Source organism: Pseudophryne corroboree, chromosome 2 (assembly GCF_028390025.1).
Source record: "Pseudophryne corroboree isolate aPseCor3 chromosome 2, aPseCor3.hap2, whole genome shotgun sequence".
Lineage (NCBI taxonomy): Eukaryota > Metazoa > Chordata > Amphibia > Anura > Myobatrachidae > Pseudophryne > Pseudophryne corroboree.
This window is the reverse complement of record NC_086445.1, coordinates 134,336,853-134,408,941: the sequence shown is the minus strand read 5'-3', so window position 1 is coordinate 134,408,941 and position 72,089 is coordinate 134,336,853. Positions and strand designations below refer to the sequence as shown.

General features: G+C 46.4%; 1 protein-coding gene across 1 annotated transcript; it reads right to left on the bottom strand.

The window, feature by feature from the left end:
- Nucleotides 1–13,801: 13,801 nt before the first annotated feature.
- On the bottom strand, nt 13,802–39,225 carry POMP (proteasome maturation protein). Its single transcript, XM_063951735.1, has 6 exons — nt 39,117–39,225; nt 35,880–35,980; nt 27,462–27,522; nt 19,623–19,724; nt 14,656–14,749; nt 13,802–13,917 (listed from the first exon to the last, which is right to left on the bottom strand). The coding sequence occupies exons 1-6, from the start codon at nt 39,117–39,119 to the stop codon at nt 13,850–13,852; spliced, it is 429 nt and encodes a 142-aa protein (XP_063807805.1). The 5' UTR covers nt 39,120–39,225; the 3' UTR covers nt 13,802–13,849.
- Between the last annotated feature and the right edge of the window lie 32,864 nt (nt 39,226–72,089).

The window sequence follows — 72,089 nt, the reverse complement described above, 5'->3', positions numbered from 1 at the left end:
ATGGTGTCTAACAGCAATCTAACACTTGAGCTAATAACACAATAATTTTTTCAGACCGAAACTTTGTCCCACTCTGGGTCTATGTCCCCATTCTCCAATGGGACTGACTCTAACTCCTCCCCCATAAAGTTATAGCGGGCAACGGTTGTGACCGTGTTGTAGTAGGAAAACTGTCGGCAAGTTTACAAACTTGTTTAGGGATTGAGTTAAATTAGCAAGACATCTGCCCATATTTTGAGCCCACGGAGGCAGAGACAGGTCCGCAGAACCTTCCTGTTGGTCCACCACCGATGCACCAGAGCATAAAGGATATAGGGTACCCGCGTCCGCCCTACCCTTAGCGAGCCTTGACTCACATTGCAAGTAGGCAATTTAAAAACCCCTAGGGTGTCTTCCCCCTTCTGGAAAATTCTGGTCTCGCCAGGATTCGAACACGGGATGCACGCATTACAGGTGGAGACTGAAACCACTATGACATCACAGACCACCTTATGTTCATAATGAAATTTTTTAAAAACAAATGCACTACCAATGTACTATAAACTCAGTAGAGTAGTGGTCAGCACTGTGAAGCATACTGTGTAATTTATATTGAGACAAATTCTGTTCACTCATTAAAGTATAGAATACATAATGCCCCCAAAGTATACTTGTTGTTAGGTGACCTCCACTGAATAAACAGGGTGAGTATTACTTAAAAGGTGTCCAAGCTCAGTGCTGTGTGTCTCACCGCGTCCCCCATACTGCCTGGAGAAGATGGCGGCCGGAGCTTTGTAAACGCTGTACGGGAGTGTGTGTCAGGTAGTGCAGGGCGGGAATCCGTCCCTTCTCTGAAGCAAGTGCGCGCCGGGTAGCTCAGCGTAGGCGCGCTATAACCGGAAGTTTACAGTTCCCGCCGCGTCCCCCTGTTCGGGTAGCGGCTCCCGTACACCGCTACATACAGTGACTCTGTTCGGCAGCAGCTACCGGGTGTCGCTACTTACAGCGGCCACCGGGTGTCGCTACTTACAGCGGCCCTGCTCAAGCAGTGACTCCCGTGCGCCGCCATCTGATTGCTAGTGGCTCCCGCGCGCCGCTACTCACAGCGGCTCTGTTCGGCAGCATCTATCCACATATCTCCCAGGGAGTGACTCACCACTCTCCCGGGCTACTCCGCCAACAACCTTAGTAGGAATAAATAAATCCTTGGTAATGCGCTCCTCCGTTCACCTCCCGAGAGAGAGCTGGGGTGGGGGTGGGGGGAGGGGGGGGGGGGAGATAGGGGGAACATAATAAATATATAAAGATATAGGAAGGATATAGGAAGGATAGACCAATACTGTCAGAGACAGATTGTGTCTATCCTGTACCTTCTCACTGCCGACTTCTTAGAAATAGGAATCCAGCCCCAGTGACCGAAGTGTGGTGACCTCCAGCGGCAGATTATAGAGTGGGAACTTATCTAACCCCACTCTAATAGTACCTGTCACCTGTATACAGGGACTAGGCACTTAAATAATAAAATAAGAAAATACCTAACTAAAATATTCAGAGAGACAAAAAATCTGTGTCTGTACTCCACAGGCACAAAACAAAAACTGAGGTACTGGCTAGGCAGGAAGGAGATGGGAGGGGTTAGAGGGGGGAGGAGTCAGGTTTTAATAGTTCTGTGCCAAACTCCACTACCACACACCTCTAACCCACAAGTAATGGCGCAGCGTCCCCCAGATGGATGAAAGAGAAAGAAGAATTGTCCCTAAAAGGCCAACCCCAAACCATTGTGCTGATCGGTCAGCGGATTCTCTAGTCACAATGAATTCTAAACAGCTGGAGGTAAGAAACACACAGAATGCAAAGAAGTACGCAAGCACTGAAGCAAGTACACGTTACAATGACTTGCTGCAACAGATGTATAGTGTTCAGAGTCGGGAGTAAAGCAAGAAAAGCAGATCACTTTCTATCTGAAACAAACCATGCTGCAATGCAAGGGGTAGAAATACATTTATTTTTTTTGCATGCATGGTAAATAATGGCTTCTTTTGCATGTAGCCCACAAATGCTGGACAGCTTTATTGGGCATACACCATACAATTATGCGGCAGATCTGACAGGTTGGAATGAAAATCTGGTAATGGATGAGAGCAAATGACAATCAACCATTTGCTCCCACATACTGGAAGATTAACAAAAACTTGTTCAGACAAATTGGTGAAATCACGGATTTAACCAATTTGTATGAACAATAGTTTTTGTCCATTTTCCAGTGTTTGGGAGCAAATGGTCGATTGTCATTTGCTCTCATCCATTACCAAATTTTCATTCCAACCAGCCAGATAATTGTATGGTGCATGCCCCGCTTTATACTGCAATTTAGATTTCAATTTTTCTCTAACGTCCTAGTGGATGCTGGGGACTCCGTCAGGACCATGGGGAATAGCGGGCTCCGCAGGAGACAGGGCACATCTAAAAAAGCTTTTAGGTCACATGGTGTGTACTGGCTCCTCCCCCCATGACCCTCCTCCAAGCCTCAGTTAGGTTTTTGTGCCCGTCCGAGAAGGGTGCAATCTAGGTGGCTCTCTTAAAGAGCTGTTTAGAAAAGTTTTTTTTTAGGTTTCATTCAGTGATTCCTGCTGGCAACAGGATCACTGCAACGAGGGACTTAGGGGAGAGATCTCCAACTCACCTGCGTGCAGGATGGATTGGGATCTTAGGCTACTGGACACTGAGCTCCAGAGGGAGTCGGAACACAGGTCAGCCTGGGGTTCGTCCCGGAGCCGCGCCGCCGATCCCCCTTACAGACGCTGAAGAAGACGGCAGAACGGAGGTCCGGAAACAGGCGGCAGAAGACTTCACAGTCTTCATGAAGGTAGCGCACAGCACTGCAGCTGTGCGCCATTGTTGTCACACGGCTCACTGACCTAGTCACGGAGGGTGCAGGGCGCTGCTGGGGGCGCCCTGGGCAGCAATAGAAGTACCTTATTGGCAAAATAAATACATCACATATAGCCATTAAGGCTATATGTATGTATTTTAACCCAGGCCAGTTCTTAAAAACCGGGAGAAAAAACCCGCTGAAAAAGGGGCGGAGCTTATTCTCCTCAGCACACAGCGCCATTTTCCCTCACAGAAAGGCTGAGGGGAAGGCTCCCATGCTCTCCCCTGCACTGCACTACAGAAACAGGGTTAAAACAGAGAGGGGGGGCACTGATTTGGCGATATAAATATATATTAAATGCTATAAGGGAGGAACACTTTTATAAAGGTTGTCCCTGTATAATTATAGCATTTTGGTGTGTGCTGGCAAACTCTCCCTCTGTCTCCCCAAAGGGCTAGTGGGTCCTGTCCTCTATCAGAGCATTCCCTGTGTGTGTGCTGTATGTCGGTACGTGTGTGTCGACATGTATGAGGAAAATGTTGGTGAGGAGGCGGAGCAAATTGCCTGTAATGGTGATGTCACTCTCTAGGGAGTCGACACCGGAATGGATGGCTTACTTGTGGAAGTACGTGATCATGTCAACACGCTGCGAGCCGGTTGACGACATGAGACGACCGGCAAACAAATTAGTACCTGTCCAGGCGTCTCAGACACCGTCAGGGGCTTGTAAAAACGCCCATTTACCTCAGGGACACTGACTCCAGTGTCGACGGTGAAGAAACAAACGTATTTTCCTTTAGGGCCACACGTTACATGTTAAGGGCATGAAGGAGGTGTTACATATTTCTGATACTACAAGTACCACAAATAAGGGTATTTTGTAGGGTGTGAATAAACTACTTGTAGTTTTGCCTGAATCAGATAAATTAAATGAAGTGTGTGATGATACGTGGGGTTCCTCCGATAGAAAGTTATGGGCGGTATACCCTTTCCCGCCAGAAGTAAGGGCGAGTTGGGAAACACACCTTAGGGTGGATAAGGCGCTCACACGCTTATAAAAACACGTTACCGTCTCCAGATACGGCCGCCCTCAAGGAGCCAGCTGATAGGAAGCTGAAAAATAGCCTAAGAAGTATATACACACATACTGGTGTTATACTACGACCAGCAATCGCCTCAGACTGGATGTGCAGCGCTGAGGGGGCTTGGTCGGATTTCCTGACTGAAAATTTTGATACCCTTGACAGGGACAAGATTTTGTTGTCTATAGAGCATTTTAAGGATGCATTTCTATATATGCGTGATGCGCAGAGGGATATTTGCATTCTGGCATCAAGAGTAAATGTGATGTCCATATCTGCCAGACGAAGACACGACAGTGGTCAGGTGAGGCAGATTCCAGACGGCACATGGAAGTATTGCCGTATAAAGGGGCAATCCATCGGACCTGGTGGCCATGGCAACAGCTGAAAAATCCACCTTTTGTTCCCCGAGTCACATCTCAGCAGAAAAGGACACAGTCTTTTCAGTCTCAGTCCTTTCGTCCCCATACGGGCAGGCGGGCAAAGGCCAGTCATATCTGCCCAGGGGTAGAGGAAAGGGAAGAAGACTGCAGCAAGCAGCCCATTCCCAGGAACAGAAGCCCTTCACAGCTTCTGCCAAGTCCGCAGCATGACGCTGGGGCAGTACAAGTGGACTCAGGTGCGGTAGGGGGTCATCTCAAGAGTTTCAGCACGCAGTGGGCTCACTCGCAAGGGGACTCCTGGATCCTACATGTAGTATCCCAGGTGTACATTGGAAATTCGAGACGTCTCCTCCTCACAAGTTCCGGAAGTCTGTTTTACCAACGTCTACCTCCGACAGGGAGGCAGTATTGGAAACAATTCACAGGCTGTATTCCCAGCAGGTGATAATCAAAGTACCCCTCCTACAACAAGGGAGGGGGTATTATTCCACACTATATTGTGGTACTGAAGCCAAACGGCTCGGTGAGATCTGGAATATTTGAACACTTACATACAAGCGTTCAAATCAAGATGGAGTCACTCAGAGCAGTGATAGCGAACCAGGAAGAAGGGGACGAGATGGTGTCACTGGATATCAGGGACATTTACCTACATGTCCAAATTTGCCCTTCTCACCAAGGGTACTTCAGGTTCGTGGTACAGAACTGTCACTATCAGTTCAGACGCTGCCGTTTGGATTGTCCACGGCGCCCCGGGTCTTTACCAAGGTAATGGCCGAAAATAAGATTTTACTTACCGATAAATCTATTTCTCGGAGTCCGTAGTGGATGCTGGGGTTCCTGAAAGGACCATGGGGAATAGCGGCTCCGCAGGAGACAGGGCACAAAAAGTAAAGCTTTTTCCGATCAGGTGGTGTGCACTGGCTCCTCCCCCTATGACCCTCCTCCAGACTCCAGTTAGGTACTGTGCCCGGACGAGCGTACACAATAAGGGAGGATTTTGAATCCCGGGTAAGACTCATACCAGCCACACCAATCACACCGTACAACTTGTGATCTAAACCCAGTTAACAGTATGATAACAGCGGAGCCTCTGAAAGATGGCTTCCTTCAACAATAACCCGAATTAGTTAACAATAACTATGTACAATTTATGCAGATAATCCGCACTTGGGATGGGCGCCCAGCATCCACTACGGACTCCGAGAAATAGATTTATCGGTAAGTAAAATCTTATTTTCTCTATCGTCCTAGTGGATGCTGGGGTTCCTGAAAGGACCATGGGGATTATACCAAAGCTCCCAAACGGGCGGGAGAGTGCGGATGACTCTGCAGCACCGAATGAGAGAACTCCAGGTCCTCCTTAGCCAGAGTATCAAATTTGTAAAATTTTACAAACGTGTTCTCCCCTGACCACGTAGCTGCTCGGCAAAGTTGTAATGCCGAGACCCCTCGGGCAGCCGCCCAAGATGAGCCCACCTTCCTTGTGGAGTGGGCCTTTACAGATTTAGGCTGTGGCAGGCCTGCCACAGAATGTGCAAGTTGGATTGTGCTACAGATCCAACGAGCAATCGTCTGCTTAGACGCCGGAGCACCCATCTTGTTGGGTGCATACAATATAAACAACGAGTCAGATTTTCTGACTCCAGCTGTCCTTGCAATATATATTTTTAATGCTCTGACAACGTCCAGTAACTTGGAGTCCTCCAAGTCACTTGTAGCCGCAGGCACTACAATAGGCTGGTTCAGATGAAATGCTGACACCACCTTAGGGAGAAAATGCGGACGAGTCCGCAGTTCTGCCCTGTCCGAATGGAAAATCAGATATGGGCTTTTGTAAGATAAAGCTGCCAATTCTGACACTCTCCTGGCAGAAGCCAGGGCTAGAAGCATGGTCACTTTCCATGTGAGATATTTCAAATCCACCTTTTTTAGTGGTTCAAACCAATGAGATTTTAGGAAATCCAAAACCACATTGAGATCCCACGGTGCCACTGGAGGCACCACAGGAGGCTGTATATGCAGCACTCCCTTAACAAAGGTCTGGACTTCAGGGACTGAAGCCAATTCTTTTTGAAAGAAAATCGACAGGGCCGAAATTTGAACCTTAATAGATCCCAATTTGAGACCCATTGACAATCCTGATTGCAGGAAATGTAGGAATCGACCCAGTTGAAATTCCTCCGTCGGAGCACTCCGATCTTCGCACCACGCAACATATTTTCGCCAAATTCGGTGATAATGTTGCACGGTTACTTCCTTCCTTGCTTTAATCAAAGTAGGAATGACTTCTTCCGGCATGCCTTTTTCCTTTAGGATCCGGCGTTCAACCGCCATGCCGTCAAACGCAGCCGCGGTAAGTCTTGAAACAGACAGGGACCCTGCTGAAGCAAGTCCCTCCTTAGAGGTAGAGGCCACGGATCTTCCGTGATCATCTCTTGAAGTTCCGGGTACCAAGTCCTTCTTGGCCAATCCGGAACCACTAGTATCGTTCTTACGCCTCTTTGCCGTATAATTCTCAATACTTTTGGTATGAGAGGCAGAGGAGGAAACACATACACCGACTGGTACACCCAAGGCGTTACCAGCGCGTCCACAGCTATTGCCTGCGGATCTCTTGACCTGGCGCAATACCTGTCCAGTTTTTTGTTGAGGCGAGACGCCATCATGTCCACCATTGGTCTTTCCCAACGGGTTACCAGCATGTGGAAGACTTCTGGATGAAGTCCCCACTCTCCCGGGTGAAGATCGTGTCTGCTGAGGAAGTCTGCTTCCCAGTTGTCCACTCCCGGGATGAACACTGCTGACAGTGCTATCACATGATTCTCTGCCCAGCGAAGAATCCTTGCAGCTTCTGCCATTGCACTCCTGCTTCTTGTGCCGCCCTGTCTGTTCACATGGGCGACTGCCGTGATGTTGTCCGACTGGATCAACACCGGTTTTCCCTGAAGCAGAGGTTCTGCCTGGCTTAGAGCATTGTATATTGCTCTTAGTTCCAGAATGTTTATGTGAAGAGACGTTTCCAGGCTCGTCCATACTCCCTGGAAGTTTCTTCCTTGTGTGACTGCTCCCCAGCCTCTCAGGCTGGCGTCCGTGGTCACCAGGATCCAATCCTGTATGCCGAATCTGCGGCCCTCCAATAGATGAGCACTCTGCAACCACCACAGAAGAGACACCCTTGTCCTTGGAGACAGGGTTATCCGCAGGTGCATCTGAAGATGCGACCCTGACCATTTGTTCAACAGATCCCTTTGGAAAATTCTTGTGTGGAATCTGCCGAATGGAATTGCTTCGTAAGAAGCCACCATTTTTCCCAGGACTCTTGTGCATTGATGTACAGACACCTTTCCTGGTTTTAGGAGGTTCCTGACAAGCTCGGATAACTCCTTGGCTTTTTCCTCCGGGAGAAAAACCTTTTTCTGAACCGTGTCCAGAATCATCCCTAGGAACAGCAGACGAGTTGTCGGCATTAACTGGGATTTTGGAATATTCAGAATCCACCCGTGCTGTTTTAGCACTTCTTGAGACAGTGCTAATCCCATCTCTAGCTGTTCTCTGGACCTCGCCCTTATTAGGAGATCGTCCAAGTATGGGATAATTAATACGCCTTTTCTTCGAAGAAGAATCATCATCTCGGCCATTACCTTTGTAAAGATCCGAGGTGCCGTGGACAATCCGAACGGCAGCGTCTGAAACTGATAGTGACAGTTTTGTACAACGAACCTGAGGTACCCCTGGTGTGAGGGGTAAATTGGAACGTGGAGATACGCATCCTTGATGTCCAAGGATACCATAAAGTCCCCCTCTTCCAGGTTCGCTATCACTGCTCTGAGTGACTCCATTTTGAACTTGAACTTCTTTATGTACAGGTTCAAGGACTTCAGATTTAGAATAGGCCTTACCGAGCCATCCGGCTTCGGTACCACAAAAAGAGTGGAATAATACCCCTTCCCTTGTTGCAGAAGAGGTACCTTGACTATCACCTGCTGAGAGTACAGCTTGTGAATGGCTTCCAAAACCGTCTCCCTTTCGGAGGGGGACGTTGGTAAAGCAGACTTCAGGAAACGGCGAGGTGGATCTGTCTCTAATTCCAACCTGTATCCCTGAGATATTATCTGCAGGATCCAGGGATCTACTTGCGAGTGAGCCCACTGCGCGCTGTAATTTTTGAGACGACCCCCCACCGTCCCCGAGTCCGCTTGAGAAGCCCCAGCGTCATGCTGAGGCTTTTGTAGAAGCCGGGGAGGGCTTCTGATCCTGGGAAGGAGCTGCGTGTTGCTGTCTCTTCCCTCGACCTTTGCCTCGTGGCAGATATGAATAGCCCTTTGCTCTCTTATTTTTAAAGGAACGAAAGGGCTGCGGTTGAAAAGTCAGTGCCTTTTTCTGTTGGGGAGTGACTTGAGGTAGAAAGGTGGATTTCCCGGCTGTAGCCGTGGCCACCAAATCTGATAGACCGACTCCAAATAACTCCTCCCCTTTATACGGCAAAACTTCCATATGCCGTTTTGAATCCGCATCGCCTGTCCACTGTCGCGTCCATAAAGCTCTTCTGGCCGAAATGGACATAGCACTTACCCGTGATGCCAGTGTGCATATATCCCTCTGTGCATCACGCATATAAAGAAATGCATCCTTTATTTGTTCTAACGACAGTAAAATATTGTCCCTGTCCAGGGTATCAATATTTTCAATCAGGGATTCTGACCAAACTACCCCCGCACTGCCCATCCAGGCAGTCGCTACAGCTGGTCGTAGTATAACACCTGCATGTGTGTATATACTTTTTTGGATATTTTCCATCCTCCTATCTGATGGATCTTTAAGTGCGGCCGTCTCAGGAGAGGGTAACGCCACTTGTTTAGATAAGCGTGTTAGCGCCTTGTCCACCCTAGGAGGTGTTTCCCAGCGCTCCCTAACCTCTGGCGGGAAAGGGTATAATGCCAATAATTTCTTTGAAATTATCAGCTTCTTATCAGGGGCAACCCACGCTTCATTACACACGTCATTTAGTTCTTCTGATTCAGGAAAAACTATAGGTAGTTTTTTCATACCCCACATAATACCCTGTTTAGTGGTACCTGTAGTATCAGCTAAATGTAACGCCTCCTTCATTGCCAAAATCATATAACGTGTGGCCCTACTGGAAAATACGGTTGATTCGTCACCGTCACCACTGGAGTCATCGCCTGTGTCTGGGTCTGTGTCGACCGACTGAGGCAAAGGGCGTTTCACAGCCCCTGACGGTGTTTGAGTCGCCTGGACAGGCATTAATTGATTGTCCGGCCGTCTCATGTCGTCAAACGACTGCTTTAGCGTGTTGACACTATCCCGTAGTTCCATAAATAAAGGCATCCATTCTGGTGTCGACTCCCTAGGGGGTGACATCCTCATATTTGGCAATTGCTCCGCCTCCACACCAATATCGTCCTCATACATGTCGACACACACGTACCGACACACAGCAGACACACAGGGAATGCTCCTAACGAAGACAGGACCCACTAGCCCTTTGGGGAGACAGAGGGAGAGTTTGCCAGCACACACCAAAAGCGCTATATATATATCAGGGATAGCCTTATAATAAGTGCTCCCTTATAGCTGCTTTGTTATATCAAAATATCGCCATAAATGTGCCCCCCCCTCTCTGTTTTACCCTGTTTCTGTAGTGCAGTGCAGGGGAGAGACTTGGGAGCCGTCCTGACCAGCGGAGCTGTGAGAGGAAATGGCGCCGTGTGCTGAGGAGATAGGCCCCGCCCCTTTTCCGGCAGGCTCGTCTCCCGCTATTTAGAAAAATTAGGCAGGGGTTAAATATCTCCATATAGCCTCTAGGGCTATATGTGAGGTATTTTTAGCCTTTATAGGTACTCATTTGCCTCCCAGGGCGCCCCCCTCCCAGCGCCCTGCACCCTCAGTGACTGCCGTGTGAAGTGTGCTGAGAGGAAAATGGCGCACAGCTGCAGTGCTGTGCGCTACCTTTAGAAGACTGCAGGAGTCTTCAGCCGCCGATTCTGGACCTCTTCTGATTTCAGCATCTGCAAGGGGGCCGGCGGCGTGGCTCCGGTGACCATCCAGGCTGTACCTGTGATCGTCCCTCTGGAGCTTGATGTCCAGTAGCCAAGAAACCAATCCATCCTGCACGCAGGTGAGTTGACTCCTTCTCCCCTCAGTCCCTCGCTGCAGTGATCCTGTTGCCAGCAGGAATCACTGTAAAATAAAAAACCTAGCTAAACTTTCTCTAAGCAGCTCTTTAGGAGAGCCACCTAGATTGCACCCTTCTCGGCCGGGCACAAAAATCTAACTGGAGTCTGGAGGAGGGTCATAGGGGGAGGAGCCAGTGCACACCACCTGATCGGAAAAAGCTTTACTTTTTGTGCCCTGTCTCCTGCGGAGCCGCTATTCCCCATGGTCCTTTCAGGAACCCCAGCATCCACTAGGACGATAGAGAAATGATGATTCTTCTTAAAAGAAACTTGGACGCTTTCCTGATAAGGGCAAGGTCCAGAGAACAGTTGGAGGTCGGAGTAGCACTATCTTTAATAGTTCTACGACAGCACGAGTGGATTCTAAATATTCCAAAATCGTAGCTTTTCCGAGGACACGTCTACTGTTCCTAGGGATGATTCTGGACACAGTCCAGAAAAAGGTGTTTCTCCCAGAGGAGAAAACCAGGGAGTTATCCGAGCTAATCGGGATCCTCCTAAAACCAGGAAAAGTGTCAGTGCATCATTGCACAAGAGTCCTGGTAAAAATGGTGGCTTATTACGAAGCAATTCCATTCGGCAGATTTCACGCAAGAACTCTTCAGTGGGATCTGCTGGACAAATGGTCCGGATCGCATCTTCAGATGCATCAGCGGATAACCCTATATCCAAGGACAAGGGTGTCTCTCCTGTGGTGATTACAGAGTGCTCATCTTCTAGAGGGCCACAGATTCAGCATTCAGGATTGGATGCTGGTGACCACGGAGGCCAGCCTGAGAGGCTGGGGAGCAGTCACACAGGGAAAAAATTTCCAGGAAAGTGTGATCAAGTCTGGAGAATTCTCTCCACATAGATGGAGCTAAAAGCAAAATTATAAGGCTCTAAACTTAGCAAGACCTCTGCTTCAAGGTCAGCCGGTATTGATCCAGTGGGATAACATCACGGCAGTCGCCCACGTAAACAGAAAGGGCGACACAAGAAGCTGGAGGGCAGTGAAAAAACTGCAAGGATTTTTCGCTAGGCGGAAAATCATGTGATAGCACTGTCAGCAGTGTTCTCTCCGGGAGTGGACGACAGGGAAGCAGACTTCCTCAGCAGGCATGACCTCCACCTGGGAGAGTGGGAACTTCATAGGGAAGTTTTTCCGCATGATTGTGAGCCATTGGCAAAGACCAAAGGTGGAAATGATGGCGTCCCGCCCGAACAAAAAACGGGACAGGTATTGCGCCAGGTCATGAGACCTTCAGGCGATAGCTGTGGATGTCCTGGTAACACCGTGGGTGTAACAGTCGGTGTATGTGTTCCCTCCTCTGCTTCTCATAACCAAGGTATTGAGAATTATAAGACATAGAGGAGTATGAACTATACTCGTGACTCCGGATTGGCCAAGAGGGACTTGGTACCCGGAACTTCAAGAGATGCTCACAGAGGACTAAGGGCCTGGGGAGCTAAGAAGGGACTTGCTTCAGCAGGTACCATGTCTATTCCAAGACTTACCGCGGCTGCGTTTGACGGCATGGCGGTTGAATGCCGGATCCTGAAGGAAAAAGGCATTCCATAAGAGGTCATACCTACCCTGGTCAAAGCCAGGAAGGAGGTGATCGCACAACGTCATCACCACATGTGGTGAAAATATGTTGCGTGGGTGAGGCCAGGAAGGCCCCACGAAGAAAATTCAACTAGGTCGATTTCTACACTTCCTGAAAACAGGAGTGTTTTGAGCCTAAAATTGGGGTTCTTTAAGGTTTTAAGTTTCGGCCCTGTAGAATTTCTTCCGAAAAGAATTGACTTCAGTTCCTGAAGTCCAGATTGTCAAGGGAGTATTGCATATACACCCCTTTTTGTGCCTCTAGTGGCACCGTGGGATCTCAACATAGTGTTGGGATTCCTTAAAATCATATTGGTTTGAACCGCTCAAATCTGTGGATTTGAAATATATCACATGGAAAGTGAACATGCTGTTGACCAATATCTCACATGGACAGTGACCATGCTGTTGGTCCTGGCCTCGGCCAGGCGATTGTCAGAATGGGCGGCTTTGTCTTACAAAAGCCCATATTTAATTTTCCATTCGGACAGGGCAGAACTGGGACTCGTCTCCAGTTTTCTTCCTAAGGGGGTGTCAGGTTTTTCACCTGAAACAACCTATTATGGTGCCTGCGGCTTCTAGGGACTTGGAGGACTCCAGGTTACTAGACGTTGTCAGGACCCTAAAAATATATATATATATATATATATAGTTTAGGACGGCTGGAGTCAGAAAGTCTGACTTGCTGTTTATATTGTATGCACCCAACAAGATGGGTGCTCCTGCGTCTAAACAGACGATTGCACGTTGGATCTGTAGCACAATCCAACTTGCACATTCTGTGGCAGGCGTGCCACAGCCTAAATCTGTAAAGGCCCACTCCACTAGGAAAGTGGGCGCATCTTGGGCGGCTGCCCAAGGGGTCTCGGCATTACAACTTTGCAGAGCAGCTACGTGGTCAGGGGAGAACACGTTTGTAAAATTTTACAAATTTGATACTCTGGCTAAGGAGGACCTGGAGTTCTCTCATTCGGTGCTGCAGAGTCATCCGCACTCTCCCGCCCGTTTGGGAGCTTTGGTATAATCCCCATGGTCCTGACGGAGTCCCCAGCATCCACTAGGACGTTAGAGAAAATAAGAATTTACTTACCGATAATTCTATTTCTCGTAGTCCGTAGTGGATGCTGGGCGCCCATCCCAAGTGCGGTTTGTCTGCAATGCTTGTACATAGTTATTGTTACAAAAATCGGGTTATTCTTGTTGTGAGCCATCTTTTCAGAGGCTACTTCGTTTTGTTATCATACTGTTAACTGGGTTCAGATCACAAGTGGTACGGTGTGATTGGTGTGGCTGGTATGAGTCTTACCCGGGATTCAAGATCCTTCCTTATTGTGTACGCTCGTCCGGGCACAGTACCTAACTGAGGCTTGGAGGAGGGTCATGGGGGGAGGAGCCAGTACACACCATGTGACCTAAAAGCTTTTTTAGATGTGCCCTGTCTCCTGCGGAGCCCGCTATTCCCCATGGTCCTGACGGAGTCCCCAGCATCCACTACGGACTACGAGAAATAGAATTATCGGTAAGTAAATTCTTATTGTAAACGCCCCTCCCACATCTCTGCACATTACATCTGCAGTGCAGCATGGCTTTGCACAGATGCAGTTATTTGTTCTGTTCTTATTTAGTTACCAAATCAGAATCTGCCCCAGAGTTCAGGTGAAACCAAAACAATAATAAATGGGAGTCATGAGGCATTTACAAAAGAACTGAAGACATTTTATTGAAGTAGCTGAAAGCATATGTTACAGTAGGCCCAGACTGTATTCCATCATCATGTGTGGTTCTCCGATCACCTCACTCTGAGAAGGATCTGCAGCACAAACAAAATACACATGATTAGCTGCCAGAGGGTAGCGTTCACCATCTACAAATCAATAGCAATAAGGAGAGACTGGAAACAAACTGAACAAGCAATTGTCCCATTTAATCCTATGCACAAAGTTCTAGAACGCCAGAATATCCTAGAAAACGTCCTTGCTCCTGATGCCTTGTGAATGCAGCCATTTTGTTTGGCGTCAGTATTCATGAATAAGTATCGACTAGGACATCACCGAGGCAGTAAAATCCCCGCAACTGGATGGTTGCAATAGATACACCTTATTCCAATACATTCAATTTTTATTGAAAATCATGCCCCGATCCTTGGAATATATTCAAGACGGGAAAGAATACTTCTTCAACATACAAGCATGCCCACCAGACATAATGGCTGGGAAATTTAAAAAATAAAATAAATGATAGATAGATAGATAGATAGATAGATAGATAGATAGATAGATAGATAGATAGATAGATAGATAGATCTATTATATACACACACACATACATACATACATACATACATACAAACAAACACACACATTCACACAGTATGTTACCAGTTATGTAACTACACTATATTTGAATGTGAAACTGCACAGGTAAGAGAACTTTCTGCATAACTGGTATGGAAACACACGTGAACATAAAAGCAGAACATAAAGAAGCAACTTGGATGTAGAATGTTCACCCTAAGTAACACTGACAAGGAATTATCTAGGATTTTTACCATTGAGAATATCTTCAAAGTCAATGCACTCATCATTTCCTCTCAGGGTGTCCAGAGCAATGTTAGAGCTTGGAAGGAAAGGGAGACGCTGAACCTGCAAGAACACAAACAGAAATAGGGATTTACAACAGTTACAGTGGCTTGCTAAAGTATTTACTCCCCTTGGCTTTTTACATTACAACCTGTAATTTATTTTATTTTTTTAATCTGAATTTTATGTGATAGATATGCACAAAATAGTCTAAGTTGGTGAAGTGAAAAATAAAATAAAAAAAAGTATATAAAAAATATTTTTTATAAATAAAAATGTGAAAACTGGCATGTGCATATGTATTCACCCCCCTGCTATAAAGCTCCTCAAAAGTTCTGGGGCAACCAATTACCTTCAGAAGTCACATAATTAGTGAAATTAAGTCCACCTGTGTGCAATCTAAGTGTCACATGATCTATCAGTATAAACACACCTTTTCTGAAAGGTCCCAGAGGCTGCAACACCACTAAGCAAGAGGCATCACACCATGAAGACCAAGGAGCTCTCCAAACAAGTCAGGGAAAGTTATTGAGAAGTACAAGTCAGGGTTGGGTAATAAAAAAAATAAAACATCCAAATCTTTGATGATCCCCCGGAGCACCACCAAATCCATCATCTTCAAATAGAAAGAACATGGTAACACAACAAACCTGCAAAGAGAGGGCCGGCCACGGAGAGCATTAATCAGAGAGGCAGCACAGAGACCAAAGCTAAGGAGCTGCAGCGTTCCACAGCAGAGACTGGTGTGTCTGCACATGTGACCACAATAAGCCGTACACTCCAAAGAGCTGGGCTTTATGGAAGAGTGGACAGAAAAAAGCCATTACTTAGCGTTTTAAAATAAGACGGCACTCTGAGTTTGCCGAAAGGCATGTGGACGACTCCCCAAATGTATGGAGGAAGGTGCTCTGGTCAGATGAGACTAAAATGTAACTTTTCGGCCACCAAGTAAAACACTGTCTGGCGCAAACCCAACACATCCCATCACCCCAAGAACACCATCCCCCAGTGAAACATGGTTGTGGCAGCATTATGCTGCGGGGATGTTTTTCAGCGGCAGGGACTGGGAAACTGTTTTGAGTTGAAGGAAAGATGGATGTTGCTAAATACAGGGATATTCTTGAGCAAAACCTGTTTCAGTCTGCCTGTGATTTGAGACTGGGACGGAGGTTCACCTTCCAGCAGGACAATGACCCGAAGCATACTGTAAAGCAACACTCAAGTGGTTTAAGGGGAAACATTGAAAAGTGTTGGAATGGCCTAATCAAAGCTCAGATCTCAATCCAATTGAAAATCTGTGGTCAGACTTGAAGATTCCGGAAACCATCCAACATGAAGGAGCTGGAGCAGTTTTGCCTTGAGGGATTGGCAAAAATCCCAGTGGCAAGATGTGGCAAGCTCATAAGAGACTTATCCAAAGCGACTTACAGCTGTAATTGCCGCAAAAGGTGGTTCTACAAAGTACTGACTTTAGGGGGGTGAATAGTTATGCACGCTGAAGTTTTCTGTTATTTTGTCCTATTTATGGTTTGCTTCACAATAAAAAAAAACAAACACAACACCATTTTCAAAGTTGTAAGCATGTTCTGTGAATGAAATGATGCAAACCTTCAAACAATCCATTTTAATTCCAAGATCTGAGGCAACAAAACATGAAAAATGCAAAGGGGGGTGAATACTTTAGCAAGGCACTGTATTATCTGGGAGATCTCCAAGAGGTTTTAGTAGGTAAAAATAAGATGTAAAGAACAATTCAAACATTACATATAAAGTATAGATCAAAGACTGCACCATATATTGCAGACTATAAGACACACCCAGTTTATATCCTGCCAGACAACATACAGTGACACAATTGCCATCACTCAGCAGGTATCACTTCTGCTCAAGGTGATGGAGTTCACTGGAACAGTGCTAAAGCTCACAGTTTCATACATACATAGAAGAACTGCACACTCCATACTAGACAAGAGATTATTGCAGTGTATCGTTAAAAGGCATTCTGTAGGTTTCAGAATGATTCAACCTTCAAAAACAGGGAATAATGATGGGTGCAAATATGGCTCAGTATGGTGACTTTTTAGGTCTCATATAGACAAGGTTATTGGGCATACACAACAGACATTGCGAGCTGAAACGTGCGAAGAGTCATCTGTATGGGCGCCCAAACAGCACTTTCCACATCACGCTAATTAGTTTAGACGGGTTTAGCTGCTCTACACAGCTTAACCAGGTATGTTTGGGTGTGACGTGCATGAAAAAAAAAACATGTGAATATCGCCCTGTGATTCCAGTCGCTTTGGATGGAAGGTTAGGCAGAACAATTGATTGATGTCCACTTCTAAGTACCTGCACCTTAGCAAATATACCCTTTAGACTACAATATCATTAGATATTAAGGTGTATATTCAATAAGAGTCTGATCCATTCCGACATGCATTTGTCGGAATGGATCCGACAAGCCCTATTCAATGAGCAGCCAAATCAGACTGTCGGATTTGGCCATTCCCTGTGCCCAGTCCGTGCTGCAGCTGTCAGCAGCTCCCTGTGTGTGAGATCACAGGGAGCTGCAGCGGGAGCCGTGTAGCCCAGTGCCAGTCCGGGAGCGTGGCCGGGGAAATGGGGGGGGGGGGGGGGACGCCAGTCGTAGGTACCTGCCCACCCTTTCCCTCGCCCCCCCCCCCCCCCATCTCAGACTTTTTTTTTTTAAAGTCGAATTGAGATTGTTGGAAACGGTGCCAAAACCTGTCGGATTTGGATGCGTTTTTGACAAAAGCATGTGGATCTGCGGCTATTCCGCCAATCCACGTGTAAAAACAAAAACAAACAAACACAGCCCCTGTTGAATAGGTCGGAACCCCTTCCAACCTAAATCAGACGGAAGCTGCAGTCTTTCCGACAAGACGGCGGCTTCCGACTCTTATTTAATACACCCCCTAAGTCTGCAAAACATAAATATATTAAAAAAATAATATATGTATGAACACTGGATGTTTCTGAAAGTGGATGCTCATTATGAGAAATTATCCACAGATGTCATTAGTCCATAATAAAAGCAGTAACATTGCTCATAGGTTGATAAAAAGTGAATATTAATGAACCAGTTATAAAATTCAAGATTTTGACCTAAACCACAATCTGATACATTTCCAAGACACTGCAACAGCATAACAAGAAAAGCATTTACATCATTGTCAGAACAGTGTCACCTGATACACTGAAAATATTTACTACACGTGGCAGTAAATAAATATTGTCCATGTTAAAAATCCCCTGGGGTTTGGGGTATGTAAGATAAAGATCTCAGGCTACAAAAATAAGGCTCTCTGGGTATAAACAAAAACAGATTGTGAGAACCTAGTCGCATGACCTTTCTTCAGGTGTAAACAGTTATATTTCCAGGTATTGGAGGTAGTTCATCTGCCACCTAGAGGTGGTGATTGAAAACCATTGTTGAATTGTTCAGTTGCTCAAATGAAGAGGAAATTCATCTGAGGATTCCTGAGAGATTCCTATTGTGTATAACATACAATGGCACAAATTCACATGGGCTGGCTGGCTTGGGGAGTCCTATGCCCTGGAACTGAACCTTAGGAATGTTGGGAACCTACCTGATGAGGTCACCTGGACGTGGTGGCTGGGCCCATATTGTTGGCCAAAATTATGCAAAGAGCCCCAATTTTACTTGATGTTAAAGTGCAAAATTTATTACAATTATCCTGATTAGTAATGTTTGGAGCGTGCACCTGCATTCTCACATGGTGTGCCTCCTCTTGTAGCAGGTGACCACATCTCAGCACCCATGGAAGACTGAGGCTGGGCGTAGCCCCTGGACTGTAACTGTGTACTCTTCCCACTAGCATTTTGTGATAAGCATGGCTGCTAATGCTTGTTATTCTTAATTTACTTATATTGGCCAGAATATTCTCAGCGCTTTATAATGGAGAACAGACAATAATAAAATGAGACTGGATACTGAGAGAAGCGTACATTATTAGTCACTCAATTAGTACTGTTGTGGACAGTAATTGCATGCCAGCTATAAACTGTTGTGTACAGATGTGTCCTCATACATCTTGCTTTAATATGCCACGCAGCGGGAGATGCCTGGGGTGAGTGAGCCGACAGGTCCCGTGCAACTCAGTTAGCATCTGCTGTCTTTTTCCCCCCGAAAATGCCTCTTATTTGCATTGCTATGCACATAGGATGCACATGCAGCTTATACTGGTTAATAGGATAAGCGGCATGCCTATATTCTATGTGCGTCTGTAACTGCATATGAAATGGTACGTTACAGTGTTTCCTAGGAATCACTTTGTATGCAGATACAGCACACAGACTATGGGCATGCCGCTTGTATGTCCTATTTCCATCGTTTTGGGAGTAAGATGCATTTTAATGGATAAGTCACACAAAGGCACTCGGCGCTACTGAGCCATGCCATAGCATGGCCTGACTAGAAGGGCCATTTAGATGTATAATTTGCATGTTGCTATATATACACACACACACACACACACACACACACACACACATCTTTAGTGCATTATAGTGAAGACCTTGTATTTTTATTGCTAAAGGCTTCTACATAAGCGAAACAAATGTTTTCTATGGACGAATATGGTAGAAGCACCTTATACTACCAGAGATGCCCCCAATATACTGCAAGATGATCTCTAAGCATCTCAGACTTTCGTTAGCCAATACGTTACAGCTGTAGAATTATTAGATGAGCTACCCCTATAGTGGAATATAATGGCACAAAGACTTGGTACTGTTTGCCTTATTACATTGGATACATGTAATGTATTTCACATAAAACTTAAAAATGGTCTCCCTGTTACAGTGGGCTGTAAGAATCACCTTTAAGTTCCACGCTTCAGTGACTTCTGTCATCCTAACCATTTACACTACAGGTCACACTGTTACAACTCACCAGCTTGGCTGCCTTGGCCTCCATCTGTAGCTTCAGAGGAGCGTGCAAGCCTTGGATATTTCTTAAAGTGGACATACTGACTTTCTCTTTGTTTGCCTGAAACTAAAATAACAACTGCATTAGTATATAAAATAGCCACCAAAAGGACTCCCTCCCTCTACAATTATACAGGGCCGCCAATGTAATTCAGGCACTAATATCACTAAAAGACAAAAGACAGACGTACCAAGCATAAGGCCAATCAGGCTCTGACGAGGGTAGTTATTACACAGCAGCGGTTCAACAGGGACAAGTCACTCCCCAATAACATATAGAAAAATAAATGGAAAACTGCACCATAATATGTCCATATATACTACAAATATTTGGAACTGGTTGGATTGGATAAAGCCATAGAATAAATAAAGTTATTACATGCACATTAAGTATTTAAAAAAATAAGAATTTACTTACCGATAATTCTATTTCTCATAGTCCGTAGTGGATGCTGGGACTCCGTAAGGACCATGGGGAATAGCGGCTCCGCAGGAGACTGGGCACAAAAGTAAAAGCTTGAACTAGCTGGTGTGCACTGGCTCCTCCCCCTATGACCCTCCTCCAAGCCTCAGTTAGGATACTGTGCCCGGACGAGCGTACATAATAAGGAAGGATATTGAATCCCGGGTAAGACTCATACCAGCCACACCAATCACACCGTACAACCTGTGATCTGAACCCAGTTAACAGTATGATAAACGAAGGAGCCTCTGAAAAGATGGCTCACAACCATAATAACCCGAATTTTGTAACAATAACTATATACAAGTATTGCAGACAATCCGCACTTGGGATGGGCGCCCAGCATCCACTACGGACTATGAGAAATAGAATTATCGGTAAGTAAATTCTTATTTTCTCTAACGTCCTAAGTGGATGCTGGGACTCCGTAAGGACCATGGGGATTATACCAAAGCTCCCAAACGGGCGGGAGAGTGCGGATGACTCTGCAGCACCGAATGAGAGAACTCCAGGTCCTCCTCAGCCAGGGTATCAAATTTGTAGAATTTAGCAAACGTGTTTGCCCCTGACCAAGTAGCTGCTCGGCAAAGTTGTAAAGCCGAGACCCCTCGGGCAGCCGCCCAAGATGAGCCCACCTTCCTTGTGGAATGGGCTTTTACAGATTTTGGCTGTGGCAGGCCTGCCACAGAATGTGCAAGCTGAATTGTACTACAAATCCAACGAGCAATCGTCTGCTTAGAAGCAGGAGCACCCAGCTTGTTGGGTGCATACAGGATAAACAGCGAGTCAGATTTCCTGACTCCAGCCGTCCTGGAAATATATATTTTCAGGGCCCTGACTACGTCCAGTAACTTGGAGTCCTCCAAGTCCCTAGTAGCCGCAGGCACCACAATAGGCTGGTTCACGTGAAACGCTGAAACCACCTTTGGGAGAAATTGAGGACGAGTCCTCAATTCTGCCCTATCCGTGTGAAAAATCAGGTAAGGGCTTTTATAAGATAAAGCCGCCAATTCTGAGACACGCCTGGCTGAAGCCAGGGCTAACAGCATTACCACCTTCCATGTGAGATATTTTAATTCCACAGTGGTGAGTGGTTCAAACCAATGTGACTTTAGGAACCCCAAAACCACATTGAGATCCCAAGGTGCCACCGGGGGCACAAAAGGAGGCTGTATATGCAGTACCCCTTTGACAAACGTCTGGACTTCAGGCACAGAAGCCAGTTCTTTTTGGAAGAAAATCGACAGGGCCGAAATTTGAACCTTAATGGACCCTAATTTTAGGCCCATAGACAGTCCTGTTTGCAGGAAATGTAGGAAGCGACCCAGTTGAAATTCCTCTGTAGGGGCCTCTTTGGCCTCACACCACGCAACATATTTTCGCCAAATGCGGTGATAATGTTTTGCGGTTACATCCTTCCTGGCCTTTATCAGGGTAGGGATGACTTCTTCTGGAATGCCTTTTTCCTTCAGGATCCGGCATTCAACCGCCATGCCGTCAAACGCAGCAGCGGTAAGTCTTGGAACAGACAAGGTCCCCGCCGGAGCAGGTCCTCTCTTAGAGGTAGAGGCCACGGGTCCTCCGTGAGCATCTCTTGAAGTTCCGGGTACCAAGTCCTTCTTGGCCAATCCGGAACCACGAGTATAGTTCTTACTCCTCTCCTTTTTATGATTCTCAGTACTTTTGGTATGAGAGGCAGAGGAGGGAACACATACACTGACTGGTACACCCATGGTGTTACCAGAGCGTCCACCGCTATTGCCTGAGGGTCCCTTGACCTGGCGCAATATCTGTCTAGTTTTTTGTTGAGACGGGACGCCATCATGTCCACCTTTGGTTTTTCCCAACGGTTTACCATCTCTTGGAAGACTTCTGGATGAAGTCCCCACTCCCCCGGGTGAAGGTCGTGTCTGCTGAGGAAGTCCGCTTCCCAGTTGTCCACTCCCGGAATGAACACTGCTGACAGTGCTATCACATGATTCTCCGCCCAGCGAAGAATCCTTGCAGCTTCTGCCATCGCCCTCCTGCTTCTGGTGCCGCCCTGTCTGTTTACGTGGGCGACTGACGTGATGTTGTACAATTGGATCAATACCGCCTGACCCTGAAGCAGGGGTTTTGCTTGAGTTAGGGCATTGTAAATGGCCCTTAGTTCCAGAATGTTTATATGAAGAGATGTTTCCATGCTTGACCACAAGCCCTGGAAATTTTGTCCCTGTGTGACTGCTCCCCAGCCTCTCAGGCTGGCATCTGTGGTCACCAGGATCCAATCCTGAATGCCGAATCTGCGGCCCTCTAGTAGATGAGCACTCTGCAGCCACCACAGAAGAGACACCCTTGTCCTTGGCGACAGGGTTATCCGCTGATGCATCTGAAGATGCGATCCGGACCATTTGTCCAGAAGATCCCACTGAAACGTTCTTGCATGGAATCTTCCGAATGGAATCGCTTCGTAAGAAGCCACCATTTTTCCCAGGACCCTCGTGCACTGATACCTGGCCTGGTTTTAGGAGATTCCTGACTAGCTCGGATAACTCCCTGGCCTTCTCCTCCGGGAGAAACACCTTTTTCTGGACTGTGTCCAGAATCATTCCTAGGAACAGGAGACGTGTCGTTGGAATCAGCTGCGATTTTGGAATATTTAGAATCCACCCGTGCTGACGTAACACTAACTGAGATAGTGCTACTCCGACTTCTAACTGTTCCCTGGACCTTGCCCTTATCAGGAGATCGTCCAAGTAAGGGATAATTAAAACGCCTTTTCTTCGAAGAAGAATCATCATTTCGGCCATTACCTTGGTAAAGACCCGAGGTGCCGTGGACAATCCAAACGGCAGCGTCTGAAACTGATAATGACAGTTTTGTACTACAAACCTGAGGTACCCTTGGTGAGAAGGGTAGATTGGGACGTGGAGATAAGCATCTTTGATGTCCAGAGACACCATATAGTCCCCTTCTTCCAGGTTTGCTATCACTGCTCTGAGTGACTCCATCTTGAATTTGAACCTCTTTATGTAAGTGTTCAAGGATTTTAGATTTAAAATTGGTCTCACCGAGCCGTCCGGCTTCGGTACCACAAACAGCGTGGAATAATACCCCTTTCCCTGTTGTAGGAGAGGTACCTTGATTATCACCTGCTGGGAATACAGCTTGTGAATGGCTTCCAAAACTGCCTCCCTGTCGGAGGGAGACTTTGGTAGAGCAGACTTCAGGAACCGGCGAGGGGGAGACGTCTCGAATTCCAGTTTGTACCCCTGTGATACTACCTGCAGAATCCAGGGGTCCACTTGCGAGTGAGCCCACTGCGCGTTGAAATTTTTGAGACGGGCCCCCACCGTGTCCGAGTCCGCTTGTAAAGCCCCAGCGTCATGCTGAAGACTTGGCAGAAGCAGAGGAGGGCTTCTGCTCCTGTGAAGAGGCTACCTGGTGCAGTCTTTTTCCTCTTCCTCTGCCCCGGGGCAGAAATGAGTGGCCTTTTGCCCGCCTGTACTTATGGGGACGAAAGGACTGAGTTTGAAAAGACTGTGTCTTTTTCTGCTGAGAGATGACCTGGGGTAAAAAGGTGGACTTTCCGGCCGTTGCCGAGGCCACCAGGTCCGATAGACCGGCCCCAAATAACTCCTCCCCTTTAAACGGCAATACTTCCATATGTCGTTTGGAATCCGCATCCCCTGACCACTGTCGCGTCCATAACGCTCTTCTGGCAGAAATGGACATAGCACTCACTCTTGATGCCAGGGTGCAAATATCCCTCTGTGCATCACGCATATATAGTAATGCATCCTTCAAATGCTCTATAGTTAGTAATATACTGTCCCTATCCAGGGTATCAATATTTTCAGTCAGGGAATCCGACCACGCAACTCCAGCACTGCACATCCAGGCTGATGCGATTGCTGGTCGCAGTATAACACCAGTATGTGTGTATATACCCTTCAGGATATTTTCCAGCCTTCTATCCGCTGGTTCTTTGAGGGCGGCCGTATCAGGAGACGGTAACGCTACTTGTTTAGATAAACGTGTGAGCGCTTTATCTACTCTAGGGGGTGTTTCCCAACGCGCCCTATCCTCTGGCGGGAAAGGGTATAGTGCCAATAATTTATTAGAAATTAGCACTTTTTTATCGGGGGAAACCCACGCTTTATCACACACCTCATTTAATTCATCTGACTCAGGAAAAGCTACTGGTAGTTTTTTTACTCCCCACATAATACCCTTCTTTGTGGTACTTGTAGTGTCAGAAATGTTCAATGCCTCCTTCATTGCCGTGATCATGTAACGTGTGGCCCTACTGGACATTACGTTTGTCTCCTCACCGTCGACACTGGACTCAGTATCCGTGTCTGGGTCGACCCACTGAGGTAACGGGCGTTTTATCGCCCCTGACGGTGTCTGAGACGCCTGGACAGGCACTAATTGATTTGTCGGCTGTCTCATGTCGTCAACAGTTTTTTGTAAAGTGCTGACATTGTCACGTAGTTCTTTAAATACAACCATCCAGTCAGGTGTCGACTCCCTAGGGGGTGACATCACTAATACAGGCAATTGCTCTGCTTCCACATCATTTTCCTCCTCATACATGTCGACACAATCATACCGACACCCAGCACACACACAGGGAATGCTCTGATAGAGGACAGGACCCCACTAGCCCTTTGGGGAGACAGAGGGAGAGTTTGCCAGCACACACCAGAGCGCTATATATATCAATAGGGATAACCTTATATAAGTGTTACTCCCTTTTATAGCTGCTGTTTATAATTTAGCTGCCAATAGTGCCCCCCCTCTCTCGTTTTTACCCTGATTCTGTAGGGACTGCAGGGGAGAGTCAGGGAGCCGTCCTTCCAGCGGAACTGTGAGGGAAAATGGCGCTTGTGTGCTGAGGAGATAGGCTCCGCCCCTTCACGACGGCCTTATCTCCCGCTTTTTTCTGGAAAACTGGCAGGGGTTAAATACACCCATATAGCCCAGGAGCTATATGTGATGTATTTCTTTTGCCATCCTAAGGTATTTCTGTTTTTATTGCGTCTCAGGGCGCTCCCCCCCAGCGCCCTGCACCCTCAGTGACCGGAGTGTGAAGTGTGCTGAGAGCAATGGCGCACAGCTGCAGTGCTGTGCGCTACCTTAGTTGAAGACAGGAACGTCTTCTGCCGCCGATTTCACCGGACCTCTTCGTTCTTCTGGCTCTGTAAGGGGGGCCGGCGGCGCGGTTCCGGGACCCATCCAGGCTGAACCTGTGATCGTCCCTCTGGAGCTAATGTCCAGTAGCCTAAGAAACCCAATCCACTCTGCACGCAGGTGAGTTCGTTTCTTCTCCCCTTAGTCCCACGATGCAGTGAGCCTGTTGCCAGCAGGACTCACTGAAAATAAAAAACCTAAAATAAACTTTTACTCTAAGCAGCTCAGGAGAGCCACCTAGCATGCACCCTTCTCGTTCGGGCACAAAAATCTAACTGAGGCTTGGAGGAGGGTCATAGGGGGAAGAGCCAGTGCACACCAGCTAGTTCAAGCTTTTACTTTTGTGCCCAGTCTCCTGCGGAGCCGCTATTCCCCATGGTCCTTACGGAGTCCCAGCATCCACTTAGGATGTTAGAGAAATATCAATTAAAAATAAAATCACAGCTTCAAATTGATATATACTCCATTCATAGTTCAATATTAGCAGAGAAAATATAAGTGGTGTCTTCTGTTCATTAAATGTATATCACACGGAATATTCAATTGATCAGTCCTACATAAAGTAACACTCTTTAGTGGTGTTAAGAAGTCCAGCAATAGTAATTACGGTATGCGGTCAGCATAACCACTTGTCAGGATCATGGCTGTCACAATACCAACGCCAGTACCCCGACTGGGTTACCATACCGCCGCTGGTATACCGGTGAGGTAGGCGATTCCCCCTCTATGGGTGTCCACGACACACACTGATGGGGGAATAGAACCTTATTATGCCTGGATAACCGCATATAGGAAGATAGCCACATATTATGCTACTTCCGTCTGCCAAAGATCAGTACAAAACTGTGTTTGTATTAATGAGCCCTGGTTGGGTTAGATATATCAGTGGGAAAACCCACATATGAATAAACAGTTGTATTTGTCGGCCAATGTCATAGAGAGTAGTAGCATAATATGTGGCTATCTTCCTATATGCGGTTATCCAGGCATAATCAAGATCTGAACATTCCATAAATTTGAAGTAGTCACCTTCCATTGGATTTATTCATTATTTTCTATGGTGTACATGTCTGGATGAATTTCTATGTATCCTAGAGAGCAAGAATAAAAGACTACCTCACCTAGGTTGGGCACATTACCCAACAACTAACATTTGATTTTGAGATAAGAGTGCGCCCAAACAAGAGTCATACTTTCTCTCCTTGTGCATATACAACTGTTTTCTTTGACTCTGGGCGCACCGCCATACGGACTAATAGGAATTTCCACACAATATTGTCCACTTCTGGCTAATTTTGGATTGATCACGTAGTTAGAATCTAGGTCGGTGCAGGATCAAAAACCCTTCTTTCCTATGTAGATGTATAAGTGTCACATCAACTTAATCAGTACAGTCTCCTTGTGTATCATAGTCACAATGCACTGCAACTAAAAAAAGAAGATGGATGCCCATGACTAGTAGAGTCTCGCAGGACCTGTTGCAACTGCTACAGAGATGTATGGTGGCTTAGCAGTAGCCGCAATGCCAGGTGGGTTAGATTAGGGGACAGGGGAGGGGTAAAATAATTACCCCATCCCCTATCGGCATTCTAATTGTTGGGATGCTAATGTCAGTCATGTGACCACCGGCATCCCGACAGACAGGATCCTGTATCACACCCCTTATAAGTACTAAAAATAGTAGTAGATCCATGGTTTCAAAAGAAAAGTAGAGATACTAAATTGTGGTCCGATTTCTCCCAGAGTGCTTTGTGACACACGGTTACATTTCTAGACCAGTGCTTGGGTTCCTACATCTTAATAGCTGGATAACAGGAGAAATAACACACTACAAATGAAATATCTACTTACATTGAGAATAAACCAAGCTCACAGAAACTAGACTGAAACTTGGGGAGCTGAGTAAGTTTCACTCGTCCATCCTACAATTCAATCATCTCATAGTTAATTCCCTTAATGGCTGAGGAGTTACTGCGCACAGTTGGGATTAGCATACAGAGACAGACATTAACATCCTGCATTTAATAATGGAAACCTTAAAATTAACTTGTCTCCAATGAGGACATACAACAAGCAGCAGGCTCTCTCACTGGCACAGCCATAAGCTTCACCATGATGTGAGCTGCTCTACTCACGTACATCCACAAGAGGGTCTCATGTACTTACATTTTTTTCTAACAGTTCTAAAGGATGGCTTGGCAATAGCTCACTCTGGGCACTTGTAAACCTGCAATTAGCAAAAGTTCATAGTCTAGAGTATATGAGTAACATACAAAGTGGAGTAATAAGCGGGTCATAAAATATACATACACAATTTTGTACTTAGGTGATAGAGGATCAACACAAAGAGCAAATTGTTCTCCATTAGGACATATTTCCATTAACACTTCACACATAACATCAGTCCATTTTCCCTATCTATAAACCTGAACCTACAATCTAAGTACATATCCTATCTGATGAAACGGGCTGCATTATCTACAAATGAAGAAACAATCAGTGCAATACCCGAGCAGATTCTAATTATTAAGGAGGAAAAATGCAGACCAATTAAAATCTCTACAGCCTACTGCTCCTGGTTTACCTGCACCCATGAGAAATATTTATATTTCCAGAACATTTGTACTTGTCAGGCTGGAATTCTGGATACAGAATATGATATTAAGGAGATAGATAGATAGATAGATAGATAGATAGATAGATAGATAGATAGATAGATAGATAGAATGGTGTGAGCCAGTGTCCTGCTTACTCCCTGGAGCTGTCCAACTACAGTTCCTCTACACCAGGCATTCCAAACCACAGTCCTCAAGGCACACTAACAGTGCAGGTTTTAGTGATATCCAGGCTGCAGCACAGATGGTTAAATCAAAATAACTGAGCTACTAATTAAGTCACTTGTGCTGAAGCCTGGATATCACTAAAACCTGCACCGTTATGGCCCATACACACGATGAGATTCGGGCTATGCCCGATTCTCACTATGCGACAGGGGCTAGGTCGGCACATAATGAGTGTGCTTGCGATACTGACTATGTGCGATTTTGTCTAAGTGTCAATTTTGACTCTCTTTTATATCTCTATAGAGATAGTCAAAATTGACTTGCCTGCACAGTCTATCTATTCTTGCGATGCCAACCGCACATCGGGATCGCAAGGCGACTTTCACCTTGCGACCTGCACTAACTTTTCTTACGATTTTAACTATATAGTCAAAATCGTAAGAAAAATCTCACCGTGTGTACACACCATTAGTGTGCCTTGAGGGCCGTGGTTGGGAATGCCTGCTCTACGGTAGATGGTCAGTAACGTAGGAGGAAGACAGCGTGGAGTGGGCATGCACTGAACAGTGCTCCAGGAGATAATAATCTTTAAAACAGTCTTATAACCAAATGTGGAGCTTCTCACAGATAGGGGCAATTAAATCGTTTTTTTTGCACCTGTTCTTCTGTCTAAAGTGAAAGGAGATCGCAAAGCGAAATCCGTTTGGTTTTTCCCCCCCGCGAACGTTAAGCCCAAACAGAGCGGATTTAGCAGTGTAAGGGGGACATTTACTAAGTAGTGATAAGAGCGGAAAACTGAGCCAGTGGAGAAGTGGCCCCATCAACCAATCAGCAGCTCTGTATCATTTTATAGATGTTACTTCAGTGCTGATTGGTTGCCATGGGCAACTTCTCCACTGGCTCACTTCGCCACTCTTATCACCGCTTAGTAAATGCCCCCCTTAATTGGCTAAACCAGTCTAAACTAATGGGCATGACATGAAAAGTGCTACTTGGGCGCCCCAAACAGACGAGTTTTTGAACATTTCAGCTTGCCACATGACGTGCCTATGCCCCCATCCCCACAACATGGCTATTTGCACCTGAACGAAGCAACAATTTAATTGCTTAGTCGGGTGCCATCTAGCGGCAGCCGCAAGGAAAAACCAATTGAATTCCAACCCATATCTATTTAGTTTAAAATTAACTGAAGACTAATTATAGTCTGCTGGACTACAGACTGTTAACTAGGTGACATCTGAAGACAAATGAGCACACCAGGGTTTATTTAGGTATACTTTAGCACAATGGTAGAATATCTATGTAATCTATTGTCTGTTCTATATTAGTAATTAAAAAAAACATTATTTGAGATTATAGGGGGTCTATTCAGTGCATGTCGGATCTCCGACAATGCCGTATTCAATTTGCGGGCAAAACCAGTCGGATTTTCGACAATGTCAATCCGACTTTTTTTTTTTTTTTTTTAAAGTTGGCTTGACATTGTCGAAAATGGGACTAAAACCCATAAACACGTGGATCCACGGCTAATCCGCCGACCCACGTGTTTGCCGACAAGTCGGAAAAACAGCAGCCCCATTGAATAGGTCAAATCATGATTCAACCTAAAAAAGTCGGAAACTGCCATCTTTCGACTAGACGGCAGTTCCAACTTCAATTGGATGGACCCCATAGTATTCTGTGCTGGATATTGGAAGAAATGGGCAAATCCATGATTACATGATGTAACAATACAAAATATGGTAACTGCCATGTGAATGCTCTTTATAACCACTTTACAGTTCATCTAAATCTATTTTATGTCTCCGTACTTTGTAGTCATTGTACAGTTCTTGGTAAAACTTGGTAGACAGTTATACATCCCATAATAATAAGCTAGGGTGTGCAGTCCAGGCCCCATTTCCATATAGACAGTTATACATACTGAACAGTAATAAAGACCCAACGGGTGTTATTCAATTGTTTTAGGCGCAGATAATGGGCAAACAACATAGCAATTAAAATTGTTGCTCTGATCGGGAGCAAGTGCTGCAGGCTCCGAGGTGTCGAGCAAAAATGTGCAAAAAAGTCCGGCTTTTGGGCATACAAACGGCACTTTCGCATTATTTTGGCCGCTTTGTGCAGCTAAACATTGTGCAATTGGCCCAGACAAGTGCGATAATTAATGGACGCCCAAAACAACTGAATTGCTCCCCAATTAATTATCACCACTCAAGAAAACAAATTGACTAAGGTTTGGTATCTGCATTAAACACAAATTTAATTTTCATGTTAAAAGTTGGAGGGGAAAAAATAAGATTTTACTCACCGGTAAATCTATTTCTCGTAGTCCGTAGTGAATGCTGGGAACTCCGTAAGGACCATGGGGAATAGCGGCTCCGCAGGAGACTGGGCACAACTAAAGAAAGCTTTAGGTCACCTGGTGTGCACTGGCTCCTCCCACTATGACCCTCCTCCAAGCCTCAGTTAGGACACTGTGCCCGGACGAGCTGACATAATAAGGAAGGATTTTGAATCCCGGGTAAGACTCATACCAGCCACACCAATCACACCGTATAACTCGTGATACTATACCCAGTTAACAGTATGAATATAACTGAGCCTCTCAACAGATGGCTCAACAATAACCCTTTAGTTAGGCAATAACGATATACAAGTATTGCAGACAATCCGCACTTGGGATGGGCGCCCAGCATCCACTACGGACTACGAGAAATAGATTTACCGGTGAGTAAAATCTTATTTTCTCTGACGTCCTAGTGGATGCTGGGAACTCCGTAAGGACCATGGGGATTATACCAAAGCTCCCAAACGGGCGGGAGAGTGCGGATGACTCTGCAGTACCGAATGAGAGAACTCCAGGTCCTCCTCAGCCAGGGTATCAATTTTGTAGAATTTAGCAAACGTGTTTGCCCGACCAAGTTGCAGCTCGGCAAAGTTGGAAAGCCGAGACCCCTCGGGCAGCTGCCCAAGATGAGCCCACCTTCCTTGTGGAATGGGCTTTTACAGATTTTGGCTGCGGTAGTCCAGCCGCAGAATGCGCCAGCTGAATTGTGCTACAAATCCAGCGAGCAATAGTCTGCTTAGAAGCAGGAGCACCCAGTTTGCTGGGTGCATACAGGATAAACAGCGAGTCAGTTCTCCTGACTCTAGCCGTCCTGGAAACATAATTTTTCAAGGGCCTGACTACGTCCAGTAACTTGGAATCCTCCAAGTCCCTAGTAGCCGCAGGCACTACAATAGTTGGTTCAAGTGAAAAACTGATATCACCTTAGGGTCCTCAATTCTGCCCTATCCATATGGAAAATCAGATAAGGACTTTTATATGACAAAGCCGCCAATTCTGATACACGCCTGGCCGAAGCCAAGGCCAATAACATGACCACTTTCCGCGTGAGATATTTTAGATCCACGGTTTTTAATGGCTCACACCAATGTGATTTTAAGAAACTCAACACCACGTTGAGAACCCAAGGTGCCACTGGAGGCACAACCGGGGGCTGAATATGCAGCACTCCTTTTACAATGTCTGAACTTCAGGTACTGAAGCCAGTTCTTTTTGGAAGAAAATCGATAGAGCCGAGATCTGTACCTTAATGGAGCCTAATTTTAGGCCCATAGACACTCCTGCTTGTAGGAAATGCAGAAATCGACCTAGTTGAAATTCCTCTGTTGGGGCCTTTTTAGCCTCACACCAAGCAACATATTTTCGCCATATGCGGTGATAATGTTTTGCAGTTACATCTTTCCTGGCTTGAATCAGCGTAGGAATGACTTCCTCCGGAATGCCCTTTTCCTTTAGGATCCGGCGTTCAACCGCCATGCCGTCAAAACGTAGCCGCGGTAAGTCTTGGAACAGACAGGGCCCCTGCTGCCGCAGGTCCTGTCTGAGCGGCAGAGGCCATGGGTCCTCTGATATAATTTCTTGAAGTTCTGGGTACCAAGCTCTTCTTGGCCAATCCGGAACCACGAGTATCGTTCTTACTCCTCGCCTTCCTATTATTCTCAGTACCTTTTGTATGAGAGGCAGAGGGAGGAACACATAAACCGACTGGTACACCCACGGAGTTACCAGAGCGTCCACAGCTATCGCCTGAGGGTCCTTTGACCTGGCGCAATATCTTTTATAGCTTTTTGTTGAGGCGGGACGCCATCATGTCCACCTGTGGCCTTTCCCAATGGTGTACAATCCTTTGGAAGACTTCTGGATGAAATCCCCACTCTCCCGGGTGGAGGTCGTGTCCGCTGAGAAGATCTGCTTCCCAGTCGTCCACTCCGGGAATGAACACTGCTGACAGTGTTAACACATGATTTTCCGCCCATCGGAGAATCCTTGTGGCTTCTGCCATCGCCATCCTGCTTCTTGTGCCGCCCCGTTGGTTTACATGGGCGACTGCCGTGATGTTGTCTGATTGGATCAGTACCGGCTGGTTTTGAAGCAGAGGCCTTGCCTGACTCAGGGCATTGTAAATGGCCCTCAGTTCTAGAATATTTATGTGTAGGGAAGTCACTTGACTTGACCAAAGTCCCTGGAAGTTTTTTCCCTGTGTGACTGCCCCCCAGCCTCAAAGGCTGGCATCCATGGTCACTAGGACCTAGTCCTGTATGCCGAACCTGCGGCCCTCTTGCATGGAACCTGCCGAATGGGATTGCTTCGTAGGAAGCTACCATTTTTTCCCAGGACTTGCGTGCAATGATGCACCGATACCTGTTTTTGCTTCAGGAGGTCTCTGACTAGAGATGACAGTTCCTTGGCTTTCTCCTCCGGGAGAAACACTTATTTCTGTTCTGTGTCCAGAACCATCCCCAGGAACAGTAGACGTGTCGTAGGAACCAGCTGCGACTTTGGACTGTTTAGAATCCAACCGTGCTGTTGTAGCACTTTCCAAAATAGCGCTACCCCGACTAGCAACTGCTCCTTGGACCTTGCCCTTATAAGGATATTGTCCAAGTACGGGATAATTAAAACTCCCTTTTTTCGAAGGAGTATCATCATTTTGGCCATTACCTTGGTAAACACCCTCGGTGCCATGTACAGTCCAAACGGCAGTGTCTGGACTTGGTAATGGTAATCCTGTACCACAAATCTGAGGTACTCCTGGCGAGGATGGTAAATGGGGACATGCAGGTAAGCATTCTTGATGTCCCGGGATCCCATGTAATCCCCCTCGTCCAGGCTTGCAATAACCGCCCTGAGCGATTCCATCTTGAACTTTAATTTTTTTTATGTATGTGTTCAAGGATTTTAAATATAAAATGGGTCACACCGAACCATGCGGTTTCGGTACCCCAAACCGTGTGGAATAGTAACCCCGTCCTTGTTGAAGTAGGGGCACCTTGAGTATTACCTACTGGGAATACAGCTTATTAATTGCCTCTAGCGCAGCCTCCCTGCCTGAGGGAGTTGTCGGCAAGGCATATTTGAGGAAACGGCGGGGGGGGGGGGGGGGGGGGAAGACATCTCGAATTCCAGCTTGTACCCCTGAAATACTACTTGAATGAAACAGGGATCCACCTGTGAGCGAGCCCACTGATCGCTGAAATTTTTGAGACAGCCCACCACCTTACCTGGCTACACCTGTGGAGCCCCCGCGTCATGCTGTGGACTCAGAGGAAGCGAGAGAAGAATTTTGATTCTGGGAACAGGCTGACTGGTGCAGCTTTTTCCCTCTCCCCATGTCTCTGTACAGAAAGGAAGCGCCTTTGACCCGCTTGCTTTTCTGAAGCCGAAAGGACTGTACCTGATAATACAGTGCTTTCTTAGTCTGTGAGGAAACCTGAGGTAATGGATACGAGGTCCCAGAGACCATCCCCAAATAATTCCTCACCCTTATAAGGCAGAGTCTCTATGCGCCTTTTAAAGTCAGCATCACCTGTCCAGTGACAGGTCTCTAATACCCTCCTGACAGAATGGTCATTACATTCATTTTGGATGCCAGCCGGCAAAATATCCCTCTGTGCATCCCTCATATATAAGACGACGTCTTTAATATGTTCTCATGTGTGACAGGATCACCGACCACGCTGCTGCAGCACGATCTGCAGGTCTCAGTCTAGTACCTGAGTGTGTAAATACAGATTTCAGGATAGCCTCCTGCTTTTTATCAAAGTGGCCGTTCCTAAAACGGCAGTGCCACCTTTTTTGACAACCGTGTGAGCGCCTTATCCACCCTAGGGGATATCTCCCAGCGTAACTTATCCTCTGGCGGGAAAGGGTACGCCATCAGTAACTTTTTAGAAATTACCAGTTTCTTATCGGGGGGAACCCACGCTTTTCACACACTTCATTCATTCATCTGATGGGGGAACAAAACACTGCCTGCTTTTTCTCCCCAAACATAAAACCCTTTTTTAGTGGTACTTGGGTTAATGTCAGAAATGTGTAACACATTTTTTATTGCCGGGATTAAGTCACGGATGTTCCTAGTGGATTGTGTATATGTCTCAACCTTGTCGACACTGGAGTCAGACTCCGTGTCGACATCTGTGTCTGCCATCTGAGTGAGCGGGCGTTTTTTGAGCCCCTGGTGGCCTTTGAGACGCCTGGGCAGGCGCGGACTGAGAAGCCGGCTGTCCCACAGCTGTTACGTCATGCACCCTTTTATGTAAGGAGTTGACACTGTCGGTTAATACCTTTCACCTAACCATCCACTCTGGTGTCGGCCCCACAGGGGGCGACATCACATTTATCGGCATCTGCTCCGTCACCATATAAGCCTCCTCATTAAACATGTCGACACAGCTGTACCGACACACCGCACACACAGGGAATGCTCTGAGGACAGGACCCCACAAAGCCCTTTGGGGAGACAGAGAGAGAGTATGCCAGCACACACCAGAGCGCTATATAATGAGGGGATTAACACTATAACTGAGTGAAATTTCCCCAATAGCTGCTTGTATATATAATATTGCACCTAAATTTAGTGCCCCCCCTCTCTTTTTAACCCTTTGAGCCCGAAAACTACAGGGGAGAGCCTGGGGAGCTTTCTTGCAGCTGCACTGTGAAGAGAAAATGGCGCCAGTGTGTCTGAGGGAGATAGCTCCGCCCCTTTTTCGCTGACTTTTCTCCCGTTTTTTTCTGGATTCTGGCAGGGGTATTTACCACATATATAGCCTCTGGGGCTATATATTGTGGTATTTTTGCCAGCCAAGGTGTTAATATTGCTGCTCAGGGCGCCCCCCCCCCAGCGCCCGGCACCCTCAGTGACCGGAGTGTGAGGTGTACATGAGGAGCAATGGCGCACAGCTGCAGTGCTGTGTGCTACCTTGGTGAAGACAGATGTCTTCTGCCGCCGATTTTCCGGACCTCTTCTTGCTTCTGGCTCTGTAAGGGGGACGGCGGCGCGGCTCCGGGACCGAACACCAAGGACTGGGCCTGCGGTCGATCCCTCTGGAGCTAATGGTGTCCAGTAGCCTAAGAAGCCCAATCCGGCTGCAAGCAGGCGAGTTCGCTTCTTCTCCCCTTAGTCCCTCGCTGCAGTGAGCCTGTTGCCAGCAGGTCTCACTGAAAATAAAAAACCTAAATCTATACTTTCTTTCTAAGGGCTCAGGAGAGCCCCTAGTGTGCATCCAACCTCGGCCGGGCACAAAATCTAACTGAGGCTTGGAGGAGGGTCATAGTGGGAGGAGCCAGTGCACACCAGGTGACCTAAAGCTTTCTTTAGTTGTGCCCAGTCTCCTGCGGAGCCGCTATTCCCCATGGTCCTTACAGAGTTCCCAGCATCCACTAGGACGTCAGAGAAAAAGAAAAAGAAAAAAAAAAAAGGAATAAATGAGATATTAACACATAACCACATACCCTGTTCGGAGAGTGTCCTGTATTCCATACCCCCCATACTGAGTAGAGAGTTCAGCTATTGGGATACTGTCCTTCAGCTGAGAAGAAAGAGCCTTAGTATCCTGAAAAAACAAACATGACAAATCATTATTATTACTGTTATTATTAAATGTTATTTATAAGGCACTGCAAGTGGTCTGCAGCACTGTACATCTGGAAACAGTAGGAAAGAACACAGTACACAGGACATTACAGTAAGCTAAACATCTCAGTACAATGCATCCAACAAAATGACATACATAAATTTCAGTAGGGTCACTACTTATAGATAGATCATAAGAACAGGAGACGAGTCTATACTGAAATGAACAACAAAGTAACACTCCAACTGCAGTACATAGGCCCTGATGCCAGGAAAATGCATACGCTTGCAAAACAGCTTAAGAAAGCCTAACTGGCATGACCCAAGTGCCCAAGCATATGGGAATTGGCTTGAAAGATGGCAACACTGAAAAGCCATGTCCGAGCAGTAGAACGGTTAATAGTTTATTTTTATCAATTAACAAAATGCTAAGTGACTGAACAGCAATCTTTGGTGTGACCACCCCTTGCCTTCAAAACAGCATCAATTCTTCTAGGTATACTTGCACATAGGTTTTGAAGGAACTCGGCAGGGAGGTTGTTCCAAACATCTTGGAGAACTAACCACAGATCTTCTGTGGATGTAGGCTTACACAAATCCTTCATTCTCTTTATGTAATCCCAGATAGACTTGACGATATTGAGATCAGAGCTCTGTGGGGGCCATATCATCACTTCCACGACTCCTTGTTCTTCTTTACACTATATATACTTCTATATCATTGGCTGTATGTTTGGGGGGGTTGTTGTTGTCCTGCTGCAGAATAAATTTGGAGCCAGACATCTTCCTGATGGTATTGCATGATGGATAAGTACCGGCCTGTATTTCTGAGGCATTGAGGACACCATTAATCCTAACCAAGGGCCTAAAATTCAGATCCGATTGCAGCAAATTTGTTAGCTAATCGGCAAAACCATGTGCACTGCAGGAGTGGCAGATCTAACACGTACAGAAAGAGTTAGATTTGGGTGGGTTATTTTGTTTCTGTGCAGGGTAAATACTGGCTGCTTTATTTTTACACTGCAATCTAGATTTCAGTTTGAACACTCCCCATCCAAATCTAACTCTCTCTCTGTACATGTTACATCTGCCCCCCCACCCCCCACAGTGCACATGGTTTTGCCCAATAGCCAACAAATTTGCTGCTGCGATCATATATGAATTAGGCCCCAATCCCAAACTTGTTGTAGGAAGCCAGGTCTGGACTGTATGGCAGATGACCAAGCTAATGGTTGTGTTCATGGACTTGTGGGCAGGGGCATTGTCGTGATGGATCAGGGCGTTACGAGTGCGAGTTCTAGGACAGCACCTGGAAATGGCTTCCAGCAGGCATTGGTTGGCATACAGTAGCAACATCTGTCTTCTCCACAAAAACAGCCATCTGTTTGGCCACAATGCACTCACATCGGAACTTCTGTGACAGCGTACCTCCACTGGGCTGACTGTTTGGTCTTGGAGTCGAAACGGTCGATCCAGTACGCATCGCCACTGATGCTCTCCCAGACAGAGTTGGAGCAACAGCCATCAAACCTGGCCAGTGTCTTGCAGCACCAAGTCACCCAAGCATCTTTCTGATCTCGAATCAGCTGATGGGGCACCCAGCGTGCAGAATCCTTGCTCAGTTCAAGCTTTTTGTGGCGTATCAAGCGAATGGATCCCAATGAGATGCACATCTTCTTCTCTAAGTAGACCACGGTCACCCTGGTGTCCAGTTCAACTATGGCCCGCACGGTAGCAACGCTGTCCTTGGTGAAGATAGACACAGGTCGGCCGCAGCACTCCTCGTCTTCTGGGCTGAAATCTGCAAACCACTCACAGTGGTTCGGGATGGTGCTTCCTCCCCAAAGGAGATGGTCAAAACCCTCCTGATGTCGCAGACCACTCTTGCAGTCGTAGATCAGGGCTCTCTAGAGGCCTCTGTTGATCGCCAATTCTATGTCGCCAATCCAACGAACATCACTAATTCAGTGAAACAAAATAAATTCCCTACCACAGCTAATGTGACAGTCTAAAAAAGAAAGTGAAAGTGCTGGGTGTGCGCTGTCTCAACCCTGCTGTTATCTGGCATACAATGATATACAGATATAACCATACAGTTGGTTCTAAATCGGAGTGGGAGAAGGGACCTTCTGACGTCTCTAGGGGAGGAGACACGTCACCAGGGGGAGGAGCTACAGCCAAACAGGGTCCCCGAAAAGTACCCTCATGGGCTCGCTTCGCTCGCCACCTGATTACTAAAGGTAATAGTTGGTGGCGTGGATAGTAGAGGAACTATCCTGCAGGCCTAGCTCCTCCCCCTTGTGTCGTTCCTCCTCCCCCTGACATAAAAGGTCCCTTAAGCCACTTGAATCTAGCATCTACCATAACCATGGGTGTAGTATGGTATGCCGGCTCTCGGGCTCCCGGCGACCAGCATACCGGCGCCGAAAGCCCGACCGCCGGCATACTGACAGCGTGGCAAGCGCAAAGGAGCCACTTGCGGGCTCGCTGCGCTCGCCACGCTACGGGCACGGTGGCGCGCTACACTATTTTATTCTCCCTCCAGGGGGGTCGTGAACCCCCACGAGGGAGAATAGTTGTCGGTATGCCAGGTGTCGGGATTCCGGCGCCGGTATACTGTGCGCCGGGATCACGACATTTGGCATACAGAAGACCACCCATAACCATACTGTTCAAATTCAGAACATGGGGCACACTACCATTAGCGCAGCCGCTGGAGAAGAAACTTGCAGAGGACCCAGAAACATGCAGAGGACCCAGGCCCGCAGACATGCTCCGATGGGAATGCCAAGTGCGCAGATGGTAGTGTGCCCCATGTTCTGCTATACTTGAACCTAATCATACATACAAGCTTCACTGATATAATCATACATACAGGCTGCCTGCCGTACACCGATATACAGATATAATGCCATCACACACAGGCTGCCGGCAGGACAGTCAGTGCGGCGTGTACAGCAGGCAGGGGGCCGTATGTCCGGGGATCCTTCACACCAAGCCAGTGACGCAGCAATGGACAGAAACAGCAAATAGAGCCCGGATTCCCCTTAACAGCACTGCAGGCTCCCAGCTGGAGGAGGCCTGGGAGAGGTGACGGGCCACCGCGCTGCACTCACCATGCTGCTGCCGGGAACGCTTCGCTATATACGGATCCGGCAACAAGTGAAAACAGTAGATACCACCGACTCACTTCCGGCTGCCAGTGCGCATGTACGGGACGTAGAGCCAAGTCATGCTTCCGGTACTTCAGCACGCACTGGTGGGCGGAGTCTGCTGAAAATAGTCGCCGTCGCGGTTGCTTCCATTTTGTTGGTTGGGATTTTTATTTTGCTAATTTCCGAAGCTGTTTAATGACAGTCACTCTGTGACTGTCGGATTTTTTTATGGTGTGGTCTCATGATGGCTGAGGAATAAGTGGGTTATTTAGTGAAACCCGTACGTGTTTTTTTTCTGTCTTCTTCCTCACATGGTTGTGTCTATGTTGCCTTTGTGTAAAGGACCTGGACGTGACAAAACGAGTGGGCAGGAGAGAACTTCCGCCCTTACAGCTCCTAAATGTCTTCTTCGTTCTCCGTCCGTTTGGGGTATTTTTTTTTTCTATGCAGCATTAGACGCTCGCCACGCATCGGGCTCGGTGTCTAGCTCCGCTTCGCTCGCCACACTTTTCTATTCCAAATAGATTGTGACATGGACCCAGGGGGTTATGGGAAAGGTCCTCTGCACGAAGAGAAACTAGATGCTACCCACCCAAATCTCACTCTCTCTGCACATGTTATATCTGCCCCCCCTGCAGTGCACATGGATTTGCCCAACTGCTAACAAATTTGCTGCTGCGGTCAACTCTAAATTAGGCCCAGTGTCCAAATAGTGGGACTGTCGTTGGCATGTATGCTTAAAGCAGGGCCATAACTAGGGATGTGTGAGCTGTGCTGTTGGCAAGGGTGCAGGGCCTTAGGGTTGGCACCATTGCTGCTCCATTGCATCTGCAATTGGCTTGCAGGGCGACTGGAATAGCACCCTGCAGTCAGTAGCACTGCTGATGAGCCTGTGCAGCCACAAAGATCGTCCTAATGAGGCTTCCAGCAGTGCTCTACTTCCCAGTGCCGGGCAGCCTTGCTCCCTTTGTGTGACAACATGATGCCACCTGTTCAGGCGTAGGGCTGGCTCAGGGTGACACAGAGCTCTGTGCCAGTGCTGCCTTAAACACCCACTTGTGGCAGTAGCTGTCATCACTGCCAGCATGTATTTGCAGCAGCCCTTTCCTTGGTGCAGGAGATTTGTCTAAAATCAGCCGTATCTCTGCATAAGCGCATCTCTGAATAGCCCAAAATGTCATTTGCATGCCCATGGAAAAGTTATACTACCTGTGAATGCGCAGTTGGCGCCAAGATACACCTCCTCAGCTGAAAATGGGTATGTAACTGAGATAGGTGCGACTCTATATCGCCTGTAGTTGTTCAATGCTGCATGTGCCGGATCTGATGCATGTACAGTTGCTAAGAATTGTGAGATTCATCTGCAAAGCCCAGAAGCACATTTACACATCTTTGTATATCACCGGCTGATCCTGAGTCTGCTGGTAGTTTTGTTGGGTACACACTGGAACGATGTCGGGCCATTTTGTAATGACTTAGCTACATTTCTCAGTGTGTACGGATTATTTGAGCGATCCCGTGGTTGTAAGCGACAGACATTCATTGGCCCTGCTGCACGGCCATCCAGACGTCCATCGCTAGTGACCTTTGTTATGCAAATAAAGGACGAAACAGTGACTGTTCCGTCCTTCATTAGATCTTTCCAGTGTGTACGGACAATTGGGCTCAAGAGAAGTCATCCCTGAAAATCGTCCCGATTGCCCGTCTCTCCAGTGTGTAGCCGGCTTTTACCAGATGTTGCCTTGCGTGAAATAGGCATTTTGGGGTGGGTACTGGGCGGCAACCATGTGATCACACAGAACCGTACGTCGGGCGTACGGTAAGAGAAGCCTGTTTTAGATCTCTAGCACCTAGCAGCAGGCTGGGGCAAGTGCCATTATTGATGATGACACTTGCTGCTATGAATGGAAAAACTGTAGGTGGTGTGACTTTCCGCTTGAAGCTGCAAGGATCCTCATATTAACCCTATGGAAATCAACATTAGCATAAGGTAGTCAATTTGGCTTCTATGTCATCATGTAAAACCAGTCTGAATTGGCCCCCATATTCTGTTAGCCTGAGTCTGCACACCGTCGAATGGTTGAAATGTTTATATATAATATTGTCTCAATATATTATATCATTTTATAATCTGTTTATGACCATTTTTATTTAATTTCTTTTTATTATTATTGTATACAAACCTTGCATTGACTTTATTATTTGTATAGTATGATGTTTCGTACATTACTTTTTTGAATCCCATATGTCTTATTATTAATTTACTGTTTACGTTACTTTTTATTAAATTACCAATAAAAATGACTTAACTGTGAAAAAAGCTTGCTGTCACCAGTAGGGGGAGGTGTTGTCTTTAGAGCCTGAGAAATATGTTTTAGTCATGTCATGTGGGGAAGTGTTTTGTAGGTTATTGTCAAAACGTTAATTTGGTATACTATGTGCATGCTTTGCAGGAGATCTCAGAATAAAGTAGAAGAGGATGAGAGAGATAAACCTAGAAGCATTGGTTTGGATTTACTGTAGAGAAGCAATTACGTAAATGGCCAATAAGGACAGCCAGTGTATGCCATATCCCTCCTCCTCCCCACAGTCGGTCAGTGTATGCAGGACCGGTTCTACACCTTGTGGCGCCCAGTGCGAACATTTCCACTGGCGCCCCACTCCCCCCCCCGCGTGGCAAAAAATAGGGGCGTGGCCACAGTTATGCCCCCAGATTTGCCCCAAGTAGTTGTGCCTCCCAGTTGATTTGCCCCCAGTAGCTGTGCCCCCAGTAGTTGTGCCCTGTCGCTGTGCCCCCTGTTGCTTTGCCCCCAGTAGTTGTGCCCTCTATTGCTGTGCCCCGTTGCTTTGCCCCAGTATTTGTGCCCCCTGTTGCTTTGTCCCCAGTAGTTGTGCCCTCTGTTGCTTTGCCCCCAGTAGATTTGCCCCAGTAGTTGTGTCCCCTGTTGCTGTGCCCCCAGTAGTTGTGCCCTCTGCTGCTGTGCCTTCAGCATTTGTGCCCTCTGCTGCTGTGCCCCCTGCGCTGTCAAACACACACACACAAAAACAACAACAACAATACTTACCACTGCCCCGCTCCTGCTTCCCGACCGCTGCTGCTTCTCCGTCCGGCCGCCCGCTCCTCTATGGGAGAGACGTCATGACGTCTCTCCCATAGCAGCGCCGCACAGACACTAGAGGTCAATAATGACCTCTAGTGTCTGTCACTGGAGCCGGCTGCAGCGGACGCCCACACAGCCCACGGCGTCTGCTGCAGCCGGGGTGCGGGTAGGCGACGGTGCCTGCGGCCGCGCCCCCAGGCCGCAGCTCCCCGGGCGCAGGCACTGCTGGCCCGCACCAAGAACCGCTCCTGAGTGTATGTCACCATCCCCTGCTCAACCCAGTATGGTTGTGGACAGTCAGTGAGCGCAGTATAGAGTCTGAGAAAGGGGTGGGGTCAGTCAGTGAGCGCAGTATAGACTCGGGGGGGGGGGGGGGGAGTCAGTGAGCATAGTATAGAGTCTGTGGTCAGTCAGTAAGCATGGTATAGCGGAAGAGACTGTGGCATATCTTGGTTCCTTGCACGGCCGCTGCAACAAACATCAGGGCTGTTTCACACTAGCCGGTTTTCACCGGCCGGCAAAAAGCTGGACGGCTTTTTGCCTTGCAGTGTTTTCAGTGATATATGAAAACACACTGCTCCTTTCACACAGCCCTGCTGCCGGAAATATTCACTGAAACGTCTGGCTGCTGGGGCGGGGCCAGGCCGGGCGGTCTTTGTAGGCAGAGAACTGTGTGTGTGAATAGGAGCTTTCACACACGTTTTTTTTAGCCACCGCCGCTGCTGCTGCGCATGCGCACAGCATTAAACACGGCTCAAAGCCGTTGTGTGTGAAAGACCCTGCTGGATGGCAAAAAGCCGGACAAAGTTTGTATCCGGCTTTTTGCCATCCAGTGAAAACCGGGTAGTGTGAAACAGCCCTCACACTCCAACATGGACCGGTCATTCTGACAGCTGGAGCCTGCAGCCAATCATGTATCACTAACACCCGTCGGGCTGAGCAACCCACCAATGGTGAGGTACAAAGGGCCTGTGGGTGGGACTTGGTGCAGCACAGTGTCTGCCCATCATCCAATCAGCAAGTAAGAAAGGCTCTGGATGCAGAGCACATGACGTTATGATGTTGGTCTGAGGACGCTCCTTCCTGGAGTGTCCAAACAAAGGATGCTCCGCGCTGCCTGTTAGCTAGTAGCAAGTGCCGCAGTGCAGCAATGGATCCGCCTCTCCCAAAACTCTGCGCTCTGTACAACGGCACTGCTTGAACACCCTTAGTTATGGCCCTGTCTAATGCTATCTCCTGTATAAGTGTTGCCAGTCCAGTTTAGCATAGACCGACGCTGGCTATAGGGTGACCCTGCTCTTGTTGTCCACCTGCATTAGTGTGAACCAGCACATGCTAGCATACTGGTGTTGCTTAATTATTTTGGGAGGGAGGAACCACCCAATGGCCACGACAATCCACTCACCCATCTATGCAACTCTCAATCTGCTTGTGTCAGAGACACGTCACCCACTATTTTTTTAACCATTATTAATGGTATTATCACTTGCACTTACTTGGGTGCGAAAGATCTGTTTTAGGGTGTGTACACATGACGCGATGTGCCGCAGAGCCCGACATTGACTAATCGACGTGGCCGGAGCCCGGCCCCGCCGATATAGTCAATGTTGGGCTGCCTGCACAGTCTATTGTTCCTTGCGATGCCGATCCTGCGGGGCCGCGCATCGGCATCGCAAGGACTATACACACGGTGTGATATGCACTATATTTTCGTACGATTTTGACTATATAGTAAAAATCAAAAGAAATATTGCACCGTGTGTACACACCTTTAAACAGCCCCCCCCTACCCCCCCCCCCCCCCCCAGCTGAATCTGGATGCTTCATACAATCACGGAAGTTGGGTAACATGCCCGTGACCCTCCTACCAGCTGCATCCGAATAGTTGCTGCCCAGAAACACCCTTTTCACATTCTGCTCCACATTCTCTACGGGTGACTCGGACAGAGCTACTTGCTACTGCAGGCGCATCGTGCGATGCCTGCACAGACCCCGTTTGGAGTTCTTGATGCGGCCGTTTCTGCAGATGTGTCTGACTCAGAATCAGCCCCTGATATTTACATATATTAAGATAATGTTTTGCAACTAAAAAGAAACACTTTAGGCTGGTCAATTTTGGGACTGTACTTTTCCACCTACAAAATTATGGCCTACCATAAAACAGGCGCTGTGTGTTTAGTATTCTACTTTTTCATTGGAATTAGTTTATTTGCAGAGACATAATGAGGCTGACGCAGAGCGACACACAAGTTTTGGGGATGAGTCTTGTTGGTTATGGCTCAATGGATGTTCTGGTTGGTCATAGAGCATTTGTAGGTAGGCTAAGTTTATTGAGGGCTTTTCAGCGGGATTGCAGGTTGGGCAAATTGTTCGTATGCAGCGATTCATCTATGTTCAGATGGATCGTGTGCACCAAACTTATGCGCCCTACACACTGGGCGATGGTGACGGGCGATATTAACGATATCGCTCAGAAATTAACGATATATCGTTCATATCGTTTTAGTGTGTAGGCACCAACGATGAATGATGCACGTCCCCGCGGTCGGTTAACGTTGGTTTCGCGTCATTTTGTTAATGCAAAACAATTTGGACGATAACGATCATCATTTACATTGTTCATCATCCAAATTGCTGCCGTCACACAGTGTGTAGGTCGCTTTAGGGCCAGGTGCAAGAGTGTGATCATGATGTTGACGGGTATGAAACTAACTTCATGGATGGGGGCAGTGCGCTTGCATGAACTCCTACATCTCAGCATATGGACATTTATTTGTTGGCAAGCATACTGTAGCATGTGTGACTGTAGCAAACCTGAATCTACCCCAATATGTTTGTGTTTAGAATGTCTTACATCTCAAAAATGCAAAACGCAGAAAAAGAACTGTAGAAGGAATCCTTGCATAACAAAGTGTGTGGGAGTCTGTGTTCCAAAACAAGGTTCTCTGGGGTGTTGCTGAACATGTGTCTGTGTTGCAGATCGAGCTATAAAAAAGTTCAGGAAACCCCTAAATGTGACCCACCCTTTCCTGAAACTGGGGAAAGTGTTGAGAAGAAAATTGTCACAGTGGTCATTAAGCTGCAACATGTTTACAGATAGATTTTTAACTATTTGATTCCCACATGGGACATCTTTCAGTAAAGCATTTACATGTTACTTCAAACACAGTCGCAAACATGCAAGAGAGTAGCTGCAATCTCAAAGTAAAAACAGTGAGTATTTGTATTGTTATATCAGTGTGCAAGTGACCCCCTAAAGCCTAAATCCCCCCCCACCCCCAACTGTCCAATATCCGAAAAGTGGGAGTGTCCCGCCATCGTGTGGCAGTCATGTATTGCAGTGAGTTGGGATGCACGTTCCTACTCACCATGGTGCCCTCTGTGCATGAGGCAATTCAACAGTGTTTTCAGGGGATGGAGGTTGGGCATGGTCTGGCACTGGAGAAGTGATGCCCCAGTAACACACCCTGTACTGTAGACGTGCCCATAACCTGATGCTACCGTGTTCCTGATTGGGTATTTGAAATATTGCAATGTATGCATTTATGCTTCTTTAATGCCCTGTGTTTTGTCTTGGTTTGCCCCCTTTGGCATTTTTCACATTTTATTGTCCAGTGTCATAGAAGCACATTTATTTGGGAATTCTCACCACAGATCAACACCACATGCAATCTAATGTTCAATAAAACATATTTCCTGATAAAAAAAACAAATAGAAAACAGATATTTTCTGTTTTCTATTTGTAATTCATCAGGAAATATGTTCCTATAACTTCTTTTTCTAAGATACATCTAAATCAACTCTGCTACAATTAGTTGTCTTCAGAGTTTTCACCTGTGTGCAGAATTTTAAATAAATACATTGGTCTGTAATAGGACCGCATCTCTGTAATAATCTGTAATAGGACCGCATCTCTGTAATAGTCTGTAATAGGACCGCATCTCTGTAATAGTCTGTAATAGGACCACATCTCTGTAATAGTCTGTAATAGGACCGCATCTCTGTAATAGTCTGTAATAGGACCGCATCTCTGTAATAATCTGCAATAGGATTGCATCTCTGTAATAGCCTGTAATAGGACCTTACCTTATCTCTGCATTCTCTTTGGAATTTGCCATCTCATCCCAGAGTCTTTGCCACCAGAACCTCTCTCTAATCACTGTGGGCCTGCAGTTTAGGATGGCAGCTAAACTATTAGGGATCGCAAATTCTGTGGTTCAATGGCCTTGCTGCCACAGGCTGCAGTAGAAGGGGTGTAGCCATAAGGCCCCTGTTCACTGTGTTACAGGCACATTTAACAACTTGCTGCTTTCTGTCTCATATATGTAACCTGCATCCCGATCCCTGTATGACTTTCTGATCTGCCTCTGGTAATGAATTACCCGCACTTGCAGCTTGTCACCACAGGCTCAAGATTGTATAAACAGACTTCTGGGAACAAGGCAGCAAAATACCAGTTTATTGTTTTAAATTCTGGCACCTGATCTACTGAAAGACCCCCTCGGATAGCTTACTTATGTTTAACTATGGCTATGCATGACTATTTTACTGGCTCATTAATCCCTGGCTTCCCTTTTAACTTGGCTCCTGGATACATCCTCTTTCTGTGGACACTCTGGTACCATAGCTACCAGATGGATAGAATAGGCTTCAGTTTTGGCAATGACCTCCTCGTTCGATGCAAATCTCTTTCCGGGGAGCCATTTTATCATGTTTGGAAACAGGAAGGAGTCGCAGGGGGCAAATCTGGAGAATACGGCGGATGTGGCAGCAATTCGTAGCCCAATTCCACCAATTTCGCTATGGCGAGGTGGGACGAGTGTGCCGGCGCATTGTCGTGGTGGAACAGCACTTTTTTCTTCGCCAAGTGGGGCCGTTTTCTCTTCAATGCATCGTAGAATCTGCCCAATAATTGAGCATAATACTGCCCTGTGATCAGTCTCCCCTTTTCCAAATAGTCGATGAAGATTATGCCTTTCGAATCCCAGAAAATGGTGGTCATGACCTTTTCCGGGTGATGGCACCGTCTTCAACTTCTTTGGTGCACGTTCGCTGGGTGAAGTCCACTGTTTTGACTGTTCCTTCATTTCTGGCATGTAGTGATGGATTCATGTTTCATCAACAGTCACGAAACGGCACAGAAACTCCTTTGGATTGTGCTTAAACAGGTCCAAACACTGCTTCGAAGTGGTCATTCGATTCCACTTGTTATCCACAGTGAGCAAACATGGCACCCATCCTGCCGATAGCTGTCATGCCCAAATGTTCATGTAGGATATTCTGCACATGTTCTGCCTACGATCTCAACAATCTCTCTGATCTACACTCGCCGGTCTGCCAGTACAATATCATGGATTTTGTTGACCATTTCTTCCGTAGTCACCTCAATTGGGCGACCTGGACGCTCTTCATCGAGGACGGATGTACGACCACGCTTGAATTCATTGAACCAATATATGATGGTTGTCATCGAAGGTGAAAGGACCCCGTAAACGGCTTCCAACTTTTCTTTGATTTCCTCACATGTCTTACCATCCAAAAACAAGAATCTATTCACCGATCGGTACTGCACTTTCTCCATAGTTAGAATGGAGAAAGTGCAGTACCGATTCAAACTTGCTAACTTCCAACAGCTACCAAAACAAAAGTACACAATTAATTTATCTGAAATTCTGACAGTCGTTGTTTGACAGATGATACTAAATGATGATATACAGGTTTGACGTCAGTGGCACCATCTGTCTTCAAACACGGGTACTTATCAATCACCTCTCGTAGATAGATAGATAAGATATATGAGTGATGCTATGTCTGTCTAACTCTGACCTTATTTAATAAAACCCTTTTCTATATAAAAGGACTTGTGTTTTTTCTTCTGCAACTGGAATCCACCAGCTACAATTACCAGAACCTTACACTTGTACTCTGCCTTTCCTAGAAGAGCTTCATCATAAAGATCAAACGTTCAAAGACAATCCGAGAAATGTTTATTGAACACCACCAATCGGGAAGGAAATAAGAACATTTCAAAGACTTTTGCTATTCCCAGAGCAATGTTAAGTCTACCATAAAAAGCAGAATTAGTTACCAATGTGATTTTGCCAAGCACATGCCTCCTATCCTGCTGCAGGGGACCTCTTAGAGAAACAGTCACAACCACCCCGGCTAGCAGTAAACCCCTTTGAAGAGGGAAGATCAGTGATAATCCAATTAAATGTGAGTCCATAGTTTGCATAGGTATGGGAAGAAGCAGCTAAGGACCAGCAAATCCTTGGCCGTTAAGTTTTGCTTTGTGTAGTTCATTCAGAAATCCATTTTTCATTATCCTTGCAAAGAAAGACCAGGCCACCGGTAATTTATGGATACAATGTTAAGAGCTTTAACTACTGGATGTGCTACAAACTTAGATTTGTGAGAACGGGCCAGTAACTCCGGGGATAATTGCAGGCGAAAGTGATACGTTTTCACGGGTGTTAACTTATCGCCCGCTAATTTGACATAAGACCTGTATGCGCATGTTAACGAATCATGCAATCCAATTAGAAAACAGGTGTTAAGTGTTTCACCCGATAATTCTTGCTGATTTTACTCGTTTTAAGTGTAGGCAAAAATGGGCAAATCTGCCAGTATTCTCCATTTTCTTGGCTTAATCAATTTTTTAAATGTTCTTCCTTAGCGGGTTCTGTAGACCTGATCGCTGTTGTGCGAATTCGCAAGCCAACCGATTACACCAGTCAACACAAACTTTCAGTCTGGGTTCTCCATTTCTGATTTTGATTTCTTCCACTTTACTAATTAAAGAAAATATAGTTTTACCCAGAAAAAGTTTGCTTTTGTAGATATCAGAATGAAATTACGGATTTTAAGAAAATGTCCCTATTTTCATAACTTTATTGTATGTAAAAATGAAACAAACTTTTGTTATGAATTTGAATTACTTTTATTTACAAACTGTTTTTTTTTTAAACAAACAACTACTGTAACAGAATATATAAAAAAACAGTTTAGAAATTAGTATTTTTCATATTTCTTCTGTGATTGTGTGGATTTTCTTGTATTAGCCCCCAAATATAATCCCCCATCATACTCCATTTTATAACTACTCAGTTATCTGTGCATGAGTTGCTGACTGGCTGTGTTAAGTCTCCTCTACCCCAGAGACGTATATCTTATTTCCGTGCACTGTTCATTTTCTTATTTGTTACATGTACAGTGATCTATTCTGCAGAACTACAGCTATATTATATGGACAATCATTCCAGTCTGTATTAATAAAAGGTTTACAGTTCCAGAAATCTCATCCTCTGTGCATTGAGAGATGGACATGGTTTAGCTACAGTGCATCTGGAAAGTATTCAAAGCGCTTCACTTTTTTATTTTGAATAAATTAGAAAAAATCTGAAAAAAACTTTTTTCACGTTGTCATTATGGGGATTTGTGTGTTGAATTTTAAGGGAAAATATTAATTTATTCAATTTTGGAATAAGGCTGTAACATAACAAAATGTGGAAAAAGTGAAGTGGTGTGAATACTTTCCGGATGCACTGTATCTGAATAGTTACACACTGCTTACGTGTAATGAGGGTCAGAATACCACTTGCTTTCCCCCGGCTCGTCCCCTCCCTTACTTACTAAAACACGCTTCTCCTTATATGGTCATTCAAAAACTTTAATATTTATTGATCATTGTAAAAGGGACAAAAGCAAAGTTTAAAAAAAAAAAACAATGGTATTGGTTATTTTTCGATATAGAGAATCAGAAAATAGTCATTATAATAAAGACTCAATTTAAAAAAAAAATTGTTGACCGGTGTTATCGATTGACTGCGCATGCGTACAGATCGTAGTACGCATGTGCAAGGCCAAACAGCGAAAAAAATCCAGCAACTTTTTTGATCGTTAGCTATAGTTGATTGACAGGAAGCCACCTTTGCGGGTGGTAAATTGTCATTTTCTGGGGGTGTCAGGAAAAGCGTAGGCATGGCCAAGCGTTTTCAGGGAGGGTGTGTGACATCAGCTCCGGCCCTGATCAGCCTGATTCAATCTCACTGTAGGAGTAGGTCCTGGGCTGTACACAGACTGCACAGACTGGAAAAATCATTAGATGGTGAGTGAGTTGCAAATTAATTTGCAGCTGACTGGCGATCGCAGAGATTTTCGCAAGCTGTACGCAGACTTGCACGGGGCGGATTTTCACTCTGTCTAGGTGGCGGCTATCTGATTGCAGACCTCTGCAAATTCGCTGAGGAGCGATCAAGTCTCACCTGGGCATTATCAATGAGTTTAGATTTTTATCATCCATTACCAGTTATTTATATAGGGAGTCATTCCAAGTTAATCGTAGCCCTGCAAAATTTTGCAGGGCTACGATCATGACAATAGACATGCGGAGGGATGCCCAGCACAGGGCTATCCCGCCCCGCATGTCAGTGCCGCCCCCACCCCCGCAGAGGTTCAAAAGCATCGCACAGCGGCGATGCTTTTGCACTTTAGGAGTAGCTCCCGGCCAGCACAGCTTTAGCGTGCTGGCCGGGAGCTACTCATCGCTCCCCGGTCCGCAGCGGCTGCGTGTGACGGCCCCTGCATGGTCCGGCCATGCCTGCGTTGGCAGGGCCACGCTCACGAAACGACGGCCACACGCCACCGTTCCGCCCTGCAACTGCCTGTCAATCAGGCAGAGGCGATCGTAGCTCAGCGACGCCCTTTGGCCGTCTGGCATGTGCCGGCGCACTGTGGCGTCGGAGTATGTGCAGTTCTGACCCGATCGCCGCACTGCGATAAACTGCAGCGTGCGATCGGGTCAGAATGAGCCCCATAGTGCACACATATTATGCAGCACTTTACAGAGAATATTCGGCCATTTACATCAGTCCCTGCCCTTGGGGAGCTTACAATCTATATTCCCTACCACATGTATACACAACACACACTCACGCTAGGGTTAATTTTGTTGGGAGTCAATTGACCTAGCAGTATATTTTTGGATTGTGGGAGGAAACCAGAGTACGCGGATGTACAAACTCCACACAGTTAGCGACATGGTGGGAATCAAACCCAATGCTCAGGGCCGTCTTAACAGCAGTGTAGGCCCCTGGGCACAGCACATCACTGTGGCCCCTACCCATCCTCCAGCAGTAGGGGTGGGGGGGCGCTATCAGCGGAAGCTTTGATGACCCGCGGGCGGTAGTGGGTGTTCTATCTTCCACTCAGCATGTAGGACCTGTAGCAGTAATTTCTGCTAATTACTCCTTTACTGCACAAATGGTGGGAGATGCGGTGAGAGGGAGAACACTAAACTGTAGAAGGGGGCATTGCACTGAATGTAAGTGCCCCAGTACTTGACTTCCAGGGCGGTAGGGGGCGTTTAATACGCAGGGGAGGGGTAGATAGTGGAGTGGGTTTAATATTCATAATTTTCTGGTGAGAGGGCAGCTTGCTTTATTGCAGATATCTCAAATTCCTGGAAATAGATTTCTTAGCTTTTTTTTTTAGTGGGATATAAAAGTAAAGAGTCCCACCTTTGAGGAAGTACTGGGAACTTGGGGATCAGAGATCAGGAGCCAGAGGAATCCACCATCGAAATTATAAAACTGCATACCAGGCATGTGGAGCTGGAGCAGGGACCAGCTGCTGGAAGGCTGATATCTCTGGTTCTTGGCATAGTAGAGACAAGCTGCCAGTGTCCAGTGAAAGGGGAAAGTCACAGCGTTTGGAGCATATCCTCAGAACTACTCTCAGACGGGGTCCGAGATATCTGGGGGGTGGGGGAAGCAATTAACAGGCTCGGATGGGGACCGCTGCTTTGAAGTTGGATATCTCTGGTTCCCCAGGGCCGATTTTCAAAAATCTGGTACCCCTGAAAAGAGCGGACCCTCAGCTATCAGCATAGGGCCCTTATACTACTGGGGCCCTTGGGCAAGTGCCCATTGAGCCCATATGAAAAGACGGCCCTGCCAGTGCTGTGAGGCAGTAATGCTAACTATTACACCAACTGTTTTTCACTAATTTTTACAGCTCTTTATACAACCTCCCTGCCAATTCCCCTTCAGTTCCTTCTCATCTTTCCAGTATTCAACAGCATCTGGAGAATTGTAATCTACCCCAAAACTGGATCTTGGACCAGCCCCACTGTGGTAAGTAACACTGCTAGTTTGGTAGAACAAAGAACAGTAAAGTACTCTTGGTTATGGGGGCACTCAGACTATGCGACATGTGTTTAAAATTCAACCTTTATTAAAATTTTCTAAAATGTATGCATTTTGGATTCAACACATGTACATGAAAAAGACTGTGTGGTCGAACATAATAATTATGCCAAATAGAATCAGATAGCGATCGTTTAAAAGCAATGAGACTATTATAGAGTAGTTACAAAGCATGGATAGTGCCTAAATTAAATATAATGCATATAGGTGAAATAGAGAATAGAAATACAAAAGAGAACAGTCCCAAGGCGCAAAAAATGGACTTATGCAGCTGAATACACACAAAGGGACCACCAAATCCCTGTAGTACAAACACAACAAACAGAAATGGAGTATAACTAGCGCTCAGTCCTGTTTCAACATAAATGTCCAATAAATGTCAGGTAAAAGAAACCCTTTGGAACGTATCTTTATATAAGTCAATGGACAACTTGTGCAGAAAGCAGGACTTCTGATCTTCACTCCATACAGTCCCTTTTTCGGTGAAATATGTACCTCAAACAAGATCAAAATGAAAATAACATAGTGTAGTATGTCAAAAAATAAATGGTATCACCCACGTGGATGGATAAGGTAAGTGCGGTGGAAGGAACTGCGTACCAAAGCTCACATAATAAATGAGTAAATTACTCCCATAAAGGTATCTTTTAGCCTTCAATCGTAAATATGTGAATAAACCAATCGTGGACACACCTTAACACAGTGATCACCAATGTTAGGACGTACCGTACTCACATAACAGATGACAAAGGTACTCCCATAAAGGTATCTTTAACCACCAGTCACCGATAGTGTAAATGGACAAGCCGTGAACACACTTTCATACAGTAATCCCTATAACGGGACGTACCGTACTCACATGACACATAGCAGTTGTACTCCCATAGCGGTTTCTTTCTCCTTATCCTCCAAATATGTATTGCTTAAAGGAGGTGGTGATACGTGGATAAGATCTCCCAATTAGAAAAATATCACCAGAAAAAAAACAAAGAGGAAACTTGTAAAATACTTTAAAATTTATTACAGAAAAATAGATAAAAAAGGGGGTGACAGGCTAGAGATGGAACATAGGTGTACCTGAGAAGCAAAACCGTCCGTGAGTACGGTACGTCCCGTTATAGGGATTACTGTATGAAGGTGTGTTCACGGCTTGTCCATTTACACTACCGGTGACTGGTGGTTAAAGATACCTTTATGGGAGTACCTTTGTCATTTGTTATGTGAGTACGGTACGTCCTAACATTGGTGATCGCTGTGTTAAGGTGTGTCCATAAATAGAGAATAATTAGACATAGGGCCTAATTCAGTAAGGATTGCAAATTCTGCTAATTAGCAGAATTCGCAATCCTTTTGCTAGTATGCTGGAGGCCACTCATTGCAGGGCAAGGCCGCCCAGCATGCTGACTTGTTAGCTGCTGGTGCAGTTTAGCTGAGCCTGCAGTTTAGCTGAGCCTGCAGGAGGCCCGCCGCCATGTTTCCAACACGCCCCCGTTTGGCCGCATCTGCCCCTGCAATGCTCTGTCTCCGTCCTGGAAATGGAGCATTGTCGCCCCCCCACGACCGGCTCTGCCTGATTGACAGGTGCATGCACCCACATCTATTTTTTTCAGTTTTTGCGGTTGGATTGCACACTGCAATCCAACCTGAAATAGGCCCATAGTCTATATAATTATATATATATATATATATATATTAGTGATGTGCACCGGACATTTTTCGGGTTTTGTGTTTTGGTTTTGGATTCGGTTCCGCGGCCGTGTTTTGGATTCGGACGCGTTTTGGCAAAACCTCCCTGAAAATTTTTTGTCGGATTCGGGTGTGTTTTGGATTCGGGTGTTTTTTTTACAAAAAACCCTCAAAAACAGTTTAAATCATATAATTTGGGGGTCATTTTGATCCCATAGTATTATTAACCTCAATAACCATAATTTACACTCATTTTCAGTCTATTCTGAACACTGAACACCTCACAATATTATTTTTAGTCCTTAAATTTGCACCGAGGTCGCTGGATGGCTAAGCTAAGCGACACAAGTGGCCGACACAAACACCTGGCCCATCTAGGAGTGGCACTGCAGTGTCAGGCAGGATGGCACTTCAAAAAAATAGTCCCCAAACAGCACATGATGCAAAGAAAAAAAGAGGTGCACCAAGGTCGCTGTGTGACTAAGCTAAGCGACCCAAGTGGCCGACATAAACACCTGACCCATCTAGGAGTGGCACTGCAGTGTCAGGCAGGATGGCACTTCAAAAAAATAGTCCCCAAACAGCACATGATGCAAAGAAAAAGGAGGCGCACCAAGGTCGCTGTGTGACTAAGCTAAGCGACACAAGTGGCCGACACAAACACCTGGCCCATCTAGGAGTGGCACTGCAGTGTCAGGCAGGATGGCACTTCAAAAAAATTGCCCCCAAACAGCACATGATGCAAAGAAAAAAAGAGGCGCACCAAGGTCGCTGTGTGACTAAGCTAAGCGACACAAGTGGCCGACACAAACACCTGGCCCATCTAGGAGTGGCACTGCAGTGTCAGGCAGGATGGCACTTCAAAAAAATTGCCCCCAAACAGCACATGATGCAAAGAAAAAAAGAGGCGCACCAAGGTCGCTGTGTGACTAAGCTAAGCGACACAAGTGGCCGACACAAACACCTGGTCCATCTAGGAGTGGCACTGCAGTGTCAGGCAGGATGGCACTTCAAAAAAATTGCCCCCAAACAGCACATGATGCAAAGAAAAAAAGAGGCGCACCAAGGTCGCTGTGTGACTAAGCTAAGCGACACAAGTGGCCGACACAAACACCTGGTCCATCTAGGAGTGGCACTGCAGTGTCAGGCAGGATGGCACTTCAAAAAAATAGTCCCCAAACAGCACATGGTGCAAAGAAAAAAAGAGGCGCACCAAGGTCGCTGTGTGACTAAGCTAAGCGACACAAGTGGCCGACACAAACACCTGGCCCATCTAGGAGTGGCACTGCAGTGTCACGCAGGATGGCACTTCAAAAAAATTGTCCCCAAACAGCACATGATGCAAAGAAAAATGAAAGAAAAAAGAGGTGCAAGATGGAATTGTCCTTGGGCCCTCCCACCCACCCTTATGTTGTATAAACAGGACATGCACACTTTAACGAACCCATCATTTCAGCGACAGGGTCTGCCACACGACTGTGACTGAAATGACTGGTTGGTTTGGGCCCCCACCAAAAAAAGAAGCAATCAATCTCTCCTTGCACAAACTGGCTCTACAGAGGCAAGATGTCCACCTCATCATCATCCTCCGATTCCTCACCCCTTTCACTGTGTACATCCCCCTCCTCACAGATTATTAATTCGTCCCCACTGGAATCCACCATCTCAGGTCCCTGTGTACTTTCTGGAGGCAATTGCTGCTGGTGAATGTCTCCACGGAGGAATTGATTATAATTCATTTTGATGAACATCATCTTCTCCACATTTTCTGGAAGTAACCTCGTACGCCGATTGCTGACAAGGTGAGCGGCTGCACTAAACACTCTTTCGGAGTACACACTTGTGGGAGGGCAACTTAGGTAGAATAAAGCCAGTTTGTGCAAGGGCCTCCAAATTGCCTCTTTTTCCTGCCAGTATACGTACGGACTGTCTGACGTGCCTACTTGGATGCGGTCACTCATATAATCCTCCACCATTCTTTCAATGGTGAGAGAATCATATGCAGTGACAGTAGACGACATGTCAGTAATCGTTGGCAGGTCCTTCAGTCTGGACCAGATGTCAGCACTCGCTCCAGACTGCCCTGCATCACCACCAGCGGGTGGGCTCGGAATTCTTAGCCTTTTCCTCGCACCCCCAGTTGCGGGAGAATGTGAAGAAGGAGATGTTGACGGGTCACGTTCCGCTTGACTTGACGATTTTCTCACCAGCAGGTCTTTGAACCTCTGCAGACTTGTGTCTGCCGGAAAGAGAGATACAACGTAGGTTTTAAATCTAGGATCCAGCACGGTGGCCAAAATGTAGTGCTCTGATTTCAACAGATTGACCACCCGTGAATCCTGGTTAAGCGAATTAAGGGCTCCATCCACAAGTCCCACATGCCTAGCGGAATCGCTCTGTTTTAGCTCCTCCTTCAATGTCTCCAGCTTCTTCTGCAAAAGCCTGATGAGGGGAATGACCTGACTCAGGCTGGCAGTGTCTGAACTGACTTCACGTGTGGCAAGTTCAAAGGGTTGCAGAACCTTGCACAACGTTGAAATCATTCTCCACTGCGCTTGAGTCAGGTGCATTCCCCCTCCTTTGCCTATATCGTGGGCAGATGTATAGGCTTGAATGGCCTTTTCCTGCTCCTCCATCCTCTGAAGCATATAGAGGGTTGAATTCCACCTCATTACCACCTCTTGCTTCAGATGATGGCAGGGCAGGTTCAGGAATGTTTGCTGGTGCTCCAGTCTTCGGCACGCGGTGGCTGAATGCCGAAAGTGGCCCGCAATTCTTCGGGCCACCGACAGCATCTCTTGCACGCCCCTGTCATTTTTTAAATAATTCTGCACCACCAAATTCAATGTATGTGCAAAACATGGGACGTGCTGGAATTTGCCCAGATGTAATGCACGCACAATATTGGTGGCGTTGTCCGATGTCACAAATCCACAGGAGAGTCCAATTGGGGTAAGCTATTCTGCGATGATGTTCCTCAGTTTCCGTAAGAGGTTGTCAGCTGTGTGCCTCTTCTGGAAAGCGGTGATACAAAGCGTAGCCTGCCTAGGAACGAGTTGGCATCAACGAGATGCTGCTACTGGTGCCGCCGCTGCTGTTCTTGCTGCGGGAGGCAATACATCTACCCAGTGGGCTGTCACAGTCATATAGTCCTGAGTCTGCCCTGCTCCACTTGTCCACATGTCCGTGGTTAAGTGGACATTGGGTACAACTGCATTTTTTAGGACACTGGTGACTCTTTTTCTGAGGTCTGTGTACATTTTCGGTATCGCCTGCCTAGAGAAATGGAACCTAGATGGTATTTGGTACCGGGGACACAGTACCTCAATCAAGTCTCTAGTTGCCTCTGAATTAACGGTGGATACCGGAACCACGTTTCTCACCGCCCAGGCTGCCAAGGCCTGAGTTATCCGCTTTGCAGCAGGATGACTGCTGTGATATTTCATCTTCCTCGCAAAGGACTGTTGGACAGTCAATTGCTTACTGGAAGTAGTACAAGTGGTCTTCCGACTTCCCCTCTGGGATGACGATCGACTCCCATCAGCTACAACAGCAGCGCCAGCAGCAGTAGGCGTTACACTCAAGGATGCATCGGAGGAATCCCAGGCAGGAGAGGACTCGTCAGACTTGCCAGTGACATGGCCTGCAGGACTATTGGCTTTCCTGGGTAAGGAGGAAATTGACACTGAGGGAGTTGGTGGTGTGGTTTGCAGGAGCTTGGTTACAAGAGGAAGGGATTTAGTGGTCAGTGGACTGCTTCCGCTGTCACCCAAAGTTTTTGAACTTGTCACTGACTTATGATGAATGCGCTGCAGGTGACGTATAAGGGAGGATGTTCCGAGGTGGTTAACGTCCTTACCCCTACTTATTACAGCTTGACAAAGGCAACACATGGCTTGACACCTGTTGTCCGCATTTGTGTTGAAATAATTCCACACCGAAGAGCTGATTTTTTTTGTATTTTTTACCAGGCATGTCAATGGCCATATTCGTCCCACGGACAACAGGTGTCTCCCCGGGTGCCTGACTTAAACAAACCACCTCACCATCAGAATCCTCCTTGTCAATTTCCTCCCCAGCACCAGCAACACCCATATCCTCATCCTGGTGTACTTCAACAGTGACATCTTCAATTTGACTATCAGGAACAGGACTGCGGGTGCTCCTACCAGCACTTGCAGGGGGCGTGCAAATGGTGGAAGGCGCAAGCTCTTCCCGTCCAGTGTTGGGATGGTCAGGCATCGCAACCGACACAATTGGACTTTCCTTGGGGATTTGTGATTTAGAAGAATGCACAGTTCTTTGCTGTGCTTTTGCCAGCTTAAGTCTTTTCATTTTTCTAGCGAGAGGATGAGTGCTTCCATCCTCATGTGAATCTGAACCACTAGCCATGAACATAGGCCAGGGCCTCAGCCGTTCCTTGCCACTCCGTGTCGTAAATGGCATATTGGCAAGTTTACGCTTCTCATCAGACGCTTTCAGTTTTGATTTTTGGGTCATTTTACTGAACTTTTGTTTTTTGGATTTTACATGCTCTCTACTATGACATTGGGCATCGGCCTTGGCAGACGACGTTGATGGCATTTCATCGTCTCGGCCATGACTAGTGGCAGCAGCTTCAGCACAAGGTGGAAGTGGATCTTGATCTTTCCCTATTTTAACCTCCAAATTTTTGCTCTCCATTTTTTAATGTGTGGAATTATATGCCAGTATCAATAGCAATGGCCTACTACTATATATACTGCGCACAACTGAAATGCACCACAGGTATGGATGGATAGTATACTTGACGACACAGAGGTAGGTACAGCAGTGGCCTACTGTACCGTAATGCTATATATTATATACTGGTGGTCAGTAAACTGTGCAAAACTGAAATGCACCACAGGTATGGATGGATAGTATACTTGACGACACAGTGGTAGGTACAGCAGTGGCCTACTGTATCGTAATGCTATATATTATATACTGGTGGTCAGCAAACTGTGCAAAACTGAATGCACCACAGGTATGGATGGATAGTATACTTGACGACACAGAGGTAGGTACAGCAGTGGCCTACTGTACCGTAATGCTATATATTATATACTGGTGGTCAGCAAACTGTGCAAAACTGAAATGCACCACAGGTATGGATGGATAGTATACTTGACGACACAGAGGTAGGTACAGCAGTGGCCTACTGTACCGTAATGCTATATATTATATACTGGTGGTCAGCAAACTGTGCAAAACTGAAATGCACCACAGGTATGGATGGATAGTATACTTGACGACACAAAGGTAGGTACAGCAGTGGCCTTCTGTACCGTACTCCTATATATTATATACTGGTGGTCAGCAAACTGTGCAAAACTAAAATGCACCACAGGTATGGATGGATAGTATACTTGACGACACAGAGGTAGGTACAGTAGTGGCCTTCTGTACCGTACTCCTATATATTATATACTGGTGGTCAGCAAACTGTGCAAAACTAAAATGCACCACAGGTATGGATGGATAGTATACTTGACGACACAGAGGCAGGTACAGCAGTGGCCTTCTGTACCGTACTCCTATATATTATATACTGGTGGTCAGCAAAATTATGCACTGTACTCCTACTATATACTACAATGCAGCACAGATATGTAGTGTTTTTCAGGCAGACAACGTATACTGGTGGTCACTGTCAGCAAAACTCTGCACTGTACTCCTCCTATATTAATAATACAGCTGCTCCCCAGTCCCCACAATTAAGATATAAGCAAGCACAAATATTTGCATCAACAATGAATAAACGGAGAGGACGCCAGCCACGTCCTCTCCCTAACATTTCCAATGCACGAGTGAAAATGGCAGCGACGCGCGGCTGCTTATATAGAATCCGAATCTCGCGAGAATCCGACAGCGGGATGATGACGTTCGGGCGCGCTCGGGTTAACCGAGCCATATGGGAGAATCCGAGTATGCCTCGGACCCGTGTAAAATGGGTGAAGTTCGGGGGGGTTCGGTTTCCGAGGAACCGAACCTGCTCATCACTAATATATATATATATATATCTATATATATATATATATATATATTAGAGATGAGCGGGTTCGGTTTTCTGAGAACCAAACCCCCCCGAACTCCACATGGTTTACACGGGTCCGAGGCAGCCTCGGTTCTTCTCATCTGACTCGGAAAACCCGAACGAGGCAAAATGTCATCATCCCGCTGTCGGATTCTCGCGTGATTCGGATTCCATATAAAGAGCCGCGTGTCGCCGCCATTTTCACTCGTGCATTGTAGAGAGAGCGAGAGGACGTGGTTACTTTCTCTGAGTGGAAAGCTCAATATCAGCTCAATATCAGTGCTCAGTATCTGTGCTGCATTGTGATGACCAGTATACTACAGTACAATAGTCCAGTGCTGCATCTCGCTGCTCAGTGTCAGTTCTAGTATCCTCATCAGTGCTCAGTATTACTGCTCATTGTCTTGTGCTGCATTGTGGTGACCAGTATACTACAGTACAGCAGTCCAGTGCTGCATCTCGCTGCCCAGTGTCAGTTCTAGTATTCTCATCAGTGCTCAGTATCACTGCTCATTGTCTTGTGCTGCATTGTGGTGACCAGTATACTACAGTACAATAGTCCAGTGCTGCATCTCGCTGCCCAGTGTCAGTTCTAGTATCCTCATCAGATCAGTGCTCATTGTCTTGTGCTGCATTGTGGTGACCAGTATACTACAGTACAATAGTCCAGTGCTGCATCTCGCTGCCCAGTGTCAGTTCTAGTATCCTCATCAGTGCTCAGGATCACTGCTCATTGTCTTGTGCTGCATTGTGGTGACCATTATACTACAGTACAATAGTCCAGTGCTGCATCTCTCTACCCAGTGTCAGTTCTAGTATCCTCATCAGTGCTCAGGATCACTGCTCATTGTCTTGTGCTGCATTGTGGTGACCAGTGTACTACAGTACAATAGTCCAGTGCTGCATCTCGCTGCCCAGTGTCAGTTCTAGTATCCTCATCAGTGCTCAAGATCAGTGCTCATTGTCTTCTGCTGCATTGTGGTGACCAGTATACTACAGTACAATAGTCCAGTGCTGCATCTCGCTGCTCAGTGTCAGTTCTAGTATCCTCATCAGTGCTCAAGATCAGTGCTCATTGTCTTGTGCTGCATTGTGGTGACCAGTATACTACAGTACAATAGTCCAGTGCTGCATCTCGCTACCCAGTGTCAGTTCTTGTATCCTCATCAGTGCTCAGTATCACTGCTTATTATCTTGTGCTGCATTGTTGTGACCAGTATACTACAGTACAAAAGTCCAGTGCTGCATCTCGCTGCCCAGTGTCAGTTCTAGTATCCTCATCAGTGCTCAGTATCACTGCTCATTGTCTTGTGCTGCATTGTGGTGACCAGTATACTACAGTACAATAGTCCAGTGCTGCATCTCGCTACCCAGTGTCAGTTCTAGTATGCTCATCAGTTCTCAGTAACACTGCTCATTGTCTTGTGCTGCATTGTGGTGACCAGTATACTACAGTACAATAGTCCAGTGCTGCATCTCGCTGCCCAGTGTCAGTTCTAGTATCCTCATCAGTGCTCAGGATCACTGCTCATTGTCTTGTGCTGCATTGTGGTGACCAGTATACTACAGTACACTAATCCAGTGCTGCATCTCGCTGCCCAGTGTCAGTTCTAGTATCCTCATCAGTGCTCAGGATCACTGCTCATTGTCTTGTGCTGCATTGTGGTGACTAGTATACTACAGTACAATAGTCCAGTGCTGCATCTCGCTGCCCAGTGTCAGTTCTAGTATCCTCATCAGTGCTCAGTATCACTGCTTATTATCTTGTGCTGCATTGTGGTGACCAGTATACTACAGTACAAAAGTCCAGTGCTGCATCTCGCTGCCCAGTGTCAGTTCTAGTATCCTCATCAGTGCTCAGTATCACTGCTCATTGTCTTGTGCTGCATTGTGGTGACCAGTATACTACAGTACAATAGTCCAGTGCTGCATCTCGCTGCTCAGTGTCAGTTCTAGTATCCTCATCAGTGCTCAGTATTACTGCTCATTGTCTTGTGCTGCATTGTGGTGACCAGTATACTACAGTACAATAGTCCAGTGCTGCATCTCGCTGCCCAGTGTCAGTTCTAGTATTCTCATCAGTGCTCAGTATCACTGCTCATTGTCTTGTGCTGCATTGTGGTGATCAGTATACTACAGTACAATAGTCCAGTGCTGCATCTCGCTGCCCAGTGTCAGTTCTAGTATCCTCATCAGATCAGTGCTCATTGTCCTGTGCTGCATTGTGGTGACCAGTATACTACAGTACAATAGTCCAGTGCTGCATCTCGCTGCCCAGTGTCAGTTCTAGTATCCTCATCAGTGCTCAGGATCACTGCTCATTGTCTTGTGCTGCATTGTGGTGACCATTATACTACAGTACAATAGTCCAGTGCTGCATCTCGCTACCCAGTGTCAGTTCTAGTATCCTCATCAGTGCTCAGGATCACTGCTCATTGTCTTGTGCTGCATTGTGGTGACCAGTGTACTACAGTACAATAGTCCAGTGCTGCATCTCGCTGCCCAGTGTCAGTTCTAGTATCCTCATCAGTGCTCAAGATCAGTGCTCATTGTCTTCTGCTGCATTGTGGTGACCAGTATACTACAGTACAATAGTCCAGTGCTGCATCTCGCTGCTCAGTGTTAGTTCTAGTATCATCATCAGTGCTCAAGATCAGTGCTCATTGTCTTGTGCTGCATTGTGGTGACCAGTGTACTACAGTACAATAGTCCAGTGCTGCATCTCGCTGCCCAGTGTCAGTTCTAGTATCCTCATCAGTGCTCAGTATTACTGCTCATTGTCTTGTGCTGCATTGTGGTGACCAGTATACTACAGTACAATAGTCCAGTGCTGCATCTCGCTGCCCAGTGTCAGTTCTAGTATTCTCATCAGTGCTCAGTATCACTGCTCATTGTCTTGTGCTGCATTGTGGTGACCAGTATACTACAGTACAATAGTCCAGTGCTGCATCTCGCTGCCCAGTGTCAGTTCTAGTATCCTCATCAGATCAGTGCTCATTGTCCTGTGCTGCATTGTGGTGACCAGTATACTACAGTACACTAATCCAGTGCTGCATCCCGCTGCCCAGTGTCAGTTCTAGTATCCTCATCAGTGCTCAGGATCACTGCTCATTGTCTTGTGCTGCATTGTGGTGACCATTATACTACAGTACAATAGTCCAGTGTTGCATCTCGCTGCCCAATGTCAGTTCTAGTATCCTCATCAGTGCTCAGGATCACTGCTCATTGTCTTGTGCTGCATTGTGGTGACCATTATACTACAGTACAATAGTCCAGTGCTGCATCTCGCTGCCCAGTGTCAGTTCTAGTATCCTCATCAGTGCTCAAGATCAGTGCTCATTGTCTTCTGCTGCATTGTGGTGACCAGTATACTACAGTACAATAGTCCAGTGCTGCATCTCGCTGCTCAGTGTTAGTTCTAGTATCATCATCAGTGCTCAAGATCAGTGCTCATTGTCTTGTGCTGCATTGTGGTGACCAGTATACTACAGTACAATAGTCCAGTGCTGCATCTCGCTACCCAGTGTCAGTTCTTGTATCCTCATCAGTGCTCAGTATCACTGCTTATTATCTTGTGCTGCATTGTTGTGACCAGTGTACTACAGTACAAAAGTCCAGTGCTGCATCTCGCTGCCCAGTGTCAGTTCTAGTATCCTCATCAGTGCTCAGTATCACTGCTCATTGTCTTGTGCTGCATTGTGGTGACCAGTATACTACAGTACAATAGTCCAGTGCTGCATCTCGCTACCCAGTGTCAGTTCTAGTATCCTCATCAGTTCTCAGTAACACTGCTCATTGTCTTGTGCTGCATTGTGGTGACCAGTATACTACAGTACAATAGTCCAGTGCTGCATCTCGCTGCCCAGTGTCAGTTCTAGTATCCTCATCAGTGCTCAGGATCACTGCTCATTGTCTTGTGCTGCATTGTGGTGACCAGTATACTACAGTACACTAATCCAGTGCTGCATCTCGCTGCCCAGTGTCAGTTCTAGTATCCTCATCAGTGCTCAGGATCACTGCTCATTGTCTTGTGCTGCATTGTGGTGACTAGTATACTACAGTACAATAGTCCAGTGCTGCATCTCGCTGCCCAGTGTCAGTTCTAGTATCCTCATCAGTGCTCAGTATCACTGCTTATTATCTTGTGCTGCATTGTGGTGACCAGTATACTACAGTACAAAAGTCCAGTGCTGCATCTCGCTGCCCAGTGTCAGTTCTAGTATCCTCATCAGTGCTCAGTATCACTGCTCATTGTCTTGTGCTGCATTGTGGTGACCAGTATACTACAGTACAATAGTCCAGTGCTGCATCTCGCTACCCAGTGTCAGTTCTAGTATCCTCATCAGTTCTCAGTAACACTGCTCATTGTCTTGTGCTGCATTGTGGTGACCAGTATACTACAGTACAATAGTCCAGTGCTGCATCTCGCTGCCCAGTGTCAGTTCTAGTATCCTCATCAGTGCTCAGGATCACTGCTCATTGTCTTGTGCTGCATTGTGGTGACCAGTATACTACAGTACACTAATCCAGTGCTGCATCCCGCTGCCCAGTGTCAGTTCTAGTATCCTCATCAGTGCTCAGGATCACTGCTCATTGTCTTGTGCTGCATTGTGGTGACCATTATACTACAGTACAATAGTCCAGTGTTGCATCTCGCTGCCCAATGTCAGTTCTAGTATCCTCATCAGTGCTCAGGATCACTGCTCATTGTCTTGTGCTGCATTGTGGTGACCATTATACTACAGTACAATAGTCCAGTGCTGCATCTCGCTACCCAGTGTCAGTTCTAGTATCCTCATGTCAAAGTCGAAAAATATCGTGATTCACAATGCCTTGTACTAACCCCATGCACATGCCCGCTGCGTGTGCACGCGCTCTGCCGTGCGTATGCATATCCGCAAATTGCGTAAGATCGCTCCTGTGATCACGCGCGTGTTATGCGCATTTATGGTAGAGTTTGTGAGCGTGTAGCGGGCGACTCGATCGCAACATATTTAACCTAAATAGTGTGTTTTATAGATAGTATTTCCCTTAACAATGTCAGAAAGTATGTTTAGTGTAAACGGTTCTTGGACAGAGAAATTCCTCTTTGCATGATATGAAGGGTCAGACAAAGGTAGAACGGTGATGTCTAGTATCCAACTGTAGAGTATTTTAAATGTAACATTTCGGTGTTGGTTAGGAAGAGATTGTTCGCTCCTGCGTATAGTTATGTTTAAAAGTAGTTTCTAGACATTTACTGTATTTACTGTTCATTATCCATGCGGCGGGAATCCTGAGGATACCTCCCACCTGAGCAGTGGGAAATAGACACAGCCCACCTGTTCGAATCCTCCTATGACCTTTTGTTATAATGCAGAGACACATTCCTGTGTCCAATGAACTATAAGATTGTAGGGCCCATTGTATTGTACTGTATGATGTGTATATAAAGGCCACCCTAGCTGGACCAGCTCTCACTCTCTCTCTCTCATCAACATTTATCTACCTGATAATTGGAGGACTGGATCCAGGTTGCACAAGCGAATCATTCCCACGTGTGTAAGTTTCTCTGTAGCCATTTTGTTATTCTTATATGTACGCCATTCGTTCTCATTTTGTTATCCTTTAAGTGTTTGCCATTTTATTCTCTTTGCGTTTATTCTGTTTGCTATCGTTAGCTATTGTTCACATTTATTTCTTGTTATTCTGTTTAGGTATTGATGTTAGGTCTGTAGTGTATAAGCTGTAACTGTTTTTCCCCTTTTTATACTAAAATCATCTAGAAGGTGTTGGAACCTCACCAAGTGTTGTGTGTTTCACCAGTTATTACTAAGGGTCTCTGAGCATCTAAATCACTCAAACAGCTTGCTTAAATAACAAGGTTAACCAGTGTTACATCATTACAGTATCTCAGTACTAAGGTTTACAGTATAAGCATACTCTGTGTTTAAAGTTTAAAAGGTTATTGACTGTGTGTGCGTTTGCTGTGTGTACTCCGTACACCCAGCGCAGCGTGTGTACGTAACTTGCGTACCACGTGCGAAGTCTTTGTACGCAAATAGCGTACAAAGTGCGTAGCACGTGCACGTGGTTTAGCGGCCATTACGGCTTCACGGTATTAGTAAATAGCTTATGTTAAAAGGTAGATATTTGACTCTATCAATTGGGGGCATCGTCCGGGCCTCCTCATATCCGCAGTCAAGCGGAACCAGGCAGACTTTTATCCATCAGCAAAGGGCGGGAAGGTAGTATCCCCTGTATCCGTGTTTATGGTTGGGGATACTTTAGTGCTGATTAGATAAGCGTCTGCTCCGCTTGGTTTGTAGGGATGCTGGTGGGATCCGGAACCGAAAGGTAAGAACGTTAAGCTATGGGCCCTCATTCCGAGTTGATCGGTCGCAAGGCGAATTTAGCAGAGTTACACACGCTAAGCCGCCGCCTACTGGAAGTGTATCTTAGCATCTTAAAATTGCGACCGATGTATTCGCAATATTGCGCTCACAAACTACTTAGCAGTTTTAGAGTAGCTCCAGACTTACTCTGCCTGTGCGATCAGTTCAGTGCTTGTCGTTCCTGGTTTGACGTCACAAACACACCCAGCGTTCGCCCAACCACTCCCCCGTTTCTCCGGCCACTCCTGCGTTTTTTCCGGAAACGGTAGCGTTTTTATCCACACGCCCATAAAACGCCGTGTTTCCGCCCAGTAACACCCATTTCCTGTCAATCACACTACGATCGCCGGAGCGAAGAAAAAGCCGTGAGTAAAAATCCTATCTTCATAGCAAATTTACTTGGCGCAGTCGCAGTGCGGACATTGCGCATGCGCACTAAGCGGAAAATCGCTGCGATGCGATGAAATTTACCGAGCGAACAACTCGGAATGAGGGCCATTGTCTTTTTAAACTGTTTTAATTTCTGTTTTGTGCAAATTGCATACGCAACACACACACACACACCTGTATTTTCATTTGTGTAATTTCACATATCTAACTTTCCTGTTTGCCATTTGCATTGATAACGTGCTGAGGAAACTTGTTGCTATTTTAGTCAAAAGTAAAGAGTAATACTTAAGGGAGTAATTGTAAAAACACGCACGCAGCATAGGAAGATACTGTGTGGTGTTTGGTAAGCGTTTATAGTGAAATATCGCTTACATTTATAGAAGCGTGTTATTTGTGTTACTGCGGACGTATCCGGCCTGTGTACACGTGTCTCTCACCGAGTGCGAGTCAAGCGTACGCGACGCAAAAGGCCTACACACGTGGCGTAAATTACGCAACGAGCGTACAGATACGCCCACTAAATACAAATCACACGATAGCATTGTTTAGTAGTAGATACGGAAGCCACAAGATAATAGCACAAATTTGTTCAGTTTCCAAAATTTAGTTTAAAGGAAAAAGGTCCTTCTCTCGTTGCATTATCTCTGGGATTAGCCTGTGTTACCTGAATGAAAGAAATTTTCTGTACAGAAAAGTGAAGTGAAAGAAGCGTGTGTATGCAAGTGAATTTTTCTTTGGGTGAACCTTGAGAAAAATCGAGATCTCGTAGAAGGATAACCGTGAAGTGAACACGTGGTGGCGTGGGAGAAGGCCATCTCACGTTAAAAGTCCATAAGGTAAGAGGAGCAATTAGTGTTACAGCAGACCAGGAGGTCCGCGAAAGTTAGAAATCTGAAGACCCTGACTTAAGAAAGGTCAGAGGTAGTGAGCGCAACCCAGAGGGAGGTTGGCGCAAAACCCATATAGGCCCGTGTTGAGAATATGCTCCGGCTGAAGGATTCGTAGCCTAAACAACCGGTTCCGCTGGTCGTTCTGCAGATAAGTAATAGTTACTTATACGCATTGCGACTCTACCGCACGTAATTGTGTGCATTAGTTTGTTACCTTGATACCCATTCTTGCGGGATCATAAACGCTATTTGTACATTCTAACGTGATTTGTGTAGGTTTTCTTTATTTTAAGGGAGGTTCGCTGATCACTCAGGAATTCTCCAGCAACTGATACTTACTGGGGAGGGTAGCATACTCCCACACGCCCCATTAAATAGAGGTTCAGGTTGCAGGGGCCCTGGGTTGAGTACGCCAGCGCTAAGGCAGTGTGTGGGCGTATTGGTTGACGTGGGCGAGAGTGAAGTGAAGGCACTCGTTGAACTTTCACCGTCGCCTTACCTCTGGGAACTTGGTTTTTTGTAGGAATTCGCAAAGAAGGCAATACCTGCAAATAATGGGGGCCAGTTGTTCAAGTAAGGGGCGATCAACCAGGGTTCAGGTTGATTCAGTACCGCGACCAGTTGGGTCGGCCAGGTATATAATGTGTGAGAAATATGGATCACACGCCAAGGTTTTATGCAATGAGTGGGAACGTATGACTGTGAATGATGGGGAGAAGTTTCACAGGGTAGGCAGTTTTAGTCCTGAGGTTTTGCAAAATTTAAGGAGAAGGATATGTCTAATAAAGTCCGGCAAGCAACGGATTAGACATTATGATTATTTACAGTTATGGCAACAGGAAGGTGAGATACAAAGAGGATTAGCTCAAGCAGCTGGTTCCAATCCTATCAGGAAACTGATAGCTACCGCACCACCACCACCATACATAACAGGAGAGAAAATGGCTGCAGAGAATGGCACACTGGTATATGATAAAAATGCACTTAATAAATGTATTAGTGATAAGAATAAAGTAGATAAGTGTATTGATGTTAATACTAACCCGTGCAAGTTGTATCCCGTCTTAAACTTCCCCCAGGATTGCGAGCAGGAAGATGAGCCTACCACAATATCGGCACTCTCTCTAGCAGCCACCATAGTAGAGACTACAGTGGACATGGCCCAACCAGTAAGAGGAGTAGCAAAGGCCCCTAGTGGAGGGACAGGTGAGGTCGTGTCGGCAGGTAAGTACGGCACTGTACACTACGCAGAAACAATTACAACACATATTGTAAAATCAACCCAGAGTGATGTCATTGAACTTAATCCTGTCAGGGTAATTGCGGTCCCAAATGGGAAAACTGACACTTCAGGAGTCACTCCCGTCAGGAACATTGCAATGCATTGTCCCTTTTCCCGGACAGAATTAAGAGCAATTATGTCTGAATTCCCTGATCCTAGGAAAGATCTAGTTGCAAGCCAAAGGTTCGTTAGAGAACTAGGTAACTCCGCAGAACCCAATAACAAAGATTGGCGGACAGTGCTGAGGGCATGTTTGCCCCCCAATATCGACTCTGCAAAATTTATCACTGATTGTAGGTTAGATGAAGAGATGCCTCGCACAGATGCATACATCAGGAAAATGTTAAGCAGATCAACATGCAATTAGGAGTATATTTCCCAGCTGTTGTCAAGTGGAACAAAATCTTTTCCATAAGACAAAAAGAGGGTGAAATAGCTTCTGATTATTTCCATCGGGCACTGCAGGAAATGGCTAAGTATACTGGAATAGAAGACATTAAGACAAATGTGCATCATAGGGAAGTAGCAGTTTCTGTGTTAATGGATGGTTTAAAGGAAGTGTTAAAGACAAGGGTACAGACCACTCAACCAAGTTGGCGAGGTCTGTCGGTGGCTGCTTTGAGAGAGACCGCTATTGAACATGATCGGAACATCATGAGACACAGGGAGTCACAGGGCGATAAGCTGATGGCAGTAAGTATACAAGCCCTTACAACAAAGCCACCTCAGCCAAAGCCCCAGACCCCTGTGGGTAAGTCAACTGTGATAAAATGTTATAACTGTAGCAGAGAAGGACATATTGCACGGAATTGTATGTTTAACGACCCATATAAGGTATACCAACCCCCTAGACAACGACATGACACACGTAATTGGGATCAGGGACCGCAGAGACGGAGTTATGAGCCACATGCAGGGGAAACAAAAAGGTACCCACCAAAAAGAGACTGACAAGTCTCTGATAGTTCCCAGTTACCCCCCTCACATGTAGTAGCTGCCAGCGCGCTGCGGGGAGGTCACCACACACAATAGGGGTGGGGCCACACCTGTAGTCTGCAGCCAGTGAAATTAATTGCGAGCCTTGGAAGTGAACCCGAGGTCACAATTGATGTAGCTGGTAGATCTCTACCTTTCCTTGTAGATCCGGGGGCGGCCAAGTCAGTGATAAATTCAACAGTGGGTATGAAGACCACTGGTAGAACAATTCCAGCCATGGGAGTAACAGGAGTAGTACAACACTACCCGTTAAGCAAACCAGCAGAGATTACGATAGGGCCTTTGCAGACCAAGCATTCCTTTTTGCTAGCTGCATCGGCTCAGACTAATCTACTTGGGAGAGATTTACTGTGCAAGATGGGGTGTGTCATATATTGTACTCCTGAAGGTGTGTTCTTAGATATACCCGAGAATCACGCTCAGGAAGTGCAGGATATGCTAGATTCCCCACAAAGGTTAATGACGCATACTGCTGTTACAGATAGGTGTCCATCCAAGGTAGAGAAAATGATTTCCCAGATACCGGAGTCACTTTGGACCAAGGATGGACAAGACACTGGATTAATGGCAAATGTAGCTTCCGTAGTAGTCCAAGTAAAAGATGGTAGGATAGCTCCAAAAATCCCACAGTATCCTCTGAAGCCAGAGGTGGAGTTAGGAGTTTACCCAGTAATAGAGCGCTTGCTACAACAGGGCATTCTGGTTAGGACGTCCAGCACTGCCAATAGTCCCTTCTTCCCTGTGAAGAAGAGCGAGGGGAGGGGTTACAGGCTAGTGCAGGATCTAAGGGGGATCAACAAAATAGTTGAGAGCCAATTCCCCGTAGTGCCAAATCCAGCTGTCATCCTTATGCAAATCCCTCCCACTGCGAAATTTTTTCACTGTAATTGACCTCTGCTCCGCCTTCTTCTCGGTACCTCTGCACCCTGACAGCCAATATTTGTTTGCATTCACATACAGAGGAGTACAGTACACCTGGACTCGCTTACCACAAGGTTTCATTGACAGCCCAAGTATTTTCTCTCAGGCTTTGCATGATTGTTTACAATCCTTTCAACCTGAGAGCGGATCAATATTAATACAGTATGTAGACGACTTACTGCTGTGTTCTGATTCACTCGAATCGTCCTTGAGAGACACGAAACAGCTTCTGTTTCATCTTTCTGATACGGGACACAAGGTTTCAAAGGATAAGTTGCAATTATGCCAGACCAAGGTAAAATATTTGCGGCATTGTTTGACACAAGGACTGAGACACCTCACCACTGATAGAGTACAGGCAATTCGCAACATGACTCTGCCACAGACTCAGCAACAGATTCGCACGTTCCTAGGAATGTGTGGGTACTGTCGTAACTGGATCCCAGGATTTTCCATACTGGCCTTACCTTTGCAAGAGATGGTCTCATCAAACAAACCAGATCGGATTTTGCACACAGATGAGTCCGAACTAGCATTTGAGAGACTAAAACAGTGACTGACGCAGGCACCAGCATTAGGTATGCCAGATTATGGGAAACCCTTTGAACTGTATGGTACGGAAAGTGCTGGATGTGCGGCAGGTGTCTTAATCCAGAAGCATGGTGATGCCAGCAGGCCGGTAGCCTACTACAGCGCTCAGCTAGATACGGAAGCGCGATCCCTCCTCACATGCTTGCGAAGTGTTGCAGCTATAGCATTGCTAGTGAGTAAAAGCGAAGATGTAGTGCTAGGACACAACCTGACCATACACACATCTCATGCAGTGTCAGCCTTACTGAATTCTGCCCGAACCAGACACGTCTCATCTGCACGGTTTACAAGGTGGGAATTAGCACTAATGGCCCCTGTAAACATCACCATAAGGAGATGCAGCGCACTAAATCCTGCAACGTATCTCCCAGGTGTGCCTGGAGAGGCACAAAGGGTGGGGGATGAGAGTAATGGTGAAGGAGGATTTAGTACAGACACT

What these genes read in the sequence shown, in the direction of transcription:
- POMP (XM_063951735.1), bottom strand. An exon ending in CAGGACACTCTCCGAACAGG is followed by an intron (nt 27,523 to 35,879) that starts GTATGTGGTTAT and finishes TGCTAATTGCAG; the next exon opens with GTTTACAAGTGCCCAGAGTG. An exon ending in CTTTGAAGATATTCTCAATG is followed by an intron (nt 13,918 to 14,655) that starts GTAAAAATCCTA and finishes TTTGTGCTGCAG; the next exon opens with ATCCTTCTCAGAGTGAGGTG.